This window comes from Triticum aestivum, chromosome 2D (genome assembly GCF_018294505.1).
Source record: "Triticum aestivum cultivar Chinese Spring chromosome 2D, IWGSC CS RefSeq v2.1, whole genome shotgun sequence".
NCBI classification, from domain to species: Eukaryota; Viridiplantae; Streptophyta; class Magnoliopsida; order Poales; family Poaceae; genus Triticum; species Triticum aestivum.
Window position 1 is genome coordinate 217,620,925 of NC_057799.1, and position 72,089 is coordinate 217,693,013.

A 72,089-nucleotide genomic window follows, 5' to 3' on the forward strand; every position below is an offset into this window, starting at 1 on the left:
TGTCAGCATATTAAGCGATGCATAACGTAAGCAGACACGGAAGAGTGTGACCTCTCTTGCGGACCCGTGTAGTCCTTCAGGTCATCTGCTCAGTTGATGATGGCGATGCAGTTGTCATGGCTGCCGGTAGCGGGGAAGAAGATCTGAGGCTGCAAAAGACAGTCTGGAGAGCGGATCCCTACTATGGTGAACCCTTCCGTCATTGGCGCAGCTGAGCTGGGGTGGAACACAGCGCAGCAGGAGCGGGACAAACCACACAAGGTTTTCTTCGACACATATCTGTAACAGAAGTAATTGTGTAAGGGCTTGTTCGAATTTGAGGATTCTAACAATGCAGGGATAGGAAATACACAGGAATAGGATAGGAATGCACGTGCAAAATAGAGAATTTAAAAACACATGATTTCTGCCAATCTGGGTGTTTGGTTCACAGGAATTGGAAGATCACAGGATGCAAGAAGCATGGTGAGATTAAGTTAGACCACAAGAAAATGTATGGTTATAACGCTATTATGCTACTATCCCTTAGTCTTGTGCTTCATGAATAGGAATTTGAAAAGGAGGACAAGTGGATATTAAAATTCCTATGATTTTTCTTTCAAGGGGACACTAAAGGAACAAATCCTACAGTTTCCTTTGCTCCATTCCTTTGAACCAAATGCATGAATAGTAGTACCATAGGAAACTTTCCAATTCCTATGTTTTTCCTTCACTTTTCCTTTCAAGCACTGGCGATTCTAGTAGGCGGGCTTGAGCAGGGAAAAGCCTACACTCAAAAAATGTTTTTGTGCTACTTCTACTACTCTGGACCCAGGCCACTACCCCACTAGCTCAATTCCCGGGCCCATCTACAAATGCACAGCTCAAACACGCAGAGATAAATAATGATGGTGTTCAAGAGAGTCCATCACGGATAGCTATGTTGCCTGGTACCTCACTACTTGTCATATAGTAGGAGAAACTAATCGTATTTCACGTTACTACGTGTGCTCAGTTGACAATATATATAACATGTAGAGTAAAAAAGAGATGCAACAAGTGATTGGGTTGGTCGGTGAGGATGCTCCAGCTGATTTGGCTGTCGGACAAGGGGAAGAAGATCTTAGGCGTCTGGAGATGGAGCCCGGGGTACTGCTCCGCTGTGATGGAGGGTTTCGTCGTTGGAGGATCTCCGGTGAGCTGTACGACGGCGAGGCTGAAGTAGGACAAGAGAGACAACGTTAACCTGAGTGGAATTCTAATAGCATCTCCAATAGATGACGTAAAATACATAAGCACAATGTGCTAGATGTAAAATACATCAGCCGCTCATCTCTGAACTTAACTGCCAAAACTGAATTTAATTGTCGAAATGAATTTAACTGTCGAAACTAAATTAACTGTCGAAACTGAATTCTGCTATCAAAACTAAATTCTGCTGTCGAAACTGAATTTTACTATCAAAATTGAATGCAATAGTAGCAGAAAAGCAGTAGTAGCAGCAGCAGCGCGTGCGAGAGCCGGGGCAGCTGGTCGTGTCGCAGCATCTCAGGTAGCAGCTGCAGGGGCTCGAGGAAGAGCAGGATCTGCTGCTTGTGCAGCAGCAGCGTGCGCAAGAGTAGAGCAGCAGCGCAAGCAAGAGCAAGAGTGAGAGCAGCAGCGCCAGCAAGAGCAAGAGCGAGAGTAGCAGAGCGAGCAAGAGCAAGAGCAAGAGAAGACCAGGCAGGGGACCAAGAGGAAGAACAGAGAAGCAGCGCGAGCGAGAGATAAAGCAGCAGCAGCTCCTACTGATGTGGAGGTCGCCACCGAGGGAGCGATGCCGTGGAGGAAGTGGCTGACGACGTCGCCATGGACGGAGCTGCGGCATGTTGGCTCGGGACCGAGTGCCGGCAGCACCATGAGATCGAATTAAGAAGAAAGAGTAGCAGCGCAAGCAAGAGCAAGAGCGAGAGCAGCAGCGCTAGTAAGAGCAAGAGAGAGAGTAGCAGCGCGAGCAAGAGCAAGAGCAAGAGAAGACCAGGCAGGGGATCAAGAGCAAGAGAAGAGCAGTAGCGCGAGTGAGAGCTAAAGCAGCAGCAGCTCCTACTGATGTAGAGGTCGCCATCGAGGGAGCGACGCCGTGGAGGAAGTGGCCGGCGATGCCGCCGTGGATGGAGCCGCGCCATGTCGGCTCGGGACCGAGTGCCGGCAGCACCGTGAGATCGAATTAAGAAGAAAATGCGGCGATTAGTGTACAACCTCTTTGGTGGCACCGATTAGGGCTCAGCTTTATCCGAGGAAACAGTGATGATGATGCTCTTCGACGGTGCAGGTGAAGACGGCGGTGTGGGAATGGAGGTGGCGCGAAAGACGAGGGGAACGTCGGGGCAGATCCTTGGAGGTGGAGGACGGGGTGGCTGAACCGGCGAGGCGACGAGATCGATGACAGATCCACATCCGGTACGGTGGATGAGGGACGTCAAGGTGTTGCTGTGGACGACGTCATCGAAGAAGAGGCTCCGGCTGGGTGGCGGACAGAGGAGGGTGTGGGGCTTCTTAGGTTTTCGTGGGCTCGGTGTACGAATGGGTGGGCGGATGGGATGGGAGGGGGGAACCATGCCTTAGGGACGTGCTTGTCCGAAAAGTGGGGTAAGTTACGAAAGTACCCCCACCGATTTGAGCAGGGTGGTTGTTTCGGTTTAGGGGTATCACGGGCATTTCACGTGTCGGGATTTCGCAGGAGGTGGGAGTTTTCATGCGCGTGGTAAATTTGGGATAGCAAGGCATGGGTTGAGATGGAGGGACTTTTCGGAGCATAACGAGACAAAGATATATCTTAAATATTTCAGGGTAACAAGGCGCAGGTTGAAATTTCCAAACAAGCCTAACGTGTACTGTACCAAATCAATTCACACTTCCGTCGACGAAAAAACAAAAAGAAATCAATTCGCACCACACAAGAGAGTCTAGTCCCGTGTACTGTACCAAATAAATTCGCACTACAAATGCCATTCAAAACTTTGAATTCATGTTATGTTCAATTAAAATATTTCATTACGTGTATAATGCATGCAACATGCTACTCAAATGAACGTTTTAGTACATTCCAAACGTATATACTACCGCTTCAATATGAACTAAATTTGAATTTGTTTCTCTATTTGAATAAGATCTACAATCATGATTGTTGTGAAGTTAAACCATTTGGATTTGTTTCTCTATTTTAATAAGATCTACAATCATCACTATTGTCAAGTTAAACCATCGTTTGTGTATTATCTTCACAACACACCCACATGATTACTGTCGAGTTAGATATGAACTATGTGCACTATTTGAACTCGAACTCGATTTTTTGAATACCCTTTATGTTGATTTCAAATCACAGTACATTTGAAGCTCAAGCTAGATCTTCATAATCTAAACCATGTCTCATGTGTATAATGTGTTTATCACATAATATATGGTGCCCCGCCCCCTACGCCTACAAGTATTTAGATGTGAGTTGCAAACGTCACACATTACCACAAATTCAAATAAAATGTGAGATTGTTCGATATATAGTATGGTTTAGAATATTCAATATTTAGTTGTGAGCTGCAAACACCACACATTAGCACAAATTCAAATAAAACGTGAGATTGTTCGATGTATAGTATGGTTTAGATTGTTCGATATTTAGCTGTGAGTTGCAAACACCAGACATTATCACATTATGGTATAACATGTCCAAAACCACAGCACGCGTATCACCGCTATATTCATGCATGCTTATGTTTATAAGACTATGATCTCCTATTCAAATATATGAATCCACTTTCATATCGAATTATGATATTTGTTAGTCTCTTACACCCACACAATCATCTAACCTTTGTAGCTAGCACTAACTTTGTCTCGTGCATGCACACGCCCTCCTCGCCCTCCCCCTACCTCAGCATTCTATCCATCACGCACATTCATTTTTTTTCTTTAGGTCATTCTCCCACGGTCTCCACAACTCCTTTCCGACACACACCGATCGATAAACCTTTCCAGCGATGTCTGCCTACAACATACACACGCACCTTCCATCTCCTCCTTTCAGTATCCATGCCTCATGTCTCTCATACGGTCCCACACACGTGTAAACTCTCGCCCCTCTTTTCATCGATCTCACAATCGCACACTCCTCCCCCTATCTAGCTAGTAGCTAGGCCTCTCACACCACCTCCTAGCTCAATTCTCTCTGTCTATCCGTCTCGCTGGGCCTTATTTGCCTCTAACAAATGGATGTGCACCGACCGATCTCCCGCTATACATATAGCTAGCTAGGTCGTTATAACTCGTTTTCGCCATGCGTCGATCAATCTACCTCATTAGTTATGTCTCTCCCTTCCTCCGACAAACAACAATTGAGCTACCAATCTAGTTAGGTTTTCTTAACAAACACATGGTCCCCCTTCATCATCCATGCATGCGTCCCGACACATCTATCACACACACGCACACACAGAAACACATCCCCACTCTTATTGATAATATTGCACTTCTACCCTCGGTTTTCTAGTAGGCCTCTCCCACCATCTTCGAGAAGCAACGCCATCACCCATCCAGCACTCTACCCCTCTCCTTGTCTCTCTCTCTCCTCTCTCTCTCTCTCTCTATCCCAACCTATTTCCCGTCCTTCACTTATGTATGGATGTCGACCGATCTCCCTCAAGACATAGCTGGGTCTCTCCTTCTCAACACATATACGAGTCGATCTACCTTTCTAGTTAGGTCTGTGCCTCCCCCTCCCCCCCACAGACACCCCGATACATCGAGCGCTCTAGTCGTGTCTCCCTGCCACACACAAACTTGCCTTGTGCCCTCTGATGTTCCGGTAGGTCAGTCGCCCTATATCTTTGACTTGCACACACAGAATTTCGATGGCTCTCTTCATCGATCTCGCACCCACCCACTTGATCCTCTCTTTGACTCTATCGATATCTGTGGCCCCTCCCTCTCTTCTCGTGGATCGCCACCTCTATATATGATATAGATAGGTCTCTATTTCACACACATTGCATGTGTCAAATTTTTGTTTGAGATATCATCGACACATATTCCCACAAATACATTCACGAAATCACACCCCCACCCCCCAACAAAAAGCACTCATGAACGCACACGCCATCTGTCTAGGTTTGTATCTCTCTCGCACACACCCATGTAGGTGGGGGACATGCACGCAGAGAAGAGGTGCACGCACGGCGCACGTACTCCCGTCTCTTTCCCAACCACACCTGCGCGGGTACACGGTGGAGCTCATTTCTGTACGAAAAGGCAGCCCACGTGGTATTCGACACGTGTACTGGTTGTCCACTTGATGGAGGATCGTGTACCATGGGTGCAAACAAATTCCGACTTGACGCGTTGTGTTAAAAAAGAGGCAAACCATGTGGGGCCTACGTTAGAGGCAAGGCTCTATACACTGGAGATGCTCTGTACATATTACTTTTGATGTGTCCTGTCAACTCGCAGAACGAGGAGAAGCTTGCTTAGTACGCCGTCTCCCCCGCCCACGGGCGTGGTGGCTCACAGGACGAGGTGAAGCTTGCTTACTACGCCTTACGCCCGCTCCCTCGCCCACGCGCGCGGTGGCTCGCAGGACAAGGAGAAAATTTTACTACTCCCTCCATTTACTCCTCGTCCCTACCTTGGTTAGAGAGATTATCATATTGTTTGAAATACATGCCCTTTAGTAGATTTCAATATGAATACATACTCCAAACACTGATGTATATAGATGTATTTTAGAGTGTATATTCACTCATTTTGCTATGTATCCATATTGAAACGGACGTAATAGTACACACTCTCCCTCGCCCCTCGCCCCTCGACCCTCGCTCGACCCTCGCCCACGTGGTGGACGTGCAGCAATTCATTCGGTCTCAGATAGCCAGAATGATATATACTGCAATACCATTATTGCTCGACTTCCCGAAGAGGCGAAGAGCCAAGTGCAAGGTTAATATTTTGGAGATGCCAAGCGCAAGGTTTATAGGAGAACGAGTAGTAGTAGTACTAGTACTACGTACCAGTGGTATGTACTGTATGAGGAACAAGGCAACAAGATGTATGTTTTGCGTGACAGTCTCTTCTTACAGGACGTGCTAGACCTAGTGGACCTCATTGTTGCAATGGGAGTACTCCCTATCATAGATGGCATGATTCAGAGTGGTGGGCAGCGGGCATAATTCGGAGCTGCTTAGTCTTAAGCCCCATGAAGAAGTCCCATCGAAAGGAATAGCCATCCTCTACATGTGCTCCTATGTAAAATGAGTAAATGAGACAAAAAGAGAAAGAGACAAAGTAAAAAATATCACCAGCCTTAAATCCAACCCTATTGTATCAGTGAATGATATTTATATGTCATGATTGACATGGCTATATGATTAACCATGCTACGGAGGTAGAAGCGGATTTTTATTTATTCACAGAGGTAGCAACGGATGGATATTCAACGAGGAGTGAAACGATGGCTGCTTCCTCGATCAAACATAGAGAAAGATGGGCCTTGTGATTTGACGGCTTATTGGTCATTATTACTGCCTATACTCTTTGCCATATATAATAACCGCGTGGTACACTAGTGGGCTATACTTTTAATAACCATGCTCGAAAAGAAGAGGTGCACGCACCCACGCACGTAGTACTAGTAGCACTCTTTGCATCCTTTACGTCTTCCCCAACCACACATGTGACACGGTGGAGCTCATTTCTGTAAGATGATGCAGCCCATGTGATAATTTGACGCGTCTAGTAGTAGTTACTCACTTATAAATAATGAAGGGTCGGGAACCACGCATGAACGGTGCCGCGTCATTTATAAATAAAGTTTTTTCTTCAGTGGCGCGTACGCAATATAAATAGGTTCATATGGAGAGAAAAGGAAACCACTCCACTATATACATAGCCAGGACGAGCCTACACGGTTGCTTGCTGGGCTTGCTCTCTTCACACCCTCTCGCAGAAAATGACTGTGGCCACATCTCTAACATCCGGGCGGATCACGTCCGTCGGGGGAAGGGGTGGATGCTTTGTGTAGATGCGGTCGCCGTCGCCGATGGCGAAAACCCACTGTGGGCACGTCCCGATCAGGGGTCCCTGCCGTTCTCTCTCACAAAGCCGGTGAGGTTGCCTTCGTCCCTTGCTCACTGCTACGACGTGGGCAGTTGCCGCCTCCCGCCGCCCTCCTCTCGGTTGAGCTACGTCCCGACATCCCTTAGGTACAACTTCCTTGTCGGCTTGCACCACTGCCCCAGCTGCCCATATCGCTCCATGTGGATATTTCTCTACTTCTTTGCCCCACACATACCTCTACTGGCTTCTACGTACTGTATTTGTGATGAGTTTATGTCTCATCAACTAGTCCCAGTAATCTTATTCTAATCACGCTTCTTCAATTTCTTGGCCATAGGGATGCTCATCTCGATTTTAGTGGAACTGCACAAAATGATCCGATGGTCAAAGGGTTAAAAACTTCATTTCTTCGGAAGCTTCAACGTTGCCAGCAAATTAAAGCCTGGTTAGGGTTTAGGGTTCAAGTGCTATGGACTACATGGATAGTGTTTTTCTTTAGTTTCCTCTGTTCCAAAATAAGTGTCAACTTTAGAAGTAGTACAACTTTGTACTAAAGTTTGCATAAAGTTGAGACACTTATTTTGGAACGGAGGGAGTACATATTGGCTATGATCTCTCAATCATTGAGATGCAATAGCATGCATGTTAGTCTCCTTTGTGTTTGATGAAATGTTGCAACGGGGCAACCTTGGATGCAAGATACATGAAACACAAGCTGGAAGCTTCATAGCATTGTACAAATTTATCTCGCTGAGAAATTACAGTACGTACTACGTACTACTCCCTCATTTCCGGTTTATAGTGCTTATCTCAAAATTTTAGTTTTTCAATTTTATAAGGCTAAATTTGGTTGTTCCCATCATATGTTTAGATTCCAAGGTGCATTAAATCATTGCATCAAAGTATTAAGAGAAAATTGACCAATGCATGTACTTTATGCATGCATGCATTGCAATTAATGCATTGATAAACATAATTTTTTGAGAAAAACAAGAGCATTAATTAGGTGCTTTTGCAAACTACAAAAAGTATTGTACCACTCACCATCTATCTTGGTTGGTGAGATTTTTGAATTGAGCCCTATAAACCAGAAAGGAGGGAGTACTACTATGTAAAGAGTTAGGTGTCGCACGGTGTCCAGAAAATATGGTGATTGTTGAGGATATAAACCTTAGAGTCACCCGCCCGGAGGGGCCGGGTTACTCATAATGATCATCGCCTGAAGCCCGGCGCCAAGCTGAAGACGGCGGGCCAAAGATGGGCTTAAGACCCGGAGATGGCTTAAGGCCCGTAGTTACAACCGCCATTATGGTAGAACTTGTAGTGTAAGGCAAGAATAGTTGAGAGTCCGAGCCGGACACTCTTATGAGCCGGCCGGGACTCTGATAGCCGCTGGGCGTCAACCTCTCTATATAAAGAGACGACCCGGTGGCGGTTTAGGGAGAAGAAAGATCTCGCCGAGAGCCAGGCATAGCAGTTAAGCTCCCTGGTTATCGAAAACCTAATCAATACCACCTCAACTGGACGTAGGCTTTTACCTTCACCGTAAGGGGCCGAACCAGTATAACCCTCGTGTTCCTTGTCCCATTTAACCCCTTCAAGCTTCCTAGCTGCGATGGCTCCACGACTAAGTCCTAGCTCAAGGACATCTGCCGTGACAATTCCACGACAGTTGGCGCCCACCGTGGGGCCAGCGCACGGTGGATTTGAGTTCTTGAAGGGCAGCTTCGAAGGGCTCAAGGGATACGCTGTGGGCCGGATGACCAAGAGTCGTCGCGGCAAGCTCTACATCGACGATGCAAACTGGGGCCCCGACGCCGGCTCAATTGAGTACGGGTACCGGGTCCCCTTCGGCGGAATTCATGTCTTCATTGGCAAGATTGGTGAGCCGGGCCCTGAGCCGGATCTCTACGCCGATCGCATCGAGACGGCTCAGCGTGCATGACCCGCCCGGGCCCTACCTGCCTTGAAGCATGTTTTTGTGGGATGTGTCCATGGAGGGCTCTCTGATGGATCTGGATCTGGTGGTGAGACGGCCGCCGGCTCTGACGGCGAGTCGTCCATAGATGAGTCAAACTCGTGGTATCAACTTCAAGATGGTGACAGTATTCCGGACCCGTTTGAGCCGCCGAGCCGGGTTGGAATCTTCATGGCCGGTGCACAGCCTGTTCAGAACCCTACCGCTGGGTCAGGAAACCCGGTGCCCTCGCCGGCTCAGGTGCTGATGGATCTCACGGACAAGATGACGGCCCTGTTAACCGCCACGGTTGACCCGGCGGATCAAGCTCAGCATGACGCGGAGGTGACGCAGTTAAAGTTAGATCTAGTGAAAGCCAAGGAGGATCTGGCGGCGGAAGGGATCAGGATGGCTGCGAAGAGGGCGGCTCTCGATGCCCAGACTCAGTTGATTCAGGCGCACTCCTTCCGGCTAACGATGGATCAGAACGCGTCCAATGAGGTCATGAGAAGGAGGCATCAAAAGGCCCAATCTCGACTCCCTCCGGTCTACGATCCTCGAAACCTCTTCAACACGCCAGGTGCCGGGTCTAGTAACCCGCCGGGGATCATGGTGCCCGGGTCTGGGACCCCTGTTCAGCCACAAGTGATGGGGCCTCCCCGGGTGAACCCTGCCCCGCCTCAGTATGTGCCAATACCACCGGGTCATTATGCTAACCCGCTGGAGAACATGGTCGCCGCAGCAGCACGGCTGGCGGCTCTCCCAATTGACGGCGACTCTCCAACGGCTATTGAAACCCGCCGGGTCAGAGAACTCCTTCAGACAGCGCTGGCGCAGCAAGAGGCGTACTCTTACAGCCGGGACAGGATCCACTCAACCCCTCGTCCAGGCCGAAACCCGAGTTATAGCAGACACATGGTCTCCGCGACCGGCTCAAGTAATGGCCGACGCCATGACCCGCCCCCTGGCCATGGCCTGGCTCATAACGGAGCCTTTCACGCAACAGACCAAGACAGAGCGCGGCAAGAGGCGGAGCATGTGCCTCAGTTGACGGCTTACCAGACACCCCCGGCTTATCCGACGACTTCCGTCGATGTGGGTATCCCTACTAGGACTGCAGGTGTCCCTTGTTTAGTGCCGGCTCTCCGCAATGAACGTCTACCCAAGGACTTCAAAGGGCCTAGGAAGGTGCCTAATTACACGGCTGATTTGCAACCCGGAGCCTGGATCGAGAGTTATGAGATGGCCATGGAATTACTGGAGGTCAGTGAAGCGGCGATGGCCAAGTACTTCACCATGATGTTAGATGGGACTGCCCGCACTTGGTTGAAAGGGCTGCCACCGAATTCCATCGGGTCTTGGGCTGAGCTGAAAGCCCGGTTCATCCAAAATTTCAAGGATACTTGTAGGCAGTCTATGTCAATTGTGGATTTGACTAACTGTAAACAGCAGGAGGGTGAGTCCACGACACATTGGGTTCGCCGGGTCAAGGAGATAATACATTCATCTGATAAGATGGATGCCGGCTCTGCAGTTTTGATGTTGGAACAGAATTGTCGCTTCCTGCCCCTGAAGATGAAACTCGGGCGGCTCAAGCGTGATTTTAATGATATGGGTACGCTGATGGCGGCTCTCTTCAAGTATGCTGACTCTGATAGTACCAAGGACCCCACTTCAGATGATTAAAGGACAGGGAAGGGAAAGAAGAACGGCAATGGCAAGGGTCCTCAGCATAACCCGGGGAACCAAGGAGGTGGCAAGCGTAAGGCCGACGGCAGCCTAGAGTTCGTGGCCAACACCAGCTCACAGGGTAATAACCAGCGATGCAAGGGGACGCCACCTCCCCGAGCCGGCGGGTCAGGCCCGACGCTGGAACAGCTGTTGAACGAGCCTTGTCCAAGGCATGGCTCTAGGGAGAAGCTAGCTACTCATCTATGGAAGGATTGCGCAATCATGAAGGCCTTTAAGAATTCCAATGCCTTTAATGGCAACAATGGCCCGGGCGGCGGCTCGGGCGCTGGCAGTTTTCATGGCCCGGGCGGCGGCTCAAATTCTAATCCTCAGAACGGTCAAGGGGGCTTTAATCAGCAGTCTGGCCAGGGTCATCAACAGCAGCAGGGGGGTTATTAGACCAATCCAAAGCAGCTTAACGGTGGACAGTATCACGTATTTACCACCAGTCTGTGTAAGCGAGATCAGAAGCTTCATAAGAGGGCTGTGAATGCTGTTGAGCCGGCGATTCCACGCTATTTAAGATGGTCTGAGCAGCCTATTGTGTGGAGTAGGGAGGATCACCCTCCCCGAGTTGATAATCCGGCTCACTTCGCCTTGGTGGTGGCTCCTCAGGTGGGAGGATATAAGTTCACTAAGGTGCTCATGGATGGAGGCAGCAGTATCAACATCCTCTATTATGAGACTTTCCGTTGTATGGGGTTGATTGGTAAGAACCTCAGCCAGTCAAACACTATTTTCCATGGTGTGGTTCTTGGTAAGTTGGCTTATCCAGTTGGCAAGATCGAGTTGGAAGTGGACTTTGGAGACGAGTACAACTACAGGCTGGAAAAATTGACCTTTGAGGTGGTCAAGATAAGAAGTCCGTATCATGCCACATTTGGGCGGCCGGCTTACGCCAAGTTCATGGCTCGGCCGTGTTACGTGTATTTACAGCTCAAGATGCCAGGTCACAATGGGACCATTACGGTTCACGGCAGCCGGAAGGTGGCCTTGGAGTGTGAGGAAGGCAATGCAGCTTATGCAGAGTCTGTTTGTGCAACAGAGGAGTTGAAATTTTACAAGGACAATGTTGACCCAACAGATATGACCTCTCTGAAAAAGCCGACTACGGAGCATGAGCCGGCAATGAAATTTAAGTCGGCTGATGAGACTAAACTTGTTGATTTCGTTCCAGGTGATTCATCTCACCAGTTTAGCATCAGTGCCAATCTGGATCCAAAATAGGAAAGCACGCTCATCGATTTCATCCGTGAGAATAGGGACATTTTTGCATGGAAACCTTCTGACATGCCAGGTGTACCTAGAGAACTCGCTGAGCACACTCTCAATGTTGATCCAAAATTTAAGCCGGTCAGGCAGTTCCTTCGGCGGTTTAATGAAGAGAGGCGGAAAGCCATTGGTGAAGAGGTGGCCCGGCTCTTGGCGGCTGGGTTTATTGTTGAAGTCTTTCACCCGGAGTGGTTAGCTAACCCGGTGCTCGTGCTCAAGAAGAACAGCACCTGATGTGTGTGGACTACACAGACTTAAACAAGGCATGTCCGGCTGACCCTTTTGCGCTTCCCCGTATTGATCAAATCATTGATGCTACGGCGGGTTGCGAGCGCTTAAGTTTCTTGGATGCTTATTCTGGATATCATTAGATTAAAATGGCAGTTAAGGACCAGGAGAAGACGGCGTACATCACTCCCTTTGGAGCCTTCTGCTATGTGTCTATGCCTTTTGGACTCAAGAGTGCACAGGCGACTTATCAGCATTGCGTGCGGAACCGTCTTCATAACCAGATTGGGCGCAATGTTCATGCCTATGTGGATGATATTGTGGTTAAGTCCAGGGAGAAGGAAACCTTGATAGATGATCTGAGGGAAACCTTTGATAATCTCCGGGTCTACAAGATGATGCTTAACCCGGCCAAGTGTGTTTTTGGTGTTCCTGCAGGCAAGCTCTTGGGTTTCTTGGTTTCTAACAGAGGCATTGAAGCTAACCCGGAAAAGATCAAGGCAATCACCTCTCTGGCTAAGCCGGCGTGTATAAACGACGTCCAGCGCCTCGCGGGTCGTATCGCTGCTTTAAGCCGGTTTATAAGCCGTTTGGGTGAAAAGGCCATGCCATTATACTAGTTGATGAAGAAAACTGATGACTTTGTCTCGAATGATGCAGCTAATACTGCTTTTGAGGATTTGAAGAGGCAGCTGGCAGAGCCCCCAGTCCTTGCTGCTCCGGTTGACAAGGAGCCCTTATTACTGTATGTAGCAGCTAACACACGGGCCGTCAGTGTGGCTGTGGTGGTGGAGCGCAAGGAAGAGGGTAAGGAGCATCCGGTTCAGCGGTCGGTTTATTACGTCAGTGAAGTGCTCATCGAGTCCAAACAGCGGTATCCACATTGGCAGAAGCTTGTTTATGGTGTGTTCATGGCAAGCCAGAAGCTTAAGCATTACTTCCAAGGTCACCCTATCACTGTGGTTAGTTCTGCTCCCCTTGGAGATATCATTCAAAACAGAGAGGCCACAGGGAGAGTGGCTAAGTGGGCTATAGAGCTCGGACCTCATGGTCTGAAATACGTACCACGCACTGCTGTTAAATCTCAAGCCTTGGTGGATTTCATCAATGATTGGACAGAGCTACAAGTGCCCGAAGAAAAGCCGGATAACACATATTGGACTATTCACTTCGATGGGTCCAGGCAATTGGAGGGCTCGGGGGCTGGAGTTGTATTGGCTTCCCCTAAAGGTGACAAGTTCCATTATGTGCTATAGTTGATGTTTCCTTGCACTAACAATGCGGCTGAGTACGAGGCCTTGCTCCATGGTCTTCGGATGGCTAAGGAGATGAGCTTGAGCCGGGTACGGTGCTTCGGCGACTCAGACTTAGTGGCTCAACAAGTATCAGGCAAGTGGGATTCCAAAGACCCTCTCATGGCGGCTTATCGCCGTGAGGTTGATGCCATTGCTGGACACTTTCAGGGTTACCAAGTAGAGCACATTGATCGCAGGAAGAACGAGGCGGCTGATGCTTTAAGCCGGCTGGGCTCTCAGCGAAAACCGGTGCCGCCTAATACTTTCCTGGACGTCCTGCATAACCCTTCTGTGAAGTTGTCTACAGAGGAAGACTTGGTTGTCCCTGACCCGGAGGCACAATTGGTGGCGGCTCTCCACATCATCCCGGACTGGACAGTGCCCTATCTGGCTTACATGACCCGGGGAGATTTGCCTGAGGATGAAACTTTGGCCAGACAAATAACCCGGCGGTCTAAGTCAATGGTTGTTATCAATGGTGAGCTGCATCGCCGCAGTGTTACGGGAGCGTTCCAGCGTTGTGTCTCCCCTGAGGAAGGTCAAGAAATCCTACGAGAGATTCACGAAGGGGATTGTGGCCATCATGCCGGCTCAAAATCCCTTGTGGCCAAGGCTTTTCGTCATGGTTTTTACTGGCTGACGGCTCATGCTGATGCGGAGGACTTGGTCAGTAAATGTGATGGTTGCCAGAGGTTCTCGCGACGGGCTCATGTGCCGGCTCAGGAGCTGAGGATGATACCAATCACTTGGCCATTTGCGGTCTGGGGGCTTGACATGGTTGGGCCTTTTAAAAGGTCCAAGGATAAGAAGACCCACCTCTTGGTGGCAGTTGACAAGTTCACAAAGTGGGTTGAAGCAGAGCCAGTTAGCAAGTGTGATGCAGCCATAGCGGTTCAGTTCATGAAAAGGGTGATCTTTCGCTTTGGTTTTCCACACAGCATCATAACTGACAATGGTACCAATCTGTCCATAGGTGCCATGGAGGAGTTTTGCCAACGAGAGCATATTCGACTTGATGTTTCATCAGTGGCTCACCCTCAATCCAATGGACAAGCTGAGAGAGCTAATCAGGAGATTCTGAAAGGCATCAAACCCCGGCTTTTGGTCCCTTTGCAACGGACGCCGGGTTGTTGGGTGGAGGAGTTACCCTCTGTGTTATGGAGCATCAATACTACTCCTAACAGGTCTACGGGTTTCACGCCTTTCTTTATGGTTTATGGAGCAGAAGCAGTCCTCCCCAGTGACATCCGTCATGACTCGCCTCGAGTGGCAGCTTATGTTGAGGCGAATAATGAACAGGCGCGCCAATATGCTCTTGACTTGTTGGACGAACAGCGTGATGTGGCAGCAGCTCGATCAGCGATTTACCAACAAGACCTGCGCTGTTATCACAGTCGCCGGGTTAAGTCCCGGGTCTTCCAGGAAGGCGATCTGGTGCTCCGGCTCATCCAAGATCAAACAGATGCGCACAAGCTATCCCCGCCTTGGGAAGGACCCTTTCTGGTCAGCAAGAACTTGCACAACGGGTCGTATTACGTCATTGACATTCGGGAGCACAAAGATTAACGCAAATCGGAGGAGGAGACCCGTCGGCCGTGGAACATAGCTCAGCTTCGGCCTTATTACACTTGAGCCGCCGGCTCTCATGATGTACATATTTCTATAAGCCATGTATATATTATGATAAGCAATAAAGCAGGACCTCTGTCCTTTTTCTCCTCCAAAGGTGAACGTGTTGTTTCCATTACAAGATCACATGATAACTTGAAGGAGGATCCGGCTTATGATCGTATTCGAATCTAGCCATACGCAGTATAATCACTTGGGGGCTTCCTGTTCAAACATAGGTCGTATTCGAACCAAAGAGAACATGGCTGTCGATACCCATTTGATTGGCAAAGTGCCGAGCTCATTGGGGAGTTTTCTTTGATCATATTTGAATCATAGCGCAACCCCCTTTGGGAACCGACGTGGATCGTATTCAAATCAACGTCGTTAAACAACTTTTAAGGTCATTTGGGGGCTTCCTGTTCAAACATGGGTCGTATTCGAACCAAAGAGAACATAGCTGTCGGTACCCTCTTGATTGGCATCGCCAAACCCACTGGGGGCTATATGATCGCATTCGAATCTTAGCGTAACCCCTTTGGGACGGGTCTCTGGTCGTATTCGAACCGGAAGCCCCTAAGCTTTTCTGATTTACAACGAGTTCTTCTGATTGTTTCAATAGTGTGCACGGCGGTTCTCACTCTGCCGGCTTAACTTTGATTCACAGTGTTAATCACACACAATCAGCATTATCAAGACTGGTAAACCGGAGTTGAAGTACCAACCTTATTATCCGGGTTATATAAACCGGAAGTGTACTTGAAGGCCTCTAAGTGTGTTATTACGGTTATATCAAGGACATAATTGAGGACCAGTCTTTCATGACATAGATTTATATTCGGGGTTATATGTGTCAGACTATGATTCTAAGTGCGGTAAGCCGCCTAGAGACTTGTGATTTGTTCTTCTATGCAGGATAGTTAAAGACAACTATTTGAGCTTAAGGAAAATGAATGATCAATTATGACCTGGAGGAGTATAAGGAAGCAACTTCAATGGAATTAAGCATTCAGCATGTGCATGATGGCACGACAAGGTTAAAATGTTGATCCTACTCTATTACAAGACTCCCAGAGTCCAAAAGATGAGGCATGGTTTTCAGATGTAGTCATGAGCCGCCTACAAGTTTAGATGCTTGTCGAGTTGAAGCTTCCGGCTCATCCCTCTCCGCTCCTCCGTCTGTTCCCATGACCTGGAAGGTTGACGATTAACCCGGCCGGGTTAATGTCTGGGGCAAAAGTGTGCTTACGAGTCGGCGGGACCAAGCTGACGGCTTCGTAACGCGGAGTAGGGATCCTCTGATTCTCTGCATCGTAGCCCGACTGGTACTTGGTCAGATCAGTGTCATTCCCAATCAGGGTGGCCACCGAGCGTACGATCTTCACACAGGCAGCGAAGTCCTTTTGGTCGAAAGGGGTGCCGTCTTCCTTCAAGTTGGGGTAACCAAGTGCAATGTCCGCCAGGTCTAGCTCTAGAAGGAAAGCCTTGGCCCGGCTCAGAGCAGCTATTGCTCCGGCTCTTGCAGAGGCCCGTCGCAGCCCTTGGACACGCTGAGGAAGAACGGCCAGCCGGCGAAGTACTTCCGCCAGGTGAGTCGGAACCTCATTGGATAGGGCCACCACGGCCAAGGCGCGCTGTGACCCGGTGTAGAGTTGCTCCACCAGAGTGTACATGGCCTTCAACTTGGTCAGCACATTTTGATTGAGGTTGGCGCTTCTTGGACCTGTTTAACAAAGTAAGATAAGCCGCTGGCGATGATGGGAGTTATGAGACATAAAGACTGTAAACTAGCTCAAAGCCGGCAGAAGGACTTACCGAAGATTGCGGCGACCATTTGTGACACATGGCGTTTTAAGCCGGAGAGTTCGGCGGTTCTCTCCGACAGAGCCTTCTCCGCCTGTTCGGCCCGGCTTACAAGAGCAGCCTTTTCTTCGGCCCAAGTCTTCCTTTCAGCTTCAAACTTTTTCTTCAGCGTCTCTTGAGCAGCAATGTTGGATTCAAATTTGGCGTTGGCCTTCCGGGTCTCAGTTTCCTGAGTCTTCAGGCGGCTCTTCAGATCAGAGATATCAGCCTCAAACTTCTTGCAAGCAGCCTGCACAATTTCCGGGTTATAGCATGAACAGTTATTATGCAACTTTAAAGTCCCAAGCACTTTCCAAGCAAAGACACTTGGCACTTGGGGGCTAATGCATGTTGAAAGTTTCTATCTACAAAATTACCGGTTCATGAGAGTAAGCCGGAAGACAAGTCTACAACATATTCTATCATAAGTAGTAGACTTGGGGGCTAGAGTATGGTAAAGATGACTATGCAATAAGCAATAGAGTGGTACCTCAGACTTCTGCTGTATCTGATTCACCATGTCGATCTCCAAATCCCGGCTGTTGTGCACCTGACTGACATAGCCGGAGACGATCTCTCCGATGCTCAAGTTGGCATAGTTGGTGAGGTCCAGCTTGGCCCGGCGGCGCCCTAGCAACTCTTCCTTGGCGGAGCACTTGGCCAGCGTAGTGGGTCTCCCCGGTTCAACAAACTCCGTCCGGGTGATTACCACGTCCGGATCATTGGCCGGCTGAGCCGGGCTGGAGGTCTCCGGATTAGCAGAAGTCTCTGTGATTGGCTCGTCGGTTGGAGCGGTGGCTTCAGGAGCAGAGGCAACTGGCGGCTCTTGAGCTGAAACCTCCCGCTCAGTCACGACCGGCTCTTCGACCGGCTTATTCTTCTTTGCTCGTTTACTGAGCTTTGCTTGAGCGCTGAAAGGACAAAAAGTTAGTGCAAAGGTATGAGTAAAGATAAACACAACAAGAGATGATCATCATTACCCGGGTACGGTCTTGAAAGCCGGCAGGTTTGATTGCATAGAGTCGCCAGAGGAGGGTGAAGTTTCCTGATAATTCGAGTCAGAAGAATTGAGCGGTTGACGTATAACACCCGCCAAAGGATGAAAAGGATACAAATTGGAGATAACCTCGGTCCGGCGCTTCCTTGACGCCTCAGGTAAACCGGGGGAGAGGTCAGCATCCTTGTTGGTCCGGGTGTGTCGCCGGCTCTCATGAATCTATTGCTTCAAAAGAAATTGAGGATCTTGATAAGCTAAAGGATGTGAAAATCTTACTTTCCGGGTTACTCTTCGGACTTTCAGCCTTGGCAAGGGCTCCGAGTCGGAGGAAAGTGTCATTACCTCTTCAATCAGCGGGTTACTTGCTCCGGTGTCATCCTGCTGATGAACAGTATTGATAAGGTGGACAGAATTAAACAAGAAATACAACAAGAGCTTACAGGTTCAGGGGTTACCTCTGACTCGGAGCTGTCGCTTAGTTGAAGCAGCTCTGAAGCAGTAGGCCTGCTTCCCTTCTTGCGGGGAGCGGCTCTCCTGGCGGCTTTCTTAGCCTTCCTAGCCTTCTTGGCCGCCTCATGGTCATACTTGACCTTCCAGAATTTATCATCATCCTGAAAAATACAATTAAGATTTCTTAAGGTTCAGATGGAAACTATCTAAAGAAGAAAATAAGATGTTCATATCAGCGGCTTACCGCTGGGGCCGGGTTGGTCTTGCAGAAGGGGCTTAAGCCGGTCCTCCCGCAGTCTGCCAAGCTCTCATTCAAGAGGGCCTTGGTCATGTCTTTAGCAACGTCTTCAGGAAGATCGTTGCGGCTGTGTCGCAGGGGGTCATCTTTCCGGCCCGTGTAATCACACATTAAGCCGGGGCGGCGGCTCAAGGGGATCACCCGCCACGAGATCCAGACCCGGACCAGATCAATGCCATTGAGGCCATTTCCCAGGAAAGCCTTGATTTTGTTGATGGTGGGGATCAGATGTTGGCGCTCCGCCTGAGATAGCTTGTCTGACAGAGGGTGAGTTGGTTCCAGACGCGAGGGACGAAAGCCGGGCAGCAGGCTCTCGTCAGCCGACGAAGTGTCCTGGCAGTAGAACCACGTCTGGTTCCAGTCCTTTGGGTGGCTTGGAGGCTCGGCGTAAGGAAAAAGGCAGTCTCTCCGGCGTTGAATGGAGATTCCGCCAAGTTCCAGGCTCGGTCCGTTGGCACACTCATTCTGGCGGTTCAAATAGAATAGCTCTCTAAAGAGCAGGAGGCTGGGCTCCTCTCCAAGGTAGACTTCGCAGAATACTTGGAAGTTGCATATGTTTGACACGGAATTGGGTCCTATGTCTTGTGGCCGCAGATCAAAGAAATTCAGCACATCTCTAAAGAACTTTGAGCCGGGCGGTGCGAAGCCCCGGCTCATGTGATCCGCAAATATTACCACCTCCCCGTCCCTTGGCTGTGGTCTCTCCTCTGACGGGTCAGGGGCGCGGTAAGACATGACGTCCTTCTTGGGCAGGTAACCCGTCTTCACAAAGTCTGTTAAGGTTTCGTCGGTGACGTTGGACCTCATCTAGTTGCACGTGATGGGTGCTTTGGGAGCTTTGGGAGGCATGGTGAAAGTCGGAAGCCTATGATAAAAGGAAATGTCCGGTTTAATTATAAGCCGGAGGAAATTTACAGTTCAATGTTTAAAGTGGCGGCTTATGGATGGTCCTAATGACATATAGCTAAGTGCATCGGGTTATCTAAGCCGCTGGAGGTATTTAGAGTAATTCAATTGTCTACAGTTTTATCATAAATGAGCCAGAAAATTTCACGGCGCGTGGCTTCTTTTGAGCCGGACGGTTTTACGGCGCGTGGCTTCTTTGAGCCGGAAATGTAAGCCGCCATAGCTCAGCGGATGCAGTTTTTTACTAAGTGTGGTGCAAACAAGTTTCACAGATCGCAGTGAAAATTTTGGATCAAAATGGTCGACTAAAAGGAAAAGTTTCTAGACCTAAAATAGACGTAGACGAAGTTCATAAGTTTGAACGGAGCCTTTATGCAGTAAGAAGGGATCTATGAACATTGGAAACGGGCGTGAAACAACTACCGCAACAGTTCTATACAGTCAGAGATCAAGAAAGGTGGTAAAAATGAAATCTGTCGAGAACTCGCGAGGAACGGCGAAGAACACGGGAAGAACAGCAGGAGCCTAATGTGGATCTACTCTATGGAGTGGCGAGGGCTTACGGGTGCTGGTGAGTCGCGGGGGTCGCCGCCGTTTTCTCTGGACACGACAGGTTGATGCAGCGGCCGGAGTCGGTGAGGACGAGGAGATCCGCGGTGGCGGCGGCAGAGCTCGGGCGGCAACACAGCAGGCGAGAGGAGGAAGAAGATAGAGGCGACGAGTGACCAGAGGGCCGGGCTATTTATAAGGTGAGGCTCATAAGTGGGCACGAGAAACGAGGAGGCCACGGTGTGGTTATCTCGCCATATAAACGCCTCGAGTTTCGGAACGGCAGTTAAAGGTAAGATCCGTTGCGGATATGGTGGAGTAAAAAATGGACTTAATGGAAGATGACGTCACGACGAGTTACCCGGAATCCAGAAGATGACGTCACGACGGGTTATAGCCTGCACACAATTATAAGCCGGAGATTTTCTGTCGAAAGGATTGAAGATTCACATGAGCCGGCTCAAATCAATCTGGGGCCTAATGTTGAGGATATAAACCTTAGAGTCACCCGCCCGGAGGGGCCGGGTTACTCATAATGATCATCGCCTGAAGGCCGGCGCCAAGCTGAAGACGGCGGGCCAAAGATGGGCTTAAGACCCGGAGATGGCTTAAGGCCCGTAGTTACAACCGCCATTATGGTAGAACTTTTAGTGTAAGGCAAGAATAGTTGAGAGTCTGAGCCAGACACTCTTATGAGCCGGCCGGGACTCTGATAGCCGCTGGGCGTCAACCTCTCTATATAAAGAGATGACCCAGCGGCGGTTTAGGGACAAGAAAGATCTCGCCGAGAGCCAGACATAGCAGTTAAGCTCCCTGGTTATCAAAACCCTAATCAATACCACCTCAACTGGACGTAGGCTTTTACCTTCACCGTAAGGGGCCGAACCTGTATAACCCTCGTGTTCCTTGTCCCGTTTAACCCCTTCAAGCTTCCTAGCTGCGATGGCTCCGCGACTAAGTCCTAGCTCAAGGACATCTGCCGTGACAATTTCACGACAGTGATAGTGTGAGGTGGGCCATGTAATCCTGAGCCTGTGTGTTTTCAGTGCTTTCACACTCCTCTGTTGTAAGAATGGAGAAAATTGTAATCTAGTACCTCCTTTCGCCGAAGCGTGGGACATCCAGCAGTTGTACCACCTCAGTAATAATGACCAATGAGCCGTCAAATCACATAGACCCAACAGTAAGTTGGACGGACGAAGCAACCATCACTCTTGAATCCGCTTCTCCCTTCAATGCAGGCGCTAGCGAGAGGTCGCGTCCGCTCTTCCCGGGCATGAATGCGGCACTGATTCTTTTGAGCGGCGCTGACCGTTTCGGGCGGGAAGTGCGCGCGGGCGATGGAGGGGCTTTGGGTGGGCCAGGCTGGTCAGGAGCGGGCGTGACAGCTATCCTGACCGGACGCCCGAAAACGAGAGGATGCACCGACTGTAACGGCTAAATCATACACTACACACCATCTCTCTGTAGGAGTAGGTCGATGTGTCGCTCTCTCTAACACACACACACTATTTTTTTAGAGAACACACACAAGCTGTTAAACACAAACACAAGCGCGCGCACGCGCACACACAGGTTCATAGAATAGGAATATCGTGCGAGTGCGAAGCCACAGGAAGTGAGATATAAATGGAGTACGTACAAGAAGAGAAGAGGTGACGAATATTCCATCAAGCCTAAACTGAGGAGTAGTACTCCCTCCGTCTAGTTGTTAAGTCATCTTACGAAAATCAGGTATTCCCAAAATGTTTAGGCGTCGTCCATTAACTTCGCATCTCAATCCCCTCCTAGCCTCGTTGCTAGCGAGCATTGTTACTTACTCTTCCTTGTTATCTCCCCCGGAAACCCAATGCATGGAGCTCAACTATGCATTGACCAGTCAAGAAATCAAAGTCGGCTTGCATGCGAGTTAATACGTGGCCCTGCATGGTAGCTAAAATGGCATCCCTTAATTGTTGTGATTAATTTTTGCATTTAGAGACAGAAATCAGGGCTTTGATTGGAGGAAGGACCGGTCAAGTTTCTCCTTCTCCTCCATCTGCTTGCACCTTGGTCCCGCTGCACCTTCTAACATGACTTACACCTAGACGGAGGGAGTAGTACGAGATACGATGGCACACTGACTTAGGTCGAATACAAAGTGCCCAAAATTATTGGAAGAGAGCAAAGTGTACAAACTAAATAATTAAAATTGAATTTCTCGTTTATTTTTATGAAACGGAGGCAAAAGATTTGCCCCATCCACTAAATAAGAGGAGAATAGAGTTTCACAATTTGCAAGTGACCCTAGAAATAAACGCCATGGCAATTACACTCAATACGCCCTAGTTTCTTAGCACCCGTTGTAACCCTTAGTGCATACGGTGGTACACTGACTTAGGCCGCATACAAGTGCCCAAAATATTTAAAATTGGAGGATGGTGCAGCCCACCTTTCCGATATTTTGACCGTGTGTGGTTCAGTTGTTGTTCACTTCGGAGGGTCGTGTACCACATGTGAACACTAGTAAGCGCGACCGGGAGGCGTGCAGCGTTAATTGTGAGTTGACTCCTTCGAGCGTTAAATTTTCTTCACGTATTAGCATTGCCCCTAGATTTGCTGCCCTCACGTAGGGAAAGGTGTCTAAATATAACAAAACTGGAACCAACACAAATATGCTCCTTGGTTGTTTGTTCTTTGTTGCAACAGACTGTGCATCACCCCTTTATACATCGGTAGATGCACATGGTCCTGGTGCGTCCACTATCCCGTGCAACTCATTAGCTGTTGTTAATCTAAGGCCCTGTTTGGCAAAAAAGTCCTAGGACTTTTTTTAGTCCCAACTAAAAAGTCCCTAGTCCCTACCTGCTTGGTTCCAGGGACTAAACATGGACTAGAGGTTATTAAATGACATGCTAAAAGACCATATTACCGCTAGTAATGAACTAATAGAGATAAGGTGCGATGCGGTGCAGGGGCAACTGTTGGAAAACGTCCTAAAAAGGCTCTCCCTCAGGGTCTTCTTTCTTTAGTCCCAAAAACCCACTTTTAGTCCCTAAAAGTCCCTCCTGTTTGGTTTAGATTGGACTAAAAGGGACTTTTTTTTAGTCCCTACACCAAAAAGTCCCAGTAAACAAACACCCTCTAATAATGCCACTGGAAAATTGAAGCGATGCCATAGTTAAAAGCCAATTACATGTTTAACGAATTTTATTGTTAATATAATATCTATGGTAATATGAATCAATGCCACTGTTTGAGAAATGCTACTTGCTTGCTTTCTTTCCCATTTAGATAAGTTAGATGCTTCTTTTTGTTGGCTTCTGTGTCATCCACCCTTATTGACCACTAGTTGTTTCCTTTGCACCTCTGTGTAAACAAGGTTATCTACTTCACCTTGTTGCTATTGTGACCTTTTGTTGCACTGCATAAAACACTTTTGTTCTAAGAGTGTTTTGTGCAGTTCAACCAAAATGCCACACCAACAATGTTGCTTGATTGCTTGATCTTAGAGGAACTGCACTAGAGGAGATCTGACTTCCTATCCGTGTTGGAATTTTTGTTTCAGATCTTCTTCTTCTAAGTTGTTTGAATTCCGCATCATGAGAGGTCAGTACTAGCCTTCTTTCACATGATTGTGCAGTGTGCTTTCATATGTTGTGCTACTTATCTGGTAATGTTGCTTGATTTTAGTGAACTGCACAAATGGAGACAAGACTTCCAATCTGTATGTCCACCGTAATATCCCATTGATGTAAGATAAGGACAATTCACAACTGTTGGCCTGTATTTTGCAACTTTCATCAAAAAATTAATGTCGTTGTTTAGTGTTATACTTGTGCTCCCTAATTGACATGCCAAATCTTACATTGAAAGCAAAGCTTGTCTGTTTATTGAACCAAGTGATGAAGGGGGAAGAACAAGCGGAAGAAAAAACAAAAATCAACTCCCGGTGCTGTAATGAAGCACTGGCACTGTGATGACACAAGTAATGATATAGTTTTGCATCTTAATTTATTGCTATGGCTGGATTGTTTTGCCACTGATTTGATGCCACTCTTAATGTAATATGTAATTATCTCTACTTGTTCAAACAAGGATCTTCTTTGAAGATAACATATATTTTAGTGGAACTGCACAAGACGATGTTGGAAACATTAAACTAATCGAGGAATATATAGTAAGCATGGCAACCACAGTAGAAAACAACAGATGGTTCTGGAGAAGTGCTTGATCTTGATGCTCTACACAATAAGCCTCCTGACAAAGGTTGGTACTCGCCCACGGATTTCATCCATATGATTGAGCTTTGTCATCTCTATTGGTGTTGTGCTACTGTTTAGATACTGTCATGAGAAAGTGGTATTGTCCTTGAGAAGTGCTTCATCTGTGCTGTTTTAAATATTTCCTTCCCTTATTTTTGAGCAAACAAGGATGCTAGCATTTAGTTGTCCTCTTGTCTTTGCACAACAGGATCATCCTCCACTGAAGAAGAATATGGAGTACGTGAAGTGCCTAGTTCTGATTATGCCAGGATAAAAAGCCAAGCCTCTCTTCCGAAGAAGGGAGCAGTTGAGATGGTTACCTTATTGCCACTAGAACAAACTAACTTCAGCTCAGAAGGACTCATGGATCTCCATCTTTGTTGCTGTGATGGCCAATACAATGTTGTTTTGGGATTCCTTCCGGTGAGTTCCATTTTTTAAAATGTGTGCTCTGCATGGATCATGTAGGTTGCCTGTTTAAACTGTAAATTCATAGTACAGTTTGCTTTATACTAATCACTTTTTTTGTCTTTATGCAAACAGGGGTGCTCAGCTTGATTTCAATGGGAACTGCACAAAATATTCACGAATACTCGAATCATTCATTTCCACCACAAGAAAGGAGGTGCCGATATGTTCAAGGCGTTGCAACAAAGGCAAAATCATACAAGCTACATGCGACTTTGGTTGATTTTGGTGGAACTGCACAAAAAGAACATCTAGTTTATTTAGCACGAGGTGCCATGTCAATGTCCGAACTGATAGCAAACCCTGCCCATTCCACAATCATAGGCATTTGGTATTTTGGAATGGGAAAACCTTGTCAAAGTATTCTCATTGACGTACGCAAAAAAACACGCATTTAACATTTTGGAATGGGACAACCTTGTCAAATTTTGCTCATTGACGCAAGAAGACATGCGTTTGATATTTTCGAATGGGACGCCCTTTGCTGTCAGCAGCATCGATCAATCTTTCTTTATTCTTTAGTTGCGAATTAAATATTGGCTTTGACATGTGAATCGCTGAGATGCATAATCATCGATTGTTTTGAATGTTCTCTATGAATTGCCAGGTGTCGTGGGGATGAACCCCAGGCAGGCAATGGAACCCGGATCCTTTTCAAAAACAACGGGGCCAGCAATGCCCCTCAAGCCGGCCCACGCTTGGCCGGGTCACTCGACTCGGCCAAGCCCCTCGACCCGGCCAAACTCTCCAACCCGGCCAGACTCCTCAACTCGGCCCCAACAACCGGCTCAAGACAGCCGAGCCCGGCGCACCAAGACTTCCCCAACAAGCCGGCTCCACCCTTGGCGTGTTCTCCAACCCGGCCACCGGTCAGCTCCCATCCCATCCCAGCCGTACGATGGGACGAGTCTCGACCTACCGATGACCAAGGCAACAGTGCCTCGCCCATTCCTCTGGTCAGCCGGGGCATGGCAATAGTACCCCACCTACCCGCTAACCAGGGTCGGCGTGGCAACAGTGTAACTGTCGTCACCAATGACGCCAGCAAGCGGCGACCTGATGGAGTGCCACTGTAGCCGACTCAACCCGGCCACTCCCTGACGATCGAAAAGACGCCAACAGTGCCCCCGTACCTGGCGGGCCCCGCGCCCGGAGAACCCGGCGAGCCCTGACCCCCAGCGGGTCCCAGCGCCGGCTTCCCAGACAATGACAATCCGGCCCCACGGCCTTGTGACATTACCCTTGTACACATGGGGGGTTGACCTATAAAACCCCCCAGGAACCCTCATGCATAGGGAGAGCTCACTTACGCACGACGAGAACTGTAGCGATTACTCACACACACCCACACAACAAGCAACACCCAAGGAGAGGGAGCAGCCTAAGCCTTGACCTGCCTTCCTTCTTCCTCCATACAGCTCTAGGAGCAACTCTGTACTGATACACATCAACTACACTCGGCATGACTAGGGGTGTTATCTCTCCGGACAGCCCCAAACCTGGGTATGTCTTGCGTCCCGCGCTCGCTCATGCCAACCTTGCCTCTGCAGCCCACCAGTGCCCTCGAGCCTCCTCCTATCTTTAGCTATCCCTTGGCATCTGCCGTGCGCCCACCACGACAGTTGGCGCCCACCGTGGGGCAGCTCGAGGTCCTGGCCGGGAGCATGCTTTAGACGGGGCTCCTCTCTGACTCCGACGAGCCCGTCACGCTGGCGGACGACAACATCGACGCACTCGCCGCCTCCTTCATCGCGATGCGCATCTCCGATGCGCCTGCGGCCGACGAGTACCCCAGCGAGGTACTTGACTTTTCCGACTCCCCCCTTTCCCTCGGCGGCAGGACTCCCGCCGGGGCAATGGACCTCTGCGTGAAGGTCTTCGTCACCGACACCGGCGCCGCTTCCTCGTCCAGCGCGATGAGGAAGGCTGCCGAAGCCAGGACCGCAGCGGAGCTGGCCGGCTCGCCCAACCCGCTGCGTGCCATGATGCAGAGCCTTTGCGTCCCCATCGGCACCGACATCGATGCCTCCGACATCACCAAGGCCCAGACTCGTCTCGACAAGGACCTCCAGCGCTTGCTGGACCTCACCGAGACGCTTGCCGCCACGCAGCATCGCCTCGACTCCGCTCAGCTGGAGTGCAACGCAACCTACAGCTTCACACCTGACGCGCCCGAGCCGAGCCAGGTCGCCGACGTGCGGGCCCGGGGCGGTGCGATCGGGCACGCCTTCGGCGCCATCCCTCCCATCTACGAGACTCCCATCAAGAACATGCGCGCCGCCCAGGCGGCCGCGGTCGGCCTGGATCAGCTTGCAGGCGAAGAGCTACAGGACCGCCTCAAAAGGGTGAACGACCTCCTCGCTGCGGCCAACGCCGGACCCAGCAACCACCAGAACACGGTGTCTACACCACCTGGCGAGGCGCACTCCGGCCGCACCTGGACCCGGCACAACCCCGACCCGACGACTACCGGCGGTTTGGGCGACTAGCCGGTCTGGGAGGTCCGACGCCGACTCGACCCCCTGCTCCAACACGGCCGACGTTCGACTGCGGTCGACCTGGCCCCCGCGGCACGGTCACCGACTGGCAGGGCCCACGCGCCATCGACGACACGGACGCCCGCCACCACCTCGAGCGACTCACCCTCTCTCAGGAGCTGGAGGAGAGCAGCCCCGTCGGGCCAGCGTGCTTCGGAATGCGCGTTCGGGATGAGCCCTTCACTAAAGGGGTCATGTTTCCCCGCGACACCCCCAAGTACAACGACACCGTGATGCCGGAGGACTGGCTCACTGACTACACCACCGCCATCGGCATCGCCGGCGGGAACCACTACCTTGCCGTGCGCTACGCACCTCTCATGCTCCAGGGGTCGGCCCGCACCTGGTTGAACAGTCTGCCGACGGGCAGCATCAACGCGTGGGTCGACTTCGAGCAGGCCTTCGTGCGCAACTTCACCGGCACCTACAAATGGCCCGGCCGCCCCAGTCAGCTCGCCATGTGCATGCAGGGACCGGCGGAAACCGGCCACGAGTACCTCGCGCGCTGGACCGAGCTCCAGAACATCTGCGAGGGCGTCCATGAAGTCCAGGCGATCCAATACTTCATCAACGGGTGCCGAGATGGCACCCTCCTCAAGCACAAGCTCTTACGCACCAAGCCGGCCACCATTGCCACGCTCATGGTGACGGCGGACAAGTACGCGAACACTGACTCCGCCATGAAGTTCTAGGTGGCACTGGATGAAGCCGCCAAGGCGAAGCCCGTCCCCCCCCCCCGAAGGCGTCCGGCGAAGGAAGCCGGCAGCAGCACAACCAGCAGAACAACAAGCGCAAGACCGGTCAGCCGGCACAGCGCTACGACAACCGGCTCATCGCGGCCGCCGAACAGGCGCCCACAACCGACCCGGCCGCCAAGCGTGGGCAGACCGGCAAGACGACATGGCAACCCGCCATGAGTTTTGAGGAGATGCTCGACGCCCCTGCAAACACCACAGAGGCGCAAGGCCGTCCACGCACATGCTTCGGCAGTGCGCCATCACCAAGCGCTTCCTGAGGGGCGACATCCCGCCTGCTCCGGCCCCGTCTCCGGGAGCGGGGCAGCTGCCTCCGCCTCCACCACCGCATCCGGCTGGCGGCGCGATGTGCGACGACGTCTACCCGGCCCAGAACACGATCTACGTCGTCTTCACCAGCCTCGACGACGACAAACGCAGCGAGCGCCTCCTTTGGCAGGAGGTGAACACCATCATCCCGGCCAAGCCGGAATACATGCACTGGTCGGAACGACCGGTCACCTGGACTCTGGAGGACCACCCGGCCGTCATACCGAACCCGGGTGGTTACGCCCTCATCCTCAACACCACCATCGTCGCACTCGGCGCACATGCAAGTTCTCCCGAGTTCTCATCGACGGCGGCAGCAGCATCAACATCCTCTACCGCGACACCATGACCAAGCTCGGCCTCGAGGCCAAAGACCTGGAGCCGAACCGGACGATTTTCCATGGCATCGTTCCCGGCCTCGCCTGCTCTCCAATCGGCCGGGTCTGGCTCGACGTCCTGTTCAGCGACAGCGACCACTTCCGACGCGAGCCGCTCTGGTTCGGGGTGGCGGACCTGACCAGCGCGTACCAAGCTGTCAGGACCCCGATTCTAAGTCACACCGATCTAGCCTGTAACACCTCATATCACATTGCGGCCTCGCGCACGGTACTCCCACGGGTGTCGCCTTACCATGGCCCGGGACCGTTCGTTCCTTTTGGCTCACGTATATGACAATGTCGCTAGCATTCATATGACAGAGAACCCGGGCCAACATGGCTAGTCGTGAACCCAAAGCGGCACTAACGTATGGGGACAGGCATACATGAATCAACATCGAACGTGTCGGTCAGCAGCGTGTGAATCCGGGCTGTAGCACTGGGCTAACAGGACTCCGGGAACCCGGGCTGTAGTAGGCTAGGCAGGACTCCGGATGTCACCGCGTGACATTTCCCCGAAGGGACAGACACAGGAACGATATGAAACACATGCTGGCCAGTCAAGTGTCCAGAGCAGTAGTGCTGGGCTAGCAGGACTCCGGTGAACCGGGCTGTAGCGGACTACTATGGCTCAAGGAGGCACTAGACTACATTTCCCCATAAGAGAGGCTGCCAAGGATAAACAACTAGATTGTCGGATCCCACACATACCAAGCATTTCAATCATACACACAATATGCTCGATATGTGCAAATACAACATGGCATCACAACAAAACTCTACAACTCAAAGTACTTTATTTAAAGGGCTCCAGAGAGCCTTACATAACTTGTTCATACAGATAGGGGTCACAAGACCCGACACTCAAGTCATACAATCATACAAACACATGCGGAAGCAACTTGTCTGGGTACAGACACTAGGAAGAAAGAAGGCTTGACAAAGCCTGTCTATCTACGTAGGCCCTTCACAAGCCTAGATCACCACCTGGGTGGCAAGTCACTCGTCGTCGTCGAGTTCTACATAGAACCCATCGGAAGGGACGGTGTTGTCGTCTGAAAACAGTAATTGAAGCAACATGAGTACAAAGGTACTCAGCAAGTCTTACAACAGATCCTACTATACATGTTCATTCTCAAGAAGGAAGTGGAGTTATTGCAGCAAGCCAGCTTTGACTCTTGGCTAAGCTATCCTACGAGACACCACTTGTAAAATAGTTTTCGCACACGAGTCCACTAATCACCATTCCAATACTCCACTGTGGATCCTCCCTCGTCATCCCACGAGAGAGCCATCCGCGGTACTCACACTTATCTTGAGGCTTTTAGTAGTATCCATTTACTTGTCTCTGAACTGCATAAGCGACCAAGTAGTCCTTTACCGCGGACGCGGCTATTCGAATAGTTTCATACCCTGCAGGGGTGTACTTCGTCACACACACTCTCACCACTTACCGTCGCTACACGACGTGTACTCGGCAACCTTCAAGCGGAAGCCCAACGTGGGTGTCGGCCACAGCCTACCTAAACACTCAAGTCTCTAGTCCAAGTTTATCGCCTATTCAGGTTCCATCCGCAGGGAGTCCGGCCGAGGTTTCCACATACGGCCCCAAACGATGTGTGCAGGGTTCCCGGACACCAAACGGGCGACTCGGTACACCGTGCCACGAGCCTACCGCATCACAGCCCACCCCTTGGTCAGCGCTGTCCACGGCCTCCCGCTTACTACAAACACCAGAAACTACGTGCAACTCCTGGACAGAGGACAAGGGTGATTAAGAAGCCGAGGGGGTCCATTGGTTTCGGGCCCAATGCGTGGTAGTAGCTGAATCTTAAATCACGCATACAGATCTCAGTTCTTAGGGACGGTCTCAATGAAACAACCCACCATTACTCCTACATGGCCTCCCATCGATACCTTTACCAAATCGTATTCAACACCTCACTCTCATTACCTACACACGCTTTCACTCTAGTTCATCACCCTGATGAGCCAGACCTGACATGACTCTAAGCGTAGCAAGCATAGCATTGTAGGAACACAACATGGCTCAATCAACTCCTACACATGCTAGTGGGTTTCATCTAGTTACTGTGGCAATGACAGGTCATGCAAAGGAAAGTGGGTTCAACTACCGCAACACACAGCAGTTTGAATCGCGTTGTCTTAATGCACTAAATGAGAGCAGAAGCGAGAAGATTGGTTTGTATCGAAATGATCAATGGGTTGCTTGCCTGACGGAGTGGTGGTGGGATACTGCCCTTTAGTTGGATACTCGTGAATATCCTCGGAGGCAGAACCTACCACAATGAACACATCGAAGCATAATCAACACCAAGCAAGTGCAACAATATGATGCATGCATGAGACATGGAAAAATGGATGTATTGGGCTAATGCAACTAAGACCATATGGGTTTGGACTATTTTGAATCAAGGATTCAAATTCCAAGTTCATAAATGGCCCATGTTAGTGCTTTATCTTGTTCTGCATTAAACAGTAGGTTAACTTGCTTAAACATGCATGAAACCAGTACAGATGGATAGAATGGATTTTTCTGATCATTTTTCATATATAAATCTTTTCATTCTGAGCTATAGATTATTTTCTATGATTTTTTGAAGTTTGTGACAATTTCTGGAATTTCCTGTATAAGAATAATTCCAGTAATTAAGTAACTTATTACGTCAGCAGTGTGTCACAATGACGTCAGCGGTCAACGGGGTCGTCCAGGTCAAACTTGACGTGTGGGTCCCCTGTGTCAGTGTCACTGTTAGATAATTAACTAAATAGGATTAACTTAAATCTAACCCAGGTTAATTAGCAGGCGGGCCCCACTTGTCAGTGACCCTGGGGAGTCAAACCCGTGGTCAAACCACGCTGACTCGCCGGCGTTTAGCCGCCGGCGACGTCCAGACGCGGCAGTGGGGTGCGGGATCCGTGCTCCGGCGACCAAATGGGTGGCGGAGAGCATCTACACGCAGCTGGGAACGAGCCGCATCGACTGGTGGTGGTGGTGGAGCTCGGGGTCGCCGGAATCGACGCCGGCGACAAGCCGTGCGGCTGCCGGGGTACGGGTGTAGTCGAACCCGTCGCTAGAGAGCACGGCGAGGGGTGTGCGATGGTGCTACGGGCTCCTGGCGATGCAGTGAAGCTGACGGCCATGGTGGTGCGACCGTTGGATGGACGGAGCCTCGTCGGCGACGAGCTCGTGCGGCGCCGTGTGCGGTGCTGCTGGTTACGGTCGACGCAAAGGGCGGCAGCAAGAATGAGAGGATGGGGAAGGGGCAGAAGCTCACGGCAGAGGCGATGAGCTAGGTGGCGCTGTCGGGGACGAACTGCTGCGGTGCTGACGGCGAAGGGGATCTCCGGTGGTGGGCGGTGAAGGCGAGGTCGAAGCAGTGGCTTCGGGGCAAGCGAGCGCTCGGGGCTCGACTTGCTCGAAGGGGAAGGCGACGACGGAGCTGCTGGACACGGTGGGGCGGCGCAAGGACGGCGGTGGCTATGGCTACGCCGGCGAGGTGGCAGCGGCTGCGTCGGCCATGGCGAGAGAGAGCGAGGGAGAGGCGATGGGGGCGAATGGGGGTGTCCAGGGGCTCGGGGGCGCGACGTGGAGGTCGTCCAGCTCGTCCACGGGCGAGGCGGCAAGCAGGTGGCGCCGTGGCGAGCTCGCGCACGCTGGCGTCACCTCTGTGCCTGCTCTGGCGGGAGCAAGCAGCTGACTGGCCATGGGCCAGCACAGTACTGGGCCGCCAGGTGGGCTGCCAGGTAAGTTCCTTCTCTGCTTTCTGTTTTTCTTTTTTTTATTTGTTTCTGTTCTGTGTTTTGAAATAGTAGAAATACTATTCCATTTAGGAAAAACCTGAAAATATTCAGAGGCACATTTGAAAATATTCTCAACAGCCTAAAAATACCTTCAAGATTATTTGGGCATTTCAAAATATTTATAGGATTTAAATTGCCCAAATGCAAATACTTATGGCTTGGTGAAAAATCCAGAATAGCCTCCAAAAATATGAAACCATTTTTGGCAGAGGTTTTAGCCAGGACCAAAGATGGTGAACATTTATGGAGGGCATTTCAGGTTCATTGAAAAAGGATTTTATTAAACCCTAGTTGTGTTCAGGGGGGGTGCTGGGGGTTTCTGGCATCCCCATTTCAAGTTTATGTGAAAGTAGACATGATGCAACACTCTAATGCATGAACTAGCTAGGATGTGACAACTCACCCCCACTCAAAAGAATCTCGTCCCGAGATTTAGGATCCGTTGGGAAGAAGGTGGGGTACTCAAGTCGAAGACGATCCTCCCTTTCCCAAGTAGCTTCTTTCTCGGAATGGTGTGACCATTGAACCTTGAGAAACTTGATGTTTTGGCATCGAGTGGTACGCTCGGCTTGATCAAGGATTCGAACGGGATATTCCCGATATGTGAGATTATCTTGGAGATCAAGCGTTTCGTGGTCCACTCCACGGATAGGATCCGATAAGCAACGCCTGAGTTGAGAAACGTGGAAGACGTCATGAACCTTGGAAAGATGCGGAGGTAGTTCCAATTGGTAGGCAACTTCTCCTCGCTTGGCAAGAATGCGAAAGGGTCCAATGTAATGAGGAGCCAATTTGCCTTTGATACCGAATCGATGGGTTCCCTTTAAAGGAGTAACCCGAAGGTAAGCCTTCTCGTCAACCTCAAAAGTCATAGCCTTATGTTTGCGGTCATAATGGCTCTTTTGGCGAGATTGGGCTGTTTTCAGTTTCTCACGAATAATGCGAACCTGCTCTTCTGCTTCCTGAATCATATCCGGGCCAAAGAGTTGTCTTTCCCCGGTTTCTGACCAGTTAAGAGGCGTTCGACATTTTCGTCCATAGAGAACCTCGAAAGGAGCTTTGCCCAAGCTAGCTTGATAACTATTGTTATAAGCGAACTCGGCAAATGGAAGGCACTTCTCCCAATCCATGCCAAAAGAGATGAGAGAAGCTCGGAGCATATCCTCTAGAATTTGATTAACTCGTTCTACCTGACCACTTGATTGAGGGTGGAAGGCGGTGCTAAAGGAGAGGCGTGTTCCCATAGCATTTTGGAAACTTTCCCAAAATCGAGAGGTGAAGAGACTTCCACGGTCTGAATTAATTTCCAATGGAACACCATGAAGAGACACTATTCGGGAGATGTACAAGTTAGCTAGCTGGCTCGCGGTTATACTCTCACGAACAGGTAGGAAGTGGGCTACTTTGGAAAGACGATCGACAACAACGAAGATAGCATTATTCCCTCTCTTGGTCCTGGGAAACCCGGTAATGAAATCCATACCGATTTTATCCCATTTCCATTCAGGAATAGCCAAAGGCTGAAGGGTGCCAGCAGGCCGTTGATGCTCTGCTTTAACACGACGGCAGACGTCGCAATTAGCAATGTATTGAGCAATTTCTCTCTTCATCCTAGTCCACCAAAACCTCTGGCGTAGGTCTTGATACATTTTAGTACTACCGGGATGAATGGTGAGAGGAGATTCATGAGCTTCCTTAAGGATCAATCGCCTCAGGTTGCGTACCTTGGGAACCACTAGGTGGTCTCCAAAGAACACAACACCTTGGTCATCAACGGAGAAACAATCCGCAACTCCTTTCTTGATGTTTCTCTTAATACGGGAGATTCCCGGATCTACCTTCTGAGCTTTGATGATCTGATCCGTAAGGGTAGGTTTCACCACCATGGTGGATAGGAACCCTCGAGGAACAATGTGAAGGTTAAGCTTACAGAATTCCTCGTGGAGAAGTGGTTGACTTTGTTGTAACATCAAGTTGTTACAGTAAGATTTATGGCTTAGCGCATCAGCCATGACGTTGGCTTTGCCCGGGGTGTAAGTTATTCCTAAGTCGTAATCTGTGATCAACTCGACCCAACGTCTTTGCCTGAGATTCAAATCCGGTTGGGTGAAGATGTATTTCAGACTTTGGTGATCAGTGAAAATCTCGCAACGATTACCGAGAAGGTAATGTCGCCATGTTTTGAGTGCATGGACTACGGCTGCAAGCTCTAGATCATGTGTGGGATAATTATCCTCATGTGGACGCAACTGTCGGGAAGTGTAGGCAATCACGTGACGATCTTGCATGAGTATGCAACCTAGTCCTTGTCGCGAGGCGTCGCAATATATAACAAAGTCCTTAGAAAAATCTGGTGGTATGAGTACGGGAGCAGATGTCAGGCGTCTTTTTAGTTCCTGAAAGCTGAACTCGCACTGTGGGGTCCACTCGAACTTTTTATCTTTCTTGAGGAGTTCAGTTAGAGGTTTAGCAACCTTGGAGAAATTCTCGACGAAGCGGCGACAGTAGCTCGCTAAGCCAAGGAAACTCCGAACTTGCTTGACCGATTCAGGTGGAGTCCAGTCAAGGATGGCTTGAACTCGCTCGGGATTGACAGCAATACCCTTACCAGAGATTACATGGCCTAGATAGGTCACTTCTGGCAACCAGAATTCACACTTAGAGAATTTAGCATAAAGGCGATGCTCTCGAAGTTTCGTCAATACTAGCCTTAGATGCTCGGCATGTTCTTCCTCATTCTTGGAGTAGATGAGTATATCATCGAGGTATACTACGACGAATTTATCCAAATACTCCATGAAGATTGAGTTCATTAACCGAGAGAAGGTGGCTGGAGCATTGGGTAAAACGAAAGACATGACGGTATACTCGTATTGGCCATAACGAGTAACAAAGGACGTTTTAGGAATGTCCCCGTTGTTGATTTTGATTTGATGGTAGCCCAACCTCAAATCCATTTTAGAGAAGACTGAGGATCCAGCGAGCTGATCATACAGGTCATTGATCCTGGGGAGCGGATACTTGTTCTTGATAGTGACTAGGTTGACAGGTCGGTAATCTACAACCATCCGATCCGTACCATCCTTCTTCTTGACGAAGAGGACGGGGCAAGCCCACGGAGAAGAACTAGGACGGATGAAACCCTTTTTCAAGGACTCATCGAGTTGTTTCTTAAGCTCGGCTAGCTCTAGGGGTGCCATCTTATAAGGTCTTCTAGAGATTGGGACGGTTCCTGGAACAAGGTCTATCACGAACTCGACATCCCTGTCAGGTGGAATACCTGGCAGTTCTTCTGGAAAGACATCCGGGAAGTCACGGACTACCGGAACATCTTCAAGGTCTGGAAGAGGGTTGGCATTTAATGAGTAAAGCTGACGCTTAGACACTCGGGTCAGAACATTGACTGTCTTGCCCGACGGATGGGTGAATTGAACAGTTCTAGTAGAGCAATCAATCTTAGCATAATGAGCTGACATCCAGTCCATACCCAAGATGATATTTATGTCCGAGGACTTGAGAGCTATTAGTGATGCAAGGAAGACCAATCTGTCGACAAGAATTTCATTTCCATGGCTTATCCTAGAGGTTTGCCACTTAGAACCAGGGGTTTGAATTACCATGGAGGTGGGCATGTCACAAAATGTGGTGTTGTGCAATCGAGCATAGCTCTCAGAGATAAATGAATGAGATGCTCCAGTATCGAAAAGAACAGTTGCCGGATGGCAATTAACAAGGAGCGTACCAAGGACGACGTTGGGATCCTCATGAGTTTCTTCAGCTGAAACGTAGTTGACATGGCCACGTGCAGTGGTGGCTGGCTTGGCGTAGTAAGTCTTTCCTGCTGGCTTACCACGGCCAACGGACTGTCCAGGTTGATTGGGGTTGTTTCGGGGGCACTCGCGCAAATAGCGACCCGTTTCTCCACACTTGAAGCACGTCACAACATTGGGGCGTGGAGCAGCGTTAGCAGCGGGGCCACCATAGACCTTGGGCGGTGCATACTGCTGGTTGGGGCGAGGCGCCTCGAAGGATGGCCTCGGAGTGAACCGAGGTGGCAGAGCAGTGTTTGGAATCCAGACCCGGCGCTTCTGAGATCCGGAGCCGGATGAGGAACCAAAATCGCGAGAGTGCTTGCGTGTAGCGTCATAGTCAGTCTGTCCTGTCTCAGCACTGATGGCCTTATTGACCAATTTCTGGAAAGAGGTGCACTCGTGCAGACGAAGATCACGGCGAAGCTCGGGGCTAAGTCCCTTGCGGAACCTTGCCTGCTTCTTGGCGTCGGTGGATACCTCTTCAGGAGCATAGCGTGCTAGATTTCCAAACTCACGGCGGTATGCATCCACAGTCAGTCTGCCTTGGGTGAAGTTGCAGAATTCTTCCCGCTTACGATCTATGAGACCCTCCGGGATGTGATGCTCACGGAAAGCCTCACTGAATTCAGCCCAAGTAGTAATTTGGCCGGCTGGGCGCATAGCCTCAAAGTTTTCCCACCAGAGGCTAGCAGGGCCTTCAAGGTGATAGGCAGCGTAGGTAACCTTATCAGCTTCGGCTACGTTGGCAGAACGTAGCTTATGGGTGATGCTGCGAAGCCAATCATCCGCATCGAGGGGCTCGACGGAATGGTTAAACTTCGGTGGGTACAACTTGATAAAGTCATTGATGGACACCAAGTTGTTCCTCTGATGACGTGTAGTATTCTGCTCAATTCGCTCTAGCAAGCGGTTAGTCTCATGCTTGTTTCTTTCTGCCTCCAGCATGACTTCGGCCAGAGAAGGCGGTTGAGGCAGATTCTCCCCCCTAACTGCATTGGCTTCACCCTGCGCCTGGACAGCAGGGTTGTTGCGGGTGTTAACCATCTTAGGAGAAACAAAACAACGGTTTAGACAAGGATGGCTAGATCTTGGCAGGGAAATGTGGAATGTAATGGATAACACGGAATGCAGAGATGATCATCAGTATGACATGGTAATATAGAAACTGACATATATATACCAACGGTCATACACACCATACATAGTTTAGTACAAGCCCAGGCTAGAGTACGGCTACAATGAAAGACGATACATCTCATCAGAGGCATTCCAAGCTCCTATACATTATTTTTCTACACCTCCGGAACGTGATACACACCAAGTCGTATCCCACAAGACACGTAGGACTGTGGGGAATACAACTGTTACAATACTAGTGGATCTACTACCAACTCAGACGTCTCCGTAGTAATCTTCATAGAAGTCACCACCATGTCCTGGGAGCTGAACATGATCATCTGGAAACAGTCGGTCCTGTGGAGCTTGCGGTCCATAAGGACTCGGGTGTGGCCTTGGTCCAACAAACGGTGGCAGACGGGGTCCACGAGGAGGGGTGATGCCTCCTACATCACGCCATTCCATACATTCTGGCAGACCAGACCGCACGGGGTACAAGTCCCTCATGTCCATATACCCGGCCTGCACGGCAGGTGCAAACCGTGTCAGAGTGGCCAAGTGATCAGAATGGGCATTAAAGAGCTCCATTCGCAAGGCACGATTCTCATGGTCCTTGTCGTGGAATTGTCACGGCAGATGTCCTCGAGCTAGGACTTAGTCGTGGAGCCATAGCAGCTAGGAAGCTTGAAGGGGTTAATGCGGGACAAGGAACACGAGGGTTTATACTGGTTCGGCCCCTTGCGGTGAAGGTAAAAGCCTACGTCCAGTTGAGGTGGTATTGATTAGGGTTACGATCACCAGGGAGCTAAACTGCTATGCCCGGCTCTCGATGAGATTGATCTTGTCCCTAAACTGCTGCCGGGTCGTCCCTTTATATAGGGAGGCTGACGCCCAGCAGCCCTCAGAGTCCCGGCCGACTCATAAGAGTGTCCGGCTCGGACTCTCAACTATACTTGCCTTACACTACAAGTTCTACCATAATAATGATTGTAACTGCGGGCCTTAAGCCATATCCGAGTCTTAAGCCCATCTCTGGCCCATCGTCTTCAAGCTTGGCTCCGGGCTTCTGGCAACGACCATATGAGTAACCCGGCCCCTCCTGGCGGGTGACTCTAAGGTCTATATCCTCAACATTAGGCCCCAGATTGATTTGAGCCGGCTAATGTCAATCTTCAATTCTTTCGACAGAAAAATCTCCGGCTTACCATTTGTGCGAAGGCCATAACCCGGCGTGACGTCATCCTCTGGACTCCGGATAATCCTCCGTGACGTCATTAAGCCCGTTTTTTACTCCGCCAGATCCGCAACGGATCTTTACCTTTACTGTCATCCTGAAAATCGAGGCGCTCCGTGGGGAGATAACCACGCCACGGTCTCCTTGATTCTCGCGCCCGCTTTACTAGCTCGCCTTATAAATAGGCCGGCCCGACGGGCTCTTCTCACGCTCCTTCCTCTGTCGTCTTCCTCCTCTCACTGTCCCGTACTGCTCGAGCTCCACCGCCGTCGCCGCCGCGGGTCTCCTCGTCGTCACCAGCTCAGGCCGCTGCATCACCCTGATCTGACCAGAGAAACGCGGCGATCTCCGCGACTCTCCAGCTCTTGTAAGTCCTGCTTGTCCTGTAGAGTAGATCTGCCGTAGGATTCGTCCGCGTTCTTCGTGTTCGTCGCCATTGCCCGCAAGTTTCGGTAGTTCTCATAGTTACTGCCCCTGTTTGATCTTAGACCTGCATAGAACTAGTGCGGTGGTTGTTTGGTACCCATTTTACACGCAAGCAGCTCTCTTTTACTGCATAAGAACTTTGTTCAAGCCCAAGAACTCCCTCACTTCTGTTTCTAGGTCTAGAAAATTTTTCTTGTGCCCGACCATTTTGATCCAAAAAAGTTACTGCAATATGTGAAACCTGTTTTACCACACTTGGTAAAAAAACTGCAATCATTGAATCTTGGCGGTTTACAATTCTGGTTTAAAGAAACCACGCGCCGTAGAATCTTCCGGTTGACAGAAAACCATGCTTCGTAGAACCCTCCGGCTTAGATGCGATAAGGCCGTAGATAATCAATTTATTCTGAATGCCCCTGCGGCTTAATAACCCGCTGTACTTAGGTATATATCATTAGTCCCCTTTATAAGCCGCCGCCGTAGCTTTCAACTGTAGATCTCCTCCAGCTTATAATTAACCCGGACGTTTTTCCTTTTTGTTATAGACTACCGACTTTCACCATGCCTCCCAAAGCTCCCATTACTTGCAACTGGATGAGGTCTAATGTCACCAACGAGACCCTAGCTGATTTTGTTAAGTCAGGATATCTGCCCAAGAAAGACATCATGTCCTACCGTGCCCCTGACCCGTCAGAAGAGAGGCCACAGCCAAAGGATGGGGAGGTAGTGATTTTTGCGGATCACATGAGCCGGGGCTTCGCACCGCCCGGCTCAAAGTTTTTTAGGGACGTGCTAAACTTCTTCGACTTGCGACCTCAAGACATTGGACCCAACTCAGTGTCCAACATCTGCAACTTCCAAGTCTTCTGCGAGGTTTACCTTGGAGAAGAACCTAGTCTGCTGCTCTTCAGAGAGCTTTTTTACTTAAACCGCCAGAATGAGTGCGCCAATGGGCAAAGTCTGGAGTTAGGTGGTATCTCCATCCAGCAGCGTAGGGACTGCCTTTTCCCTTACGCAGAGCCGCCGAGCCACCCAAAGGACTGGAACATGAATTGGTTCTACTGCCAAGATACGTCCCCGGCTGATGAAAGCCCGCTGCCCGGCTTTCGCCCAACACGTCTGGAGCCGACTCACCCACTGTCGGACAAACTGACTCAAGCGGAGCGCCAGCCTCTGCTTCCCACTATCAACAAGATCAAGGCTCTCCTGGGCAATGGTCTGAACGGAATCGACCTGGTCCGGGTCTGGGTCTCATGGCGGGTGATCCCATTGAGCCGCCGCCCCGGCTTAATGTGTGAGTATACGGGCCGAAAAGACGACCCTCAGAAACACAGCCGCAATGATCTTCCTGAAGACGTTGCAGAGGAAATGACCAAGGCTCTCTTGAATGAGAGCCTGGCAGACTGTGGAAGGACCGGGTTAGCCCCCTTCTGCAAGACCAACCCAGCCCCAGCGGTAAGCCGCCAATCTGAATATCCAATCTTCTTCTGTATATAACTTTCACCTGAATCTACTAATGAAACCACCATTGTATTTTTCAGGCTGAAGACAAGTTCTGGCGGGTCAAATACGACCATGAGGCGGCCAAGAAAGCCGCCCTTCGCAGGAAAGGAAGCAGGCCTACTGCCTCCGAGCTGATGCAATTAAGCGACAGCTCCGAGTCAGAGGTAACCCCTGAGTCTTTAAGTCCTTGCTATATTCACTGTTTGTTGCTGTCCTGCCTTATCAATACTTGCTTATTTGACAGGATGACACCAGCGCAAGTAACCCGGTGGTTGAAGAGGTAATGTCACTTTCCTCCGACTCGGAGCCCTTGCCAAAGCTGAAAGTCCGAAGGGTAACCCGGAAAGTAAGCTTTTCACATCCTTTAGCTTATCAAGACCCTCAATTTATTTTGAAGCAACAGGTTCATGAAAGCCGGCGTCACACCCGGACCAACAAGGATACCGACCTCTCAGCCGGGTTACCCGACGCAACAAGGAAGCGCCGAACTGAGGTTATTTCCCACTTGTACCCCTTTCATCCGTTGGCGGGTGTTATTCGTCAGCCACTCAACTCTTCTGACTCCAATTATCAGGAGACCTCCCCCTCTTCGGGCGACTCTATGCAGTCGAGTCTTCCGACTTTCAAGACCGCGCCCGGGTAATGACAACCATCTCATATTATACTTGTCTGTACTTACTCTTTTTGTGCTTAACGTTTCTGTCCTTTCAGCGCCCAGGCAAAGCTCACCAACAGAGCGAAGAAGACCAAGTCAGCCGGAGTGCCGGATTTACCTGCACCAGAGGTGACGGCTCAAGAACCGCCAGCTGCCTCCGCCCCCGAAGCCACCATTCCAACCGACAAGGCGCCAGAGGCCGCTGCCCCAACTACCAAGGCAACTACAGAAGCTTCGGTTAACCCAGAGGCCTCCGGCTCAGCTCCACCAGCAGACGACCCGGACGTGGTAATCACCCGGACGGAGTTTGTTGAGCCGGGGAGACCGACCGTGCTGGCCAAGTGCTCCGCTAAGGGGGAGTTGCTGCAGCCCCACCGGGTGAATCTAGACCTCTCCAACTACACCAACCTGAGCATTGGAAAGCTCGTCTCTGGCTACATCAGCCAAGTACACAAGAGCCGGGACACAGAGGTCACCATGGTAAACCAGATCCAGCAAAAATCTGAGGTATCATTCTGCTGTCCTCTTACTTACTGCATAGTTACCTTTGCCATGCTAGCCCCCAAGTCAACGACTTATGATTGAATATGTTGTAGACTTAGGTTCCGGCTTACTCCATTGAGCCGGCAGTTTGTAGATAGATACGTTCAATATGCATTAGCCCCCAAGTGCCAAGTGTCTTTGCTTGGAAAACGCTTGGGACTTATATAGTAACTGTTAATAACCCGGTAATATATGCAGGCTGTTGGCAAGAAGCTAGAGGCGGACCTTGCGGATCTCAAGAACCGGCTGAAGACGCAAGAGATGGAGACCCAGAAGGCAAACACCAAGTTTGTATCCAGCATCGCCGCTCAAGAGAAGCTGAAGACAGAATTTGATGCTGAGCGGAAAGCCTGGGCCGAAGAGAAGGCCGCATTGGTGACCCGGGCTGAACAGGCGGAGAAGGCTCTCTCTGAGAAGACCGCCGAGCTCTCTGGCCTAAAGCGCCAGGTTTCCCAGATGGTGGCCGCCATCTTCGGTAAGTCGCCTCACCGGCTTTCAGCAAGTTTAAAATGTTTATATCTCATGAGTCATCCTTGTCGCCGGCTTATCTGATTCTGTTAAATAGGTCCGAGAAGTGCCAACCTCAACCAGAGCGTGGTCACCAAGCTAAAGGCCGTGTATACCCTGGTGGAGCAGCTCTACACCGGGTCACAGCGTGCCTTAGCCGTGGTGGCCCTATCCAACGAGGTGCCGACTCACCTGGCAGAAGTCCTGCGCCGGCTCGCCGTTCTGCCTCAGCGGATCCAAGAGCTGCGACGGGCCTCTGCGAGAGCCGGAGCGATCGCCGCGCTGAGCCGGGCCAAGGCATTCCTGCTGGAGTTAGACCCGGTGGACATCGCCCTTGGCTATCCAAGCTTGAAGGAAGACGGCTCAGCTTTCGATCAGAAGGACTTCGCAGCTTGCGTGAAGGCTGTACGCTCGGTGGCCACCCTTATCGGGAACGACACAGATCTGACCAAGTACCAGCCGGGTTATGATGCGGAGAATCAGAGGATTCCAACCCCTCACTATGAAGCCCTCAACTTGATCCCGCCGGCTCGTCAGCACACCTTCGCCCCGGAGATTGACCCAGCCGGGTTAATTGACGAGGAAGCCCAATTTGAAGCTCTCAGCGGCATCGACTGGAAGTCATCAACCTTCCAGGTCTTGGGATCAGCCGGAGGAGAGGATGGAAACAATCCGGAGACTTCAACTCAGCGGGCATCGTAACTCGGCTGGCGGTTTACCAAACAATGCTCCACCCCTTTTCAGACTAGATGAGTTTTGTAATAGAGTAGGCGCAACAGTTTATCTCTGCCGTGCCATCGTGCGCGTATTGAATGCTAAAGGCTTTTGAAGTTGTCTCTTTGATGTTTCTCCGGGTCATAATCCATCATTTGTTTTTCTTAACCTCAAAAGAGGTGCCTTTAATTATCCTGCATAGAAAGGCAAATCACAAGTCTCGAGGCGTCTTACCGTCCTGAGAATTATAAATTTTATATAACCCGGAATATGAATCGAAAAAGACTTGTCTTCAATAGTATCCGGAATACAGCCGTAAGAACATGCTGAACGGCCTGCAAGCATACTTCCGGCTTAGATAATCCGGATGAGAAAGTTGGTACCGCAACTCCGGTTTACCAGCCTTATAACACCCATTGCGTTTAGCAATATTGTAAACCAAGGTTAAGCCGGTCAAAGTGAGACCCGGCTGGACACACCTTGACATAATCAAAGAAAACTTGTGATAAAGCAGAAGAACTTAGGGGCTTCCGGTTCGAATACGACCAGAGACCCGGCCCAAAGGGGTTAAGCTAAGATTCGGATACGATCATATAGCCCCCAGTGGGTGTGGTTTATGCCAATCAAGAGGGTATCGACAGCTATGTTCTCTTTGGTTCGAATACGACCCATGTTTGAACAGGAAGCCCCCAAGTGATTTTAAGAATTGTTTAACGACGCTGATTCGAATACGATCCACGTCGGTTCTCAGAGGGGTTAAACTATGATTCAAATATGACCAAAGGTAACCTCCCAATGAGCTCGGCACTTTGCCAATCAAATGGGTATTGACAGCTATGTTCTCTTTGGTTCGAATACGACCCATGTTTGAACAGGAAGCCCCCAAGTGACTTCACTGCTTACGGCTAGATTCGAATACGATCATAAGCCGGATCCTCCTTTAAGTCATCATGTAGTCTTGCAATAAAAACAACACGTGCATATTGGGAGGAGAAAAAAGGACAGAGGTCCTGCTTTATTGCTTATCATAATATATACATGGTTGAGAGAAATATGTACACCACGAGAGCCGGTGGCTCAAGTGTAGTAAGGCCGAAGCTGAGCTATGTTCCACGGCCGACGGGTCTCTTCCTCCGACTTACGTGAATCTTTGTGCTCCCGAATGTCAATGAGGTAATATGACCCGTTATGCAAGTTCTTGCTGACCACAAAGGGCCCTTCCCAAGGTGGGGATAACTTGTGTGCATCTGCTTGATCCTGGATGAGCCGGAGCACGAGGTCGCCTTCCTGGAAGACCCGGGATTTGACCCGGCGGCTATGATAACGGCGCAGGTCTTGTTGGTAAATCGCTGAACGGGCTGCTGCCACATCACGCTGTTCGTCCAACAAGTCAAGAGCATCTTGGCGTGCCTGTTCATTATCCGTCTCAACATAAGCCGCCACGCGAGGTGAGTCGTGATGGATGTCACTGGGGAGGACTGCTTCTGCTCCATAAACCATGAAGAAAGGTGTGAAGCCTGTAGACCTGTTAGGAGTAGTGTTGATGCTCCATAACACGGAGGGCAACTCCTCCACCCAACAACCCGGCGTCTGTTGCAAAGGGACCAAAAGTCGGGGCTTGATACCCTTCAGAATCTCCTGATTAGCTCTCTCAGCTTGACCATTGGATTGAGGATGAGCCACTGAGGAAACATCAAGTCGGATATTCTCTCGTTGACAAAACTCCTCCATGGCGCCTTTGGAGAGATTGGTGCCATTGTCAGTTATAATGCTGTGTGGAAAACCAAAGCGAAAGATCACCTTTTTCATAAACTGAACCGCCGTGGCTGCATCACACTTGCTAACTGGCTCCGCTTCAACCCACTTGGTAAACTTGTCAACAGCCACCAAAAGGTGGGTCTTCTTATCCTTGGACCTCTTGAAAGGTCCAACCATATCAAGCCCCCAGACCGCAAAGGGCCAAGTGATTGGGGTCATCCTCAGCTCCTGAGCCGGCACATGAGCTCGTCGTGAAAACCTCTGGCAACCATCACATTTACTGACCAAGTCCTCTGCATCAGCATGAGCCGTCAACCAATAAAAACCATGACGAAAATCCTTGGCCACAAGGGACTTTGAGCCGGCGTGATGGCCACAATCCCCTTCATGGATCTCACGCAAGATCTCTTGACCTTCCTCAGGGGAGACACAACGCTGAAATGCTCCGGTAACACTGCGATGATGCAACTCGCCATTGATAACGATCATTGACTTAGCCCGCCGGGTTATCTACCTGGCCAAAGTTTCATCCTCAGGTAACTCGCCCCGGGTCATATAAGTCAAATATGGCAGTGTCCAGTCTGGTATGATATGGAGAGCCGCCACCAGTCGTGCCTCCGGGTCAGGGACAGCTAAGTCTTCCTCCGTAGGCAACTTAACAGAAGGGCTATACAGGACGTCCATGTGACACCCAAAATTTTGGCCTCATTTTATTTATTAAAATGTTGCCAGGAAATAAAACTTTTCCAAATTGTCAAGTTTTACCTTTTGTGATTTTGGATTTTTGCCTCTAGTGGGAGAAACCTTCAAAGGTATTGTTGGATTTGTTTACTCTCTTTTATAAAACCATTATTTATCAGTGGATTCAAATGTTGCAAGATTTATTTATTCAAAAAGCTTTCTTTCTTTAAAATGATTCCTTTTGCATTTGGGGCCTATTTGCACTACAACCACTTGACAAATGCTTTTAAAAATTCCACCAAAATTTGGGGATGTCATGTGATGGTTCCACATCACTTTTATGCAAAAATACCTCCTGGGCACTGGAGATTTTGAGCTCTTCACCAACTTTTCCAATCTGGTCCAGTAGGCACTTTTGCACTACAACCCATTTAAATATTTCTTTAAAAATTCTTCCAATTGTTTGGAGAGGTCAGTGGATGCATACCACTCATCTTCAAGCAAAAACCCAATGATGTTCTTTGGAAAATTTGAGTGGATCAACCTCTTTTGCTTTCTGGTCCAAATTGGTAATTTGTACTGCAACCATATTTTTCCTTGCTCTAGTGACCCTGAGCTTTCTCCTACTTGTAGCCCTCCCTACCAAACTCTTAAGTCCAAGAGATTGGGCTCATTGGAGGTTTTGAAGTGCATGCCCTAAACCCTTCTGTTTTCTGTCCAGGACTGGAGTTTTGCAAAGCTTGCACTATCAACTTTCTGTTTTTGCCAAACTGACCCTACCACCATCTCCTGTGTCTAAGGAGGCACTGATCTGGAGTTTTTGGCCACTCCAAGAGTTGCCTATGTGCATCTGGCATTCTGTCGAACACCTGGTGTGCACAGCCACTTTTGGCAAGCTCTCTGGTTTGCACTATGGACTTGAACCCCTGACCTATCCACCTTGTCCACTAAGTGTCTTGCTTCCCCCACCGTCATCCTGTGCAGTGCCAGCTCCACCCTCGAGCTCTAGAGCGCGCTGGCATTGCGTCGAACAGGTGCCGTGCGTGCTCTGGGCGCGCCCAGAGCGCACGTTTTGCACGCGCGCGCACTACGCCGACACGCCGCACTGCCGCACGCGACGCGACCCGACCCTGGCCCCCTCTGCATCGCTGAGCCGCGCACTAGTCGCCCCCTCCTCCACGATCACTCTGGCACCCTGCTACGCCGCTGGCCGCGCCCTTGGCGGCACGCCGGCGTAGGCAGCGGATTCCGCCGCGGACGGCGCCGCCCAAGCCACCAGCGCACGACAGCTGCCCCGGAGCACAGGCCGTGCTTATCCTCCCGCTTGTCGGAACGCGTTCGTCGCTGCCACAATGCCCTGCAACTACAGGAAAGCGGTCGCCGGCGATCTTATCTGCTGCCGCCGCGGAGCAAGCCTCGTCACGCTATATAAAGGGTCCCCGAGCCCCTCCGAGCACTCACGCGACTCCAGACACTCCTCGTAGAGCTTCCCGCGTAGTGAATCGACCTGTAGTGGCCGTCTCCCTCAACTCCGGCCAGCCCGGCCGCCGCCAAGCTCCAGCGCGATTCGTCGGCGCCGGCCACCCTTTTGCCAATCCAGCGCCACCAAGAACCTCCCCGTAGTCTTGCGGAGCTGCCCAGCTACCCAACTTCGGTCGGAGACCGCCGGAGCACCAATGTCACTTCACCACCGTAGCCTCCCTCCGCCGCGGAGCTCGCCGCCGGCGATTCCTGCCACCTCCGTTGACCCTCCAACCACCCAAAGGACCGCCTCGGTCTAGCCGTTCCATCCCCGCCCTTGGATGCCCATGTGGTGCAGCCGCTCGTCGACGGCGATCGCCGGAACCCCGCCACCGTTCGGGCACAGAGAAAGGAGGGAGGGGAAGACCAGTCAAACCTGACTAGTGGGCCCTCTGGACCCACTGTCAGCGACTCGCACGTCCGCCCTCTCTCTGTTTAATTGAAGGCGCAAAACCCCCGAGTGCGTTTCTCTGCTGCGAAAGCGTATTTCTGCTGAAGCGTTTTCCTTTTTTCTGACTTTTAATAAAAACAGATTTGACCAAACTTTGACCAGCTATAACTTTTAAAATAAAACTCCAAATGAGTTCATTCTTTTTCCTACCTCTCTCAAATTTCATCTAGTTTATTTTAAGATTTATTTCAAAATTATTTGAGACAGGTTTTGGTACTGTGTTTGAAATATTTGTATTTGTGTATTTTGCAAAATAGGAGTTTTGGAGGAAAAGGAAAGCTTCCAATAAGTGCATCCTTTGCATACTCTTGAAGGCAAGCATTTCTGAACTCTGGCATAATATTTGTTGTAGTGTTTTGATGCGATCGCAGCATCTATTGTCTTGGAGTATGTGATAGCCTTATGTATCGATATAGTCTCGTGCATGAGGTGCACTTTGGAGTTGTTTTGTGATCAACAATGGATACGCTACTGATTTGGATCATCCTCGTGAGCTTCTCTTGCACACCGGTAGGAAGCCGGGAAAGTCGTGGTCTTGGGTAGACACGAGCTTGTCCCTAATCCCTCGTCGAGACGAGTATGCCCGGCATAGCATGGTGAGGCTCGAGGAGTGGTGATTTATTTCGCTAGTGGTAATGTTGTTGGTGGATACTTAGACCACCTGAGTCGGTTGTAGACCGAGTCTTGATCAATAGCTTCCTTCTTTGCCGGTACCACCACTTGTCCCAGCAGGGGACAGGGTATGGTTCAGTAGGTTGTCAACCCCTTTCCAAAGCACACACCGTACAGAGAGGCCGTGATGAGGGTCCCATGGCCATGGATTAAAGCCAGTCATCCGGTCCGGGGGCATGGGTGTTTTCGGTTGTAGCCGAAGGGGATAGCTTCCCCGGTTTGCGCGCGGTATAAATTTTGTGATCCCATGCTATGTCGAGGTTGTAGCCTCCCCACTTAGAGTTTTGCTTGGCAGGTGTCGTGGGTGATTCCAGACACTGGTGAGTTAAGCTGGTGTGTGCAGGTCAGGCGTGTTTTCAATCAAAAGACCGTAGACGGAATTAGTCCCGAGGGACTGAGTAATCCCGTTACTCGTGGAAAATGGTACTCCCTCTGCAGAGGATATATCCTGTTGGATAGTCATGTTCTTGAGTAGAGACTACAGTCTGAGTCGAATCTCTGTAACGGTATTTGGATGGAGACACGGTTAACTGGATCGTAGGAACGGTATTCGGATGGAGATACGGCTTGACAATATTATCGGTTTTTGGTTGGAGAAACGACTGTACTGAATTTTGTGTAAGTTTTGGCATATGGATTATGATCTTTATTATTTTGGACTAACCATTTATATTGCGTGTATTATCGAGTATCCCTAGGACGGTTCTACCTCCTGGATATTCACTGTATTTTTTTTCTCTTATAAGCCCTTTCTGTGGTGTCGCTCAGACGCCCGGCTGCGGCATTACTATTCTGCATTTTCCGCTCGAGGAGTCTTTCAGACACTCGTTTGGCACCTGCATTATTATTCCGCATTTTCCGCTCGAGGAGTCTTTCAGACACTCGTTTGGCACCTGCATTATTATTCCGCATTTTCCGCTCGAGGAGTCTTTCAGACACTCGTTTGGCACCTGTATTATTTTCCGCATTTTCCTCTCGAGGAGTCTTTCAGACACTCGTTTGGCACCCGTATTACTATTCGGCAGTTTCCGCTCGAGGCGTCATTCAGACCCTCGCTTGGCACCCAGTATTTTACTTTGAATTATTTTAACCACATGTGTGCATCATGGTTTTCGTGTCCTTTCGTGACAGGCGTGTGATCACATAATTATTCGGAGCATGTTTTGATTTATTATACCCTTGTTCTTAATGTTTGCGAGTACATTCAAACGTACTCACTGGCTTGTCCCTGGCTATTGTCTTGGCCAGATTTCTTGCATGGAGGTATGCATCGCGGTGACAACCTTGGAACCTACGCTGTTGACGTTTGCAGCCTCGCGAAGATAGGAGTTATCCTGGTCAGCTGTTCTTGTGGGAAATGGAGTCCCATAGACGCAGATATTTCCAACCGCTTCCGCCCTCAACCATTAGAAACCAAGTGTTGTACTCCCAGGCCTAAATGGTCTTGTACTACATATTTTTTGTTCCTTGCTTGGAATTCTTGTATCAAGTTGGTACCTCATCAGCTAACAGTAATCCTGGGGCTGGTGAGCACACAGGCCGTTTTTCTGGGAATTTATATCCCAAAAATCCGGTCGTGACAGACTTGGTATCAGAGCCAGGCTGACCATTGGCTAATCCTATCTTAGCCAGGTCAATAAACTTAGGTTAACCAAACCACCGGACCTTAGCCTGACCCCGGTCAAGCTTCCCGTGTAAGATAGCTCCACAGTGACCCGACGCCCTTTTCGGCGGACGGTGCCCAACCTATCAGCCTAGGCCGTCGATCACGCGCCAGTGACCGACACCCAACCCGTCTCTATCGCAAGCGTGCGGAGGAAGACTCCGTCCCCTTTCCCTATAAAAAGGGCACACTAGCCTCAATCGCAACACAACCTCTTTTCCCCAAACCCAGCCACGATGCCTGGCCCCATTGTTCACAATGAGACCACAGCGACCAACCTTGGAGGTTTTGTGACCATGCTCGCAAACCTCACCCGCCGTGCCTATGCGTTAGAAGAGCCTCCTGAGTATGTTGTGTACCAAGGACCCATGTACGGTGAAAGCCGTCAGTATTGGGCCACTGTGCACATCTACGGTAGGGGACTGTCGCCAGAACGCCCCTACAGGTTCACTGGAAGGACAACTCCCTTCGAGCCACAAGCCATCCAACTGGTAGCCCGAGAAGCTATAGTTCAACTCCGGCACTTGTCGCCCAGAGTTAACTGTCGCTCGTTCTACTACTACCCCAGTCGTGACGGGTATGGTAGGCCGCCCCAAGTTGCCAACGGAGACCACGAGACGGACCCTGCGCTGTTGCATCTGGTGCGCTATGTAAGCGCACTAGAGCAACTGTTTGACCAGGTCACTCTTGATCTGATCGCAGCTCATGGAGAGCTGGTTCACCGAGCCCCAGCGAGGAGAGAAGCGGAGCCCGACACCGACAACCCAGTCGTGCTGTTCGGACACCCGATCGATCCCTTGAGGTCTGCGCCAGCCCTCAACCAGAGTACTTTGGTGACCCCAGAAGCGCTTCGTCGCCTTTTGGGAACCCATTCCAACGGGATTTGGGCCAACAACCCCGGGATGGTCATCACCATCTCCCCGACCCTGCAGCACCTCAGCCTCAACCAGCAAATCCCGACGGTGAGAACCGTGGAGAAGCATCGGCGTCCGCAAGGCCAGCCCACTTGGACATTAACGAAGTAGACTAAGTCGCTCAAAGTTGTATCGAGCCTTAGTTTTCCTACGCTTTGTAATGTGTGGCCTTGTATCGCTTTTGTTGCATGATGTCTGTTTGAGCGCTTTTGTGTTTGGAGTAGTAGCTATGCATGTGTACGTTGGCGTACAGTTGCATTTTTTTTATATATTTCGGGCGCAACTACCTAGACCAACCCCGTCGGCTCCCACAGTAATGCGTCCCATTTAGGTGATGGGTATATCTGTGGCTTTGACCCGAGTACAGGATCGGCAATCAGTTACCCTTCACCCCGGTAGAAATCCCAGCCCCGGTGCTATATAAAGGCCACTTCGCGACCTTGCCGAGCACCCCTCACCTTTGTGCGCAGCGCTCACAGCCATTCCTTGCCATGTCGACCCCCAGTATTTATCTGAGAACCCCAGACGCAACCCCCGGCAGTTTTGTCAAATTATTGTGGGACTTTACCTGCAGTACTATGAGTGCCACCCGTCCACCCCAGTACGAGCTGCTCAAATCGAGGATCACTCCATCCACCTCAAAATATTGGGCAGTGGTGCACATCCCTCCCGCCTACCCAAACCAAGATCCCACGGAAGTCTCCTTCGTGGGGAAATCCATGCCGACTCCGCATATGGCTATAGAAGCTGCTGCGTACGAGGCGATCGCTCGTCTTCGATTCCCAGTACCCTATGCCAGCGAGCGAGGATACTATTATTTTCCGAGTCGTGCAGCACCCGGAGAAGTTGCATCTTTTCCCGGTGGGCGCATTGAGAGAGATCCAGTACTAGCCAACCTTGCCCAGTACGTCATCGCTCAGGAGCGTTTAACTCAGCGAGTAATGGGTTATCTCCAGAACCTCGCTGATTTAAATCCTCGGATCGCTATTGGCAGACCACTGAGGCCTGACCAAGAAGGACGCATTCATCGACTGGTCAACCCGCTTCCCCCGATAGAAGAGGAGTGTGCCCCGGTGCCAGAGGCGTTTTCTCAGGACCCTGTCGCTTTACCGTTTTCCATGTAAACGCCTCCGATGTATTTATTGTCCCAGTACTTGTATTTATGTGATGCAGCATGTCCGTAAAATCTTTGTGCGACGGATCCGATTTTTCTTTAGTTCCTGTTTTGTGAGCAGTGCTACTGCTGTTAGTTTTGTTTTAATTATTTTCCTCTCGCTACATGTTTTCGAGGAGATTTCTTTTCCCCGAGTTATTACTGCGTATATGCATTTTCTCGACCCAGACTTTTATTCACGCATCATCATTACAGCAGACTCTCAGCAGCCACCACTCGACCGCACGCTCTGTTGCAAACCCTTGAGCACATTTTTGCGCCTATCTAACCACACTCGAGGACACCACCGTCCCAGTAAGAGAGATTTGTGAGTGTTCCTTCAAGCGCGAGCCGCCCCAGCACTCCGACAGCAGTCAGCCCCGGTGCCGCGTCTAATCCACATGATCGCCGCCACCGCGAAGAGCTAACACTCGAGCAGCAGCATCACGACGATCGTCCAGGATCATCGCGCACAGGAGCACGGAGAACCCCAGCAGCACCGCCAAGCCCCCACACACCAGGACCACATACCAGTCCGGCATTGCCTCCGCCATTGGAGCCTCGGCCCGAGCTCCTACCAGCAGCTATGGAGGAGAAGGAAGGAGGAGTAGGAGCGAGGCCGGGTGTGAGGGAGAAGAGAGGAGCACCGCGAGCGTTTTATAGCCCGAGATCGGTGTACGGTGGGCGAGGTCCACCAGCGCCGCTCGTCGCTCGGCCGCCGGTGTTCGGAGGCGAGTCCGCGAGCAGTGCCGACAGCGCCCTGGCCCACGAGGTGAGTGCACGCTGCACCGGCAGCTAGCACGCCGCGCACTACCACGGTACGGCCTCGATGCCCTACGAGCTAGGCATCGCCGGTGGAGGAAGCGCGGGAGAGCGCGAGAGAGAGACGAGAGAGCCAGAGGTAGGAGGAGAGGCCGACAGTGGGCCCTGGGCCCACCTGTCAGCCAGAGAGAGCACTGTGCTCACGGGTGCGACCAGCGTATTTTAGTAATTTAGAATTTATTCTAAATTACTGTATCCCGTAGAAATATCTCGTTTTCCCTAACCGTGGATTTTTCCACGCTGCGCCAGTGTAGCACACTGTGGTTTTACCCCACTTATTGCCCTCTCACTGTAGCCTTTTGGTTTTTGTGCAACTAGAGGATTTCGTTGATAAAAGCAATTTTATTTCAAAAATAATTCTTGTCCAAAACAACTTTTAACAAATCTCGAGAACGAGATTTTTCTTAAGGGGGGTAGTGTTGTGACACCCAAAATTTTGGCCTCGTTTTATTTATTAAAATGTTGCCAGGAAATAAAACTTTTCCAAATTGTCAAGTTTTACCTTTTGTGATTTTGGATTTTTGCCTCTAGTGGGAGAAACCTTCAAAGGTATTGTTGGATTTGTTTACTCTCTTTTATAAAACCATTATTTATCAGTGGATTCAAATGTTGCAAGATTTATTTATTCAAAAAGCTTTCTTTCTTTAAAATGATTCCTTTTGCATTTGGGGCCTATTTGCACTACAACCACTTGACAAATGCTTTTAAAAATTCCACCAAAATTTGGGGATGTCATGTGATGGTTCCACATCACTTTTATGCAAAAATACCTCCTAGCCACTGGAGATTTTGAGATCTTCACCAACTTTTCCAATCTGGTCCAGTAGGCACTTTTGCACTACAACCCATTTAAATATTTCTTTAAAAATTATTCCAATTGTTTGGAGAGGTCAGTGGATGCATACCACTCATCTTCAAGCAAAAACCCAATGATGTTCTTTGGAAAATTTGAGTGGATCAACCTCTTTTGCTTTCTCGTCCAAATTGGTGATTTGTACTGCAACCATATTTTTCCTTGCTCTAGTGACCCTGAGCTTTCTCCTACTTGTAGCCCTCCCTACCAAACTCTTAAGTCCAAGAGATAGGGCTCATTGGAGGTTTTGAAGTGCATGCCCTAAACCCTTCAGTTTTCTGTCCAGAACTGGAGTTTTGCAAAGCTTGCACTATCAACTTTCTGTTTTTGCCAAACTGACCCTACCACCATCTCCTGTGTCTAAGGAGGCACTGATCTGGAGTTTTTGGCCACTCCAAGAGTTGCCTATGTGCATCTGGCATTCTGTCGAACACCTGGTGTGCACAGCCACTTTTGGCAAGCTCTCTGGTTTGCACTATGGACTTGAACCCCTGACCTATCCACCTTGTCCACTAAGTGTCTTGCTTCCCCCACCGTCATCCTGTGCAGTGCCAGCTCCACCCTCGAGCTCTAGAGCGCGCTGGCATTGCGTCGAACAGGTGCCGTGCGTGCTCTGGGCGCGCCCAGAGCGCACGTTTTGCACGCGCGCGCACTACGCCGACACGCCGCACTGCCGCACGCGACGCGACCCGACCCTGGCCCCCTCTGCATCGCTGAGCCGCGCACTAGTCGCCCCCTGCTCCACGATCGCTCTGGCGCCCTGCTACGCCGCTGGCCGCGCCCTTGGTGGCACGCCGGCGTCGGCAGCGGATTCCGCCGCGGACGGCGCCGCCCAAGCCACCAGCGCACGACAGCTGCCCCGGAGCACAGGCCGTGCTTATCCTCCCACTCGTCGGAACGCGTTCGTCGCCGCCACGATGCCCTGCAACTACAGGAAAGCGGTCGCCGGCGATCTTATCTGCTGCCGCCGCGGAGCAAGCCTCGTCACGCTATATAAAGGGTCCCCGAGCCCCTCCGAGCACTCACGCGACTCCAGACACTCCTCGTAGAGCTTCCCGCGTAGTGAATCGACCTGTAGTGGCCGTCTCCCTCAACTCCGGCCAGCCCGGCCGCCGCCAAGCTCCAGCGCGATTCGTCGCCGCCGGCCACCCTTTTGCCAATCCAGCGCCACCAAGAACCTCCCCGTAGTCTTGCGGAGCTGCCCAGCTACCCAACTTCGGTCGGAGACCGCCGGAGCACCAATGTCACTTCACCACGCCACCAAGAAAGGAGGGAGGGGAAGACCAGTCAAACCTGACTAGTGGGCCCTCTGGACCCACTATCAGCGACTCGCACGTCCGCCCTCTCTCTGTTTAAGTGAAGGCGCAAAACCCCCGAGTGCGTTTCTCTACTGCGAAAGCGTATTTCTGCTGAAGCGTTTTCCTTTTTTCTGACTTTTAATAAAAACAGATTTGACCAAACTTTGACCAGCTATAACTTTTAAAATAAAACTCCAAATGAGTTGATTCTTTTTCCTACCTCTCTCAAATTTCATCTAGTTTATTTTAAGATTTATTTCAAAATTATTTGAGACAGGTTTTGGTACTGTGTTTGAAATATTTGTATTTGTGTATTTTGCAAAATAGGAGTTTTGGAGGAAAAGGAAAGCTTCCAGTAAGTGCATCCTTTGCATACTCTTGAAGGCAAGCATTTCTGAACTCTGGCATAATATTTGCTGTAGTGTTTTGATGCGATCGCAGCATCTATTGTCTTGGAGTATGTGATAGCCTTATGTATCGATATAGTCTCGTGCATGAGGTGCACTTTGGAGTTGTTTTGTGATCAACAATGGATACGCTACTGATTTGGATCATCCTCGTGAGCTTCTCTTGCACACCGGTAGGAAGCCGGGAAAGTCGTGGTCTTGGGTAGACACGAGCTTGTCCCTAATCCCTCGTCGAGACGAGTATGCCCGGCATAGCATGGTGAGGCTCGAGGAGTGGTGATTTATTTCGCTAGTGGTAATGTTGTTGGTGGATACTTAGACCACCTGAGTCGGTTGTAGACCGAGTCTTGATCAATAGCTTCCTTCTTTGCCGGTACCACCACTTGTCCCAGCAGGGGACAGGGTATGGTTCAGTAGGTTGTCAACCCCTTTCCAAAGCACACACCGTACAGAGAGGCCGTGATGAGGGTCCCATGGCCATGGATTAAAGCCAGTCATCCGGTCCGGGGGCATGGGTGTTTTCGGTTGTAGCCGAAGGGGATAGCTTCCCCGGTTTGCGTGCGGTATAAATTTTGTGATCCCATGCTACGTCGAGGTTGTAGCCTCCCCACTTAGAGTTTTGCTTGGCAGGTGTCGTGGGTGATTCCAGACACTGGTGAGTTAAGCTGGTGTGTGCAGGTCAGGCGTGTTTTCAATCAAAAGACCGTAGACGGAATTAGTCCCGAGGGACTGAGTAATCCCGTTACTCCTGGAAAATGGTACTCCCTCTGCAGAGGATATATCCTGTTGGATAGTCATGTTCTTGAGTAGAGACTACAGTCTGAGTCGAATCTCTGTAACGGTATTTGGATGGAGACACGGTTAACTGGATCGTAGTAACGGTATTCGGATGGAGATACGGCTTGACAATATTATCGGTTTTCGGTTGGAGAAACGACTGTACTGAATTTTGTGTAAGTTTTGGCATATGGATTATGATCTTTATTATTTTGAACTAACCATTTATATTGCGTGTATTATCGAGTATCCCTGGGACGGTTCTACCTCCTGGATATTCACTGTATTTTTTTCTCTTATAAGCCCTTTCTGTGGTGTCGCTCAGACGCCCGGCTGCGGCATTACTATTCTGCATTTTCCGCTCGAGGAGTCTTTCAGACACTCGTTTGGCACCTGCATTATTATTCCGCATTTTCCGCTCGAGGAGTCTTTCAGACACTCGTTTGGCACCTGCATTATTATTCCGCATTTTCCGCTCGAGGAGTCTTTCAGACACTCGTTTGGCACCTGTATTATTTTCCGCATTTTCCTCTCGAGGAGTCTTTCAGACACTCGTTTGGCACCTGTATTACTATTCGGCAGTTTCCGCTCGAGGCGTCATTCAGACCCTCGCTTGGCACCCAGTATTTTACTTTGAATTATTTTAACCACATGTGTGCATCATGGTTTTCGTGTCTTTTCGTGACAGGCGTGTGATCACATAATTATTCGGAGCATGTTTTGATTTATTATACCCTTGTTCTTAATGTTTGCGAGTACATTCAAACGTACTCACTGGCTTGTCCCTGGCTATTGTCTTGGCCAGATTTCTTGCATGGAGGTATGCATCGCGGTGACAACCTTGGAACCTACACTGTTGACGTTTGCAGCCTCGCGAAGATAGGAGTTATCCTGGTCAGCTGTTCTTGTGGGAAATGGAGTCCCATAGACGCAGATGTTTCCAACCGCTTCCGCCCTCAACCATTAGAAACCAAGTGTTGTACTCCCAGGCCTAAATGTTCTTGTACTACATATTTTTTGTTCCTTGCTTGGAATTCTTGTATCAAGTTGGTACCTCATCAGCTAACAGTAATCCTGGGGCTGGTGAGCACACAGGCCGTTTTTCTGGGAATTTATATCCCAAAAATACGGTCGTGACAGTCCAGGAAAGTGTTAGGCGGCACCGGTTTTCGCTAAGAGCCCAGCCGGCTTAAAGCATCCGCCGCCTCGTTCTTCCTGCGATCAATGTGTTCCACTTGGTAACCCTGGAAATGCCCAGCAATGGCATCAACCTCGCGGCGATAAGCCGCCATGAGAGGGTCCTTGGAATCCCACTTTCCTGAGACTTGTTGCGCCACCAAGTCTGAGTCGCCGAAGCACCTTACCCGGCTTATGCTCATCTCCTTAGCCATCCGAAGACCATGGAGCAAGGCCTCGTACTCAGCCGCGTTGTTAGTGCAAGGAAACAGCAACTGTAGCACATAATGGAACTTGTCACCTTTAGGGGAAGCCAACACGACTCCAGCCCCCGAGCCCTCCAGCTGCCTGGACCCATCAAAGTGGATAGTCCAATACGTGTTATCCGGCTTCTGCTCGGGGACTTGTGACTCTGTCCAATCATTGATGAAGTCCACCAGGGCCTGAGATTTAACAGCAGTGCGTGGCACATACTTGAGACCATGAGGTCCAAGCTCTATAGCCCACTTAGCTACTCTCCCTGTGGCCTCCCTATTTTGAATGATATCACCCAGAGGGGCAGAACTGACCACGGTTATGGGATGACCCTGGAAATAATGCTTAAGTTTCCGGCTCGCCATGAACACACCATAAACAAGCTTCTGCCAATGCGGATATCGCTGCTTGGACTCAATGAGCACTTCGCTGACATAATAAACCGGCCGCTGAACCGGATGCTCCTTACCCTCCTCCTTGCGCTCCACCACCATAGCCACACTGACAGCTCGTGTGTTCGCCGCCACATATAATAATAAGGGCTCTTTGTCAACCGGAGCAGCAAGGACTGGAGGCTTTGCGAGCTGCTTCTTCAAATCCTCAAAGGCAGTATTAGCTGCATCATTCGAGACAAAGTTATCAGTTTTCTTCATCAACTGATATAAGGGCATGGCCTTCTCACCCAAACGGCTTATAAACCGGCTTAAAGCAGCGATGCGACCCGCCAAGCGCTGAACGTCATTAATACACGCCGGCTTAGCCAGGGAGGTGATGGCCTTGATCTTCTCCGGGTTAGCCTCAATGCCTCTGTCAGAAACCAAGAAACCCAAGAGTTTGCCTGCAGGAACACCAAAGACACATTTAGCCGGGTTAAGCATCATCTTGTAGACCCGGAGATTATCAAAGGTCTCCCTTAAATCATCTTTCAGGGTTTCCTCTTTTATGGACTTAACCACAATATCGTCCACATAAGCGTGAACATTGCGCCCAATCTGTTTATGAAGACAGTTCCGTACACAACGCTGGTAAGTCGCCTGTGCACACTTGAGTCCAAAGGGCATAGACACATAGCAGAAGGCTCCAAAGGGAGTGATGAACGCCGTCTTCTCCTGGTCCTTAACTGCCATCTTAATCTGATGATATCCAGAATAAGCATCCAAGAAACTTAAGCGTGCACAACCTGCCGTAGCATCAATGATTTGATCAATACGGGGGAGGGCAAAAGGATCAGCCGGACACGCCTTGTTTAAGTCCGTGTAGTCCACACACATCCGCCAGGTGCCGTTCTTCTTGAGTACGAGCATCGGGTTAGCCAACCACTCTGGGTGAAAGACTTCAACAATAAACCCGGCTGCCAAGAGCCGGGCCACCTCTTCACCAATAGCCTTCCGCCTCTCTTCATTAAACCGCCGAAGGAACTGCCTGACCGACTTAAATTTTGGATCAACATTGAGAGTGTGCTCAGCGAGTTCTCTAGGTACACCTGGCATGTCAGAAGGTTTCCATGCGAAGATGTCCCTATTCTCACGGATGAACTCGATGAGCGCGCTTTCCTATTTTGGATCCAGATTGGCACTGATGCTAAACTGCTGAGATGAATCTCCTGGAACAAAATCAACAAGCTTAGTTTCATCAGCCGACTTAAATTTCATCGCCGGCTCATTCTCTGTAGTCGGCTTTTTCAGAGAGGTCATATCTGTTGGGTCAACATTGTCTTTGTAAAACTTCAACTCCTCTGTAGCACAAACAGACTCTGCATAAGCCGCATCGCCTTCCTCACACTCCAGAGCCACTTTTCGGCTGCCGTGAACCGTAATGGTCCCATTGTGACCCGGCATCTTGAGCTGTAAGTACACATAACACGGCCGTGCCATAAATTTGGCGTAAGCCGGCCGTCCAAATATAGCATGGTACGGACTTCTTATCTTGACCACCTCAAAGGTCAATTTCTCCACCCTGTAGTTGTTCTCATCTCCAAAGGCCACTTCTAATTCGATCTTGCCGAGTGGATAAGCTGACTTACCAGGTACCACACCATGGAAGATAGTGTTTGACTGGCTGAGGTTCTTATCAACCAACCCCATGCGGCAAAAAGTCTCATAATAGAGGATGTTGATGCTGCTGCCTCCATCCATGAGCACCTTTGTGAACTTATATCCTCCTACTTGAGGAGCCACCACTAAGGCCAAGTGGCCCGGGTTATCCACCCGGGGAGGGTGATCCCCCCTACTCCACACTATGGGCTGCTCAGACCACCGCAAGTAGCGTGGGACTGCCGGCTCAACAGCATTCACTGCCCTCTTATGAAGCTTCTGATCTCGCTTGCACAGACTGGTGGTAAACACATGATACTGTCCACCGCTAAGCTGCTTTGGATTGGTATGATAACCCCCCTGCTGTTGTTGATGACCCTGGCCAGACTGTTGATTAAAGCCCCCTTGACCGCTCTGAGGACCAGAATTTGAGCCGCCGCCCGGGCCATGAAAGCCGCCGGCGCCTGAGCCGCCGCCCGGGCCATTGTAATTCTTAAAGGCCTTCATGATTGCACAATCCTTCCACAGATAAGTCGCTGGCTTCTCTCTAGAGCCATGCCTTGGACAAGGCTCATTCAACAGCTGCTCCAGCGTCGGACCTGACCCGCCGCCTCGGGGAGGGGCCTCCCCTTGCGTCGCTGGTTATTCCCTTGTGAGCTGGCGTTGGCCACAAACTCTAGGCTGTCGTCGGCCTTGCGCTTGCCTCCTCCTTGGTTCCCCGGGTTATGCTGAGGACCCTTGCCATTGCCGTTCTTCTTTCCCTTCCCTGTCCTTTCATCATCTGAAGGGGGATCCTTGGTACCATCAGAATCAGCGTACTTGACAAGAGCTGCCATTAGTGTACCCATATCACTGCAGTCGCGCTTAAGCCGCCCGAGTTTCATCTTCAGGGGCACGAAGCGACAATTCTGTTCCAACATTAAGACTGCAGAGCCCGCATCCATCTTATCTGATGAATGTATGATCTCCTTAACCCGGCGAACCCAATGGGTCGTGGATTCACCCTCCTGCTGCTTACAGTTAGTCAAATCTACAATTGACATAGACTGCCTACATGTATCTTTGAAGTTTTGGATGAACCGGGCTTTCAGCTCAGCCCAAGACCCGATGGAATTTGGTGGTAGCCCTTTCAACCAAGTGCGGGCAGTCCCATCCAACATCATGGTGAAGTACTTGGCCATCGCCGCTTCACTGACCTCCAGTAGTTCCATGGCCATCTCGTAACTCTCGATCCAGGCTGCGGGTTGTAAGTCAGCCGTGTAATTAGGCACCTTTCTAGGGCCTTTCAAGTCCTTGGGTAGACGTTCATTACGGATAGCTGGCACTAAACAAGGGACACCCCCAGTCCTGGTAGGGATACCCACGTCGACGGAAGTCATCGGATAAGCCGGGGGGTCTGATAAGCCGTCAATTGAGGCACTTGATCCGCCTCTTGCCGTGCTTTGTCCTGGTCTGCTGCGTGAAAGGCTCCGTTATAAGCCGGGCCATGGCCAGGGGGCGGGTCATGGCGTCGGACGTTACTTGAGCCGGTCGCTGAGACCATGTGCCTGCTGTAACTCGGGCTCTGACCCGGACGAGGGGTCGAGTGGATCCTATCCCGGCTGTAGGAGTACGCCTCCTGCTGCGCCAGTGCCGTCTGAAGGAGTTCCCTGACCCGGCGGGTTTCAATAGCCGTCGGAGAGTCGCCGTCAACTGGGAGAGCCGCCAGCCGTGCTGCCGCAGCGACCATGTTCTCCAGCGGGTTATTATAATGACCCGGGGGTATTGGCACGTACTGAGGCGGGGCAGGGGGCACCTGGGGAGGCCCCATCACTTGTGGCTGAATAGGGGTCCCGGACCCGGGCACTATGACCCCTGGCGGGTTACTAGACCCTGCACCTGGCGTGTTGAAAAGGTTGCGTGGATCGTAAACCGGAGGGAGTCGAGATTGGGCCTTTTGATGCCTCCTTCTCAGGACCTCATTGGCCGCGTTTTGATCCATCGTGAGCCGGAAGGACTGCGCTTGAATCAACTGGGTTTGGGCATCGAGAGCCGCCCGCTCCGCAGTCATCCTGATCCCTTCCGCTGCTAGATCCTCCTTAGCCTTCACTAGATCCAATCTTAACTGTGCCACCTCCGCATCATGCCGAGCTTGATCCGCCGGGTCAACCGTAGCGGTTAACAGGGTCGTCATCTTGTCCGTGAGATCCATTAGCACCTGAGCCGGAGAAGGCACCGGGTTTCCCGCTCCAGCAGCGGGGTTCTGAACAGGCTGCGCACCAGCCATAAAAACTCCAACCGGACTTGGCGGCTCAAATAGGTCCGGAATACTGTCACCATCGGAACAACCCATGAGCCTGCCATCTTGAAGTTGGTACAACGAGTTTGACTCATCGGTGGCCGACTCGCCGTCAGAGCCGGTGGCCGTCTCATCACCAGATCCAGATCGATCAGAGAGTCCTCCATGGATACACCCCACAAAAGCATGCCTTAAGGCAGGCCGGGCCCGGGCGGGTCGCGCACGCTGAGCCGTCTCGATGAGATCGGCGCAGAGACCCGGCTCAGGGCCCGGCTCACCAATCTTGCCAATGAAAACATGAATTCCGCCGAAGGGGACCCGGTACCCGTACTCAATTGAGCCGGCGTCGGGGCCCCAGTTTGCATCGTCGATGTAGAGCTTGCCGCGACGACTCTTGGTCATCCGGCCCACAGCGTATCCCTTGAGCCCTTTGAAGCTGCCCTTCAAGAACTCAAATCCACCGTGCGCTGGCCCCGCGGTGGGCGCCAACTGTCGTGGAATTGTCACGGCAGATGTCCTCGAGCTAGGACTTAGTCGTGGAGCCATCGCAGCTAGGAAGCTTGAAGGGGTTAATGCGGGACAAGGAACACGAGGGTTTATACTGGTTCGGCCCCTTGCGGTGAAGGTAAAAGCCTACGTCCAGTTGAGGTGGTATTGATTAGGGTTACGATCACCAGGGAGCTAAACTGCTATGCCCGGCTCTCGATGAGATTGTTCTTGTCCCTAAACTGCTGCCGGGTCGTCCCTTTATATAGGGAGGCTGACGCCCAGCAGCCCTCAGAGTCCCGGCCGGCTCATAAGAGTGTCCGGCTCGAACTCTCAACTATACTTGCCTTACACTACAAGTTCTAACATAATAATGATTGTAACTGCGGGCCTTAAGCCATATCCGGGTCTTAAGCCCATCTCTGGCCCATCGTCTTCAAGCTTGGCTCCGGGCTTCTGGCAACAACCATATGAGTAACCAGGCCCCTCCTGGCGGGTGAGTCTAAGGTCTATATCCTCAACAGTCCTTGTCCTCAAGCATCTCGGTGGTGGTGCGGAGTAGTGAATCCTCATGGGTAGGATCACAGTAGGTAGCCTGATAGTACCCCTGTGCCCCAGGGAGTGATGCTGGCATATAGCGGAAGTCAGTGTTCTGAAGCAAGGCAGTTCTGGCTCGCATGATAGTCATCATCGAGTAAGCTGCGTCCTGCACGGACATCTCGATGGTAACCCCGATTCCATAAGAGCAATGGAGGGGTTCAGTAGCTCCAGGATAGGAAGGGTAAATCCTGACTGTGCAAAAATATTGGCTTTGATTAAAGTCTCGAAACTGCTCCTCGACGGTATACTCGGGATACCACCGATAGCCTGTCTCAACCATCACTCGAACCAGCATGGCCGTGTGACCAGGTACGCCGAGGCACCGGGTCAGACGAACCACTTGATTCTGGGAACGGGTGGCCATCTGAAAGCATGGAATAATGCAAGGCATTAGTATCTCTAGGAGAATTCGGACAGCATAACGGCTGTAAATGCTCGGAAAGAGATTTGAGACATTCGCAACAGTTTGCAATACCACTCAACAACATCATATCAAGGTTCTGGTTCAACCGACAACATACTAAAGGTAGTAGAAACCGAACCGAAGCATGGAACAAGCAATCCTATAAGTTACTACGGATTAGTAACACGTGAACCTGATAGAGAGAAGAGAGCCTAGTCCTTAACCCACATAGAATGAGAAGAGAATGACTCAGATCAGAGGGCATAGGGTAAGGAGTAAAAGCGCCTTACGTTCCCTCCCACAATCAATTCCCCTACATATAACTAAAGCATTTCTAGACTCGACATCGACCAGTTTGGCTTAACGCACCTACAGGCAGTCCGGCTCTGATGCCAACGCTGTCAGGACCCCGATTCTAAGTCACACCGATCTAGCCTGTAACACCTCATATCACATTGCGGCCTCACGCACGGTACTCCCACGGGTGTCGCCTTACCATGGCCCGGGACCGTTTGCGCCTTTTGGCTCACGTATATGACAATGTCGCTAGCATCCATATGACAGAGAACCCGGGCCGACATGGCTAGTCGTGAACCCAAAGCGGCACTAACGTATGGGGACAGACATACATGAATCAACATCGAACGTGTCGGTCAGCAGCGTGTGAATCCGGGCTGTAGCACTGGGCTAACAGGACTCCGGGAACCCGGGCTGTAGTAGGCTAGGCAGGACTCCGGATGTCACCGCGTGACATTTCCCCGAAGGGACAGACACAGGAACGATATGAAACACATGCCGGCCAGTCAAGTGTCCAGAGCAGTAGTGCTGGGCTAGCAGGACTCCGGTGAACCGGGCTGTAGCGGACTACTATGGCTCAAGGAGGCACTAGACTACATTTCCCCATAAGAGAGGCTGCCAAGGATAAACAACTAGATTGTCGGATCCCACACATACCAAGCATTTCAATCATACACACAATATGCTCGATATGTGCAAATACAACATGGCATCACAACAAAACTCTACAACTCAAAGTACTTTATTTAAAGGGCTCCAGAGAGCCTTACATAACTTGTTCATACAGATAGGGGTCACAAGACCCGACACTCAAGTCATACAATCATACAAACACATGCGGAAGCAACTTGTCTGGGTACAGACACTAGAAAGAAAGAAGGCTTGACGAAGCATGTCTATCTACGTAGGCCCTTCACAAGCCTAGATCACCACCTGGGTGGCAAGTCACTCGTCGTCGTCGAGTTCTACATAGAACCCATCGGAAGGGGCGGTGTTGTCGTCTGAAAACAGTAATTGAAGCAACATGAGTACAAAGGTACTCAGCAAGTCTTACAACAGATCCTACTATACATGTTCATTCTCAGGAAGGAAGTGGAGTTATTGCAGCAAGCCAGCTTTGACTCTTGGCTAAGCTATCCTACGAGACACCACTTGTAAAATAGTTTTCGCACACGAGTCCACTAATCACCATTCCAATACTCCACCGTGGATCCTCCCTCGGCATCCCACGAGAGAGCCATCCGCGGTACTCACACTTATCTTGAGGCTTTTAGTAGTATCCATTTACTTGTCTATGAACTGCATAAGCGACCAAGTAGTCCTTTACCGCAGACGCGGCTATTCGAATAGTTTCATACCCTGCAGGGGTGTACTTCGTCACACACGCTCTCACCACTTACCGTCGCTACACGACGTGTACTCGGCAACCTTCAAGCGGAAGCCCAACGTGGGTGTCGGCCACAGCCTACCTAAACACTCAAGTCTCTAGTCCAGGTTTATCGCCTATTCAGGTTCCATCCGCAGGGAGTCCGGCCGAGGTTTCCACATACGGCCCCAAACGATGTGTGCAGGGTTCCCGGACACCAAACGGGTGACTCGGTACACCGTGCCACGAGCCTACCGCATCACAGCCCACCCCTTGGTCAGCGCTGTCCACGGCCTCCAGCTTACTACAAACACCAGAAACTACGTGCAACTCCTGGACAGAGGACAAGGGTGATTAAGAAGCCGAGGGGGTCCATTGGTTTCGGGCCCAATGCGTGGTAGTAGCTAAATCTTAAATCACGCATACAGATCTCAGTTCTTAGGGACGGTCTCAATGAAACAACCCACCATGTACTCCTACATGGCCTCCCATCGATACCTTTACCAAATCGTATTCAACACCTCACTCTCATTACCGACACACGCTTTCACTCTAGTTCATCACCCTGATGAGCCAGACCTGACACGACTCTAAGCGTAGCAAGCATAGCATTGTAGGAACACAACATGGCTCAATCAACTCCTACACATGCTAGTGGGTTTCATCTAGTTACTGTGGCAATGACAGGTCATGCAAAGGAAAGTGGGTTCAACTACCGCAACACATAGCAGTTTGAATCGCGTTGTCTTAATGCAGTAAATGAGAGCAGAAGCGAGAAGATGGGTTTGTATCGAAATGATCAATGGGTTGCTTGCCTGACGGAGTGGTGGAGGGATACTGCCCTTCAGTTGGATACTCGCGAATATCCTCGGAGGCAGAACCTACCACAATGAACACATCGAAGCACAATCAACACCAAGCAAGTGCAACAATATGATGCATGCATGAGACATGGCAAAATGGATGTATTGGGCTAATGCAACTAAGACCAGATGGTTTGGACTATTTTGAATCAAAGATTCAAATTCCAAGTTCATAAATGGCCCATGTTAGTGCTTTATCTTGTTCTGCATTAAACAGTAGGTTAACTTGCTTAAACATGCATGAAACCAGTACAGATGGATAGAATGGATTTTTCTGATCATTTTTCATATATAAATCTTTTCATTCTGAGCTATAGATTATTTTCTATGATTTTTTGAAGTTTGTGGCAATTTCTGGAATTTCCTGTATAAGAATAATTCCAGTAATTAAGTTACATATTACGTCAGCAGTGTGTCATGATGACGTCAGCGGTCAACGGGGTCGTCCAGGTCAAACCTGACGTGTGGGTCCCCTGTGTCAGTGTCACTGTTAGATAATTAACTAATTAGGATTAACTTAAATCTAACCCAGGTTAATTAGTAGGCGGGCCCCACTTGTCAGTGACTCTGGGGAGTCAAACCCGTGGTCAAACCACGCTGACTCGCCGGCGTTTAGCCGCCGGAGACGTCCAGACGTAGCGGTGGGGTGCGGGATCCGTGCTCCGGCGACCAAATGGGCGGCGGAGAGCATCTACACGCAGCTGGGAACGAGCCGCATCGACTGGTGATGGTGGTGGAGCTCGGGGTCGCCGGAATCGACGCCGGCGACGAGCCGTGCGGCTGCCGGGGTACGGGTGTAGTCGAACCCGTCGCTAGAGAGCATGGCGACGGGCGTGCGATTGTGCTACGGGCTCCTGGCGATGCAGTGAAGCTGACGGCCATGGTGGTGCGACCGTTGGATGGCCGGAGCCTCGTCGGCGACGAGCTCGTGCGGCGCCGTGTGCGGTGCTGCTGGTTACGGTCGACGCAAAGGGCGGCAGCAAGAATGAGAGGATGGGGAAGGGGCAGAAGCTCACGGCAGAGGCGATGAGCTAGGTGGCGCTGTCGGGGACGAACTGCTGCGGTGGTGACGGCGAAGGGGATCTCCGGTGGTGGGCGGTGAAGGCGAGGTCGAAGCAGTGGCTTCGGGGCAAGCGAGAGCTCGGGGCTCGACTTGCTCGAAGGGGAAGGCGACGGCGGAGCTGCTGGACACGGTGGGGCGGCGCAAGGACGGCGGTGGCTACGGCTACGCCGGCGAGGTGGCAGCGGCTGCGTCGGCCATGGCGAGAGAGAGCGAGGGAGAGGCGATGGGGGCGAATGGGGGTGTCCAGGGGCTCGGGGGCGCGACATGGAGGTCGTCCAGCTCGTCCACGGGCGAGGCGGCAAGCAGGTGGCGTCGTGGTGAGCTCGCGCACGCCGGCGTCACCTCTGTGCCTGCTCTGGCGGGAGCAAGAAGCTGACTGGCCATGGGCCAGCACAGTGCTGGGCCGCCAGGTGGGCTGCCAGGTAAGTTCCTTCTCTGCTTTCTGTTTTTCTATTTTTTATTTGTTTCTGTTCTGTGTTTTGAAATAGTAGAAATACTATTCCATTTAGGAAAAACCTGAAAATATTCAGAGGCACATTTGAAAATATTCTCAACAGCCTAAAAATACCTTCAAGATTATTTGGGCATTTCAAAATATTTATGGGATTTAAATTGCCCAAATGCAAATACTTATGGCTTGGTGAAAAATCCAGAATAGCCTCCAAAAATATGAAACCATTTTTGGCAGAGGTTTTAGCCAGGACCAAAGATGGTGAACATTTATGGAGGGCATTTCAGGTTCATTGAAAAAGGGTTTTAGTAAACCCTAGTTGTGTTCAGGGGGGTGCTGGGGGTTTCTGGCATCCCCATTTCAAGTTTCTGTGAAAAGTAGACATGATGCAACACTCTAATGCATGAACTAGCTAGGATGTGACACAAGCGCTGCTGGGCCAGCCCGCACTCGCCAAATTCATGGCGGTTCCCCACTACGCCTACCTAAAGATGAAGCTGTCGGGTTCGAAGGGCCTCATCACCATCACCGGCGACTACCGCAAGTCCATAGAGTGCCCCCGAGACGGTGCCAAGCTGGCCGAGTCGCTAGTCGTAGCCGAGGAGTGGCGCGAACTCGACTGGATCGTCGCCTTGGCCAAAGAGGCGTCGGTCCCACCGATCCCGGCCGAGGAGCCGGCCGACGAGGCCTCGTTCAAGCCCTCCAAGGAGACCAAGAAAGTGAAGCTGAACCCGGAAGACCCCAGCTGCAGCTAGTACGTTGTTGTGAGCACCCGCCTCGACAGCAAATAGGAAGGCGAGCTCGTCAACTTCCTCCATGAGAATCGGGATATTTTTGCATGCACCCCAAAGGACATGCCGGGTATCCCGAGGAAGTACGCCGAGCACAAACTTCACGTCCGCAAGGACTCCAAGCCTGTCCATCAACCCCTACGACGTTTTTCCGAAGAGAAGAGACAAACCATTGGTGAAGAGGCCACCAAAAGCTTCATCATGGAAGTGTTTCACCCCGAGTGGTTGGCCAACCCAGTCCTCGTCCTGAAGAAGAACAAGACCTGGTGCATGTGTATCGACTACACCTGGCTGAACAAGGCCTGCCCCAAGGATCCATTCGCCCTCCCATGGATCGACCAAGTCATTGACTCCCCTGCCGGGTGTGAGCTCCTGTCCTTCCTGGATGCTTACTCCGGCTATCATCAGATCAAGCTGGACCCGGCCGACGCCCTAAAGACGTCCTTCATCACACCCTTTGGGGCGTATTGCTACATCACCATGTCGTTCGGCCTGAAGAATGCCGGCGCCACCTTCCAGCGCTGCATGCAGAAATGCTTGCTGCCGCAACTCTGCCGCAATATCCACATCTATGTGGACGACATCATGGTGAAGACCAAGCAGCACCTCACGCTCCTTGATGACCTGAAGGAGACCTTCGCCAACCTGCGCGAGTACAAGGTCAAGCTCAACCCGGAAAAGTGCGTTTTCGGCGTCCCCGCCGCAAAGCTACTCGGCTTCCTCGTCTCGGAGCGCGGCATTGAGGCAAACCCGGAGAAGATCAAGGCCATCGAGCGCATGTGCAAGCCGTCTCGGCTGCGCGATGTCCAGAAGTTCACCGGCTGCTTGGCCTCGATCAACCAGTTTCTCAGCCGGCTGGGCGAGGGGGCCTTGCCCCTGTATCAGCTGATGAAGAAGACGACGCCGTTCGAATGGAACGACCAGGCGGACGAGGCTTTCCGGGACCTCAAGCGCATGCTCTCTACCGCACCCGTCCTGGCCGCACGGCCGAGAAGGAGCCGCTGTTGCTCAACATCGCCGCAACCTCGTGGTCGGTCAGCACGGTGATGGTGGTTGAGTGACCAGAGAAGGGCAAGATCCAAGCCATCCAGCGTCCCATCTATTACCTGAGCGAGGTTCTCTCTGCCTCCAAGCAGAACTACACGCACTATCCGAAGATGTGTTACGCGTGTACTTCACCACCAAGAAATTGAAGCAGTACTTCCAAGAGCAGGTCGTTACCGTGATCAGCACGGCCCCTCTCGGCGAAATCATCGGGTGCCGGGATGCCTCTGGCCGGGTCGCCAAGTGGGCGCTCGAGCTAGCCGGCCACAACATCCTCTACGAGCCCCGCACTACGATCAAGTCCCAAGCTCTGGCCAACTTCCTCGTCCACTGGACCGAGACCCAGTATCTGCCGCCGCCGCCGGACTCAACGCACTAGCGCATGCACTTCGACGGCTCGAATATGCGTCTCGGCCTAGGGGCCTGCATTGTGCTATCCTCCCCGAAGGGCGACCGGCTCAAATACGCGCTCCAGATCCACTTCACCGCCTCCAACAACGTCGCCGAATACGAAGCCCTTGTGCATGGCCTCCGGCTTGCCAAGGAACTCGGCATCCGGCGCATCCTGTGCTACAGCGACTCGGACCTGGTGGTTCAGCAGTGCTCCGGCGAGTGGGACGCCCGCGACCACAACATGGCGAGCTACCGCTTCCTCGTTCAGAAGCTGTCTGGATTCTACGCGGGCTGCGAGTTCCTCCACGTCCCGCACGCGGAAAATGAGGCGGCCAACACGCTCGCCAAGATCGCCTCGTCCCGGCAATCCATCCCGTCTGGCGTCTCCCTCGAGCACCTGCACAAGCCATCCGTCAAGCCGTCTCTCGACTCCGAATCCATCTACATCCCGGATGACCCGGCCGCACCTCAACTCGGCCCGGGGACTACCAAACTCGGCCCGAGGACTGCCGAGCCTGGCCTGGGGACTACTCAACCCAGCCCGAGGGCTGCAACCCTCGACCTGGGCACCGCTGTTCCCAACCCAGGGGCCGCTGAACTCGGCTCGGGGGCTGCCATCCCAGAACCCGCCAGGTGGCCGTCTTTGCCGTGGTGACGGCGCCATCATGGGCCCTGCCCATCTCAGAGTTTCTGGAGAACGGAGTCCTCCCCATGGACGAGACCCAAGCCCGGCAAGTGCAGCGCCGGGCGTCTGCCTACAACATCATCAACAACGAGCTCGTCAAACGCAGCCCCACCGGCGTGTTCCAGCGCTACGTCGAGCAAGACAAGGGCATTGATATCCTCCTCGACATACACCAGGGCGAGTGCGGGCACCATGCCGCCTCGCGGTCCCTGGTGGCCAAGGCTTTCCGCCATGGTTTCTACTGGCCCACGGCCCTCAAAGACGCCGAGACTCTCATCCTCAAGTGCGAGGGATGCCAGCGCTTCAGCAAGCGCAGCCACCAGCCGGCGTTGGCACTTCGGACCATCCAGATCGCCTAGCCCTTCGCGGTCTAGGGACTCGACCTGGTGGGGCCCTTCAAGACCGCCCAAGGCGGCATGACGCATTTGCTGGTGGCGGTAGACAAGTTTACCAAAAGGATCGAAGCAAGGCCAATCAAGAAACCTGACGGGCCAACGGCCGTCTGATTCGTCAAGGACATCGGAGTGCGCTACGGCATGCCAAACAACATCATCATGGACAACGGCACCAACTTTGCCAAGGGCGCGCTCACGCAGTACTGCTCCGTCTTCGGCATCCGCCTCGACCTGGCTTCCGTTGCACACCTGCAGTCCAACGGCCAGGTCGAGCGGGCCAACGGCCTGATCCTATCCGGCATCAAGCCGCGGCTTGTCGAGCCGCTCATCTGTTCAGCCGGCAGCTGGCTCGACGAGCTGTCGGCCGTCCTCTGGAGTCTCCGAACAACACCAAACAAGTCGACCGGGTTCACCTTGTTCTTCCTCATCTACGGAGCGGAAGCCGTCATCCCGACCGACGTCGAGTTCGACTCGCTGCACGTCACGATATACACCGAAGCCGAAGCCAAAGATGCCCGCGAGGACGGTGTCGACCTGCTTGAAGAAGCACGTCTCCTAGCGCTCAGCCGCTCAGCCATCTACCAGCAAGGCCTGAGGCACTACCACAGCAAGAAGATCAAGCCCCTCGCCTTTCGGGAGGGAGACCTCATCCTCCGACTCGTCCAAGAGCAGACCGGCCAACACAAGCTGTCCTCCCCATGGGAGGGCCCCTTCATCGTCAGCAAAGCCTTGTGCGATTGCAACGCTAACTACCTCATCGATGCCCGCAAGTCAAACAAGCGCAAGAGGGACACCGCCGGCGAAGAAACAACTCGGCCGTGGAACACAGAACTCCTCCGCCCATTTTATAGCTAGCCGTGTGCACGTATGTATCGATGCCTTTTGTAATCATCTGAAAACTATGGGGTCCCCGAACGATGCTCGGGGGCTGCCCTTTCTGACCAAGCTATTGTGTCTCCCACATTTATGCGTTATTGGTCTCTTCATCAAACCCGGCCACCGGTCTGACTCGCTCGACCAGGGGGCTTGGGGGCTGGCTGTAACGCCCCGGATTCGATGCGCCAGGTGTCTGCCAGTTATTCGTCATTGTTGCCATGTAATTTGCTTGCGTGTCGCACTTTGCCATGTCATCATCTGCATTTCATATTATGTCATCATGTGCATCGCATTTGCATACGTGTTCGTCTCATTCATCCGAGCATTTTCCCCGTTGTCCGTTTTGTAATCCGGCACTCCTATGTCCTCCGGCGCCCCTTTTGCCTCTTTTCATGTGCGGGTGTTAAACTTTCTCGGAATGGCCCGAGGTTTTCCAAGCGG